At 33.4% G+C, this 72,089-nt stretch overlaps 3 protein-coding genes and 1 long non-coding RNA gene across 4 annotated transcripts; 1 reads left to right on the top strand and 3 right to left on the bottom strand.

Moving 5' to 3' along the window:
* The first annotated feature begins 11,187 nt into the window (after nucleotides 1-11,187).
* On the top strand, nucleotides 11,188-17,630 carry LOC133679271 (protein argonaute 5-like). Its single transcript, XM_062101814.1, has 22 exons — nucleotides 11,188-11,786; nucleotides 11,940-12,157; nucleotides 12,269-12,418; nucleotides 12,492-12,625; nucleotides 12,743-12,852; nucleotides 12,974-13,077; nucleotides 13,595-13,733; nucleotides 13,828-13,944; nucleotides 14,073-14,183; nucleotides 14,273-14,344; nucleotides 14,699-14,821; nucleotides 14,927-15,092; nucleotides 15,166-15,287; nucleotides 15,371-15,508; nucleotides 15,617-15,759; nucleotides 15,841-15,903; nucleotides 15,976-16,039; nucleotides 16,405-16,540; nucleotides 16,641-16,714; nucleotides 16,850-16,944; nucleotides 17,055-17,086; nucleotides 17,188-17,630. Exons 1-22 carry the CDS (start codon nucleotides 11,325-11,327, stop codon nucleotides 17,340-17,342), a joined length of 2,928 nt encoding a protein of 975 aa, XP_061957798.1. The 5' UTR covers nucleotides 11,188-11,324; the 3' UTR covers nucleotides 17,343-17,630.
* A 6,562-nt stretch (nucleotides 17,631-24,192) lies between these two features.
* Nucleotides 24,193-30,361, bottom strand: LOC133679515 (aspartic proteinase 36-like). Its single transcript, XM_062102129.1, has 10 exons — nucleotides 29,906-30,361; nucleotides 29,597-29,726; nucleotides 29,200-29,450; nucleotides 28,875-29,102; nucleotides 27,195-27,357; nucleotides 26,954-27,027; nucleotides 26,758-26,854; nucleotides 26,179-26,245; nucleotides 24,951-25,022; nucleotides 24,193-24,673 (listed from the first exon to the last, which is right to left on the bottom strand). Exons 1-10 carry the CDS (start codon nucleotides 30,145-30,147, stop codon nucleotides 24,498-24,500), a joined length of 1,500 nt encoding a protein of 499 aa, XP_061958113.1. The 5' UTR covers nucleotides 30,148-30,361; the 3' UTR covers nucleotides 24,193-24,497.
* Nucleotides 30,362-59,659: 29,298 nt separating this feature from the next.
* On the bottom strand, nucleotides 59,660-65,127 carry LOC133679309 (uncharacterized). Its single transcript, XM_062101856.1, has 7 exons — nucleotides 64,836-65,127; nucleotides 64,717-64,757; nucleotides 64,556-64,619; nucleotides 64,195-64,365; nucleotides 60,931-61,002; nucleotides 60,264-60,439; nucleotides 59,660-60,178 (listed from the first exon to the last, which is right to left on the bottom strand). Exons 1-7 carry the CDS (start codon nucleotides 64,989-64,991, stop codon nucleotides 60,061-60,063), a joined length of 798 nt encoding a protein of 265 aa, XP_061957840.1. The 5' UTR covers nucleotides 64,992-65,127; the 3' UTR covers nucleotides 59,660-60,060.
* Nucleotides 62,450-64,188, bottom strand: LOC133679310 (uncharacterized). Its single transcript, XR_009836150.1, has 2 exons — nucleotides 63,178-64,188; nucleotides 62,450-63,097 (listed from the first exon to the last, which is right to left on the bottom strand). It is a non-coding gene; the product is annotated as an uncharacterized LOC133679310 (long non-coding RNA).
* Nucleotides 65,128-72,089: the final 6,962 nt, after the last annotated feature.

Here is a 72,089-nt window from a genome sequence, read left to right on the forward strand (position 1 = left end):
GGAGGAGAGATGTTAGGCTGAGGGAGAGGAGGATTGGTCCCTATAAATACCCAGCAGTCGACCAAAAAAAAAGGAAGGGAGGAACAAAAAGAAGAAAACAGGATTGTTATCTTCGCCTTCATCTTCGCCAGGTAAAGTCTTCTTCCTTCTTTCTGTGTTGTATAAGTGTTTGCAAGAAAACAGTGCGAAGGTAATTTAATTACCTTTGCACTGTGTAGTGCACGCGTGAGTTGATTCATGCGTGCGTGCTGCCCAGTGACCAGGCTGGCCCAAATTGTGTTTACTAAGGGTACCTTCGCACTGTTTTCTTGCAAACACTTATACAACACAGAGAGAAGGAAGAAGACTTTACCTGGCAAAGATGAAGGCGAAGATAACAGTCCGACCACCGATTGGAGAATGCTCTCCTTCTCCTCCTCTTTTCAGTCTCTCCTCCCTCTGTTTTTGGTATTTTTTTTTTGTTATGGGTTCTCTCCTCTGTGTTATTATTCTGTCATCTCTCCCTCTGCCTTGGTTTTTTTCTCTATTTTCTCCTTTTTGTTCCTCCCTTCCTTCTTTTTTTTTTGTCGACTGTTGGGTATTTATAGGGACCAATCCTCCTCTCCCTCAACCTAACATCTCTTTTATGCCCTGACCATAATTTTTATGCCCATTCTAGTTTGATATTTGACCAAACGAGCCCTTTTTTATATCAAAAAAATTCTAAAAATATTTGGGGATCTTCGTTGATTTATTTGTGGCCCCCCTCACACGTTGATTTATTTTTTTTCTTTGCATTTTGTATTTTTTTCAGCTATGTGTTTAATCTATGGACTATTACTGTTAAATGCAAATTTGCCGTACAATGCTTTTTTTTTTTCATCTAAAAAGGGCAAATAATAATAAAGGATAAACCAAAAGGAAAATGGCATAGAAAAATTCTTCTTCAAATTCCATTTTGTGCGAAATTATTCACTAATGTCAGACTCAGGAGTATCGTATTTGTTTTTGGGATTTGCGTGATATTTACCAACGCCAAAGTAGGAAATATTCGTAGGAATTGTTCATTGACGTTAAAGTCAGGAACATGAAAGGAAGAATAAAAAAGAAAAAAGAAGATCAAATTATTAGTAATTTAGACAAAACCCATAATGCAGCTTGCCTCAGATAGGACGCTTAAGGGGTGATAGAATCTTTCCTTTTGTGTGACCAGTCTCGTGCCATAGAATCTCTGTTGACCAGTTAGAGTTCTTAGTGACCATAATACTAAGTGACGACTCCTCGAACAAGACATTTTCCCCTAAAAGAACAAAATGACATATATATATATATATATATATATTCTTTTTTCACGAGATTTAACTTTTAATCGGTCACCGCGATGCCCGGGTGTGACAATATATGTGTATGGAGTTAAATAAAAAGGACTCGGTATGAATTCTAAGTATATAAATTAGTATTTAAAATTACTCTTGAATTAAAAGAGATACTAGCATGTGTCGCACCCGACATCGCGGCGGCCCTAAAATAAATTCTCTATTGTGGAAAAAGAACATATTTCTAGCATCTTGTTCTTTTAGGGGAAAAGATCTTGTTTAAGGAGTCGCCACCTAGTATTATGGTCACTAGGAACCCTAACTGGTCAACAGAGATTCTATGGTTCGGGACTAGTTACGTAAAAGGAAAGATATTATCACCCCTTAAACGTTCTGCCTGAGGCAGACTGCATTGCTGATTTTGTCTTAAATTGCTAAACATTTATTCACTTATGCTATGATGATTTGTTTATAATATTCCTGACTCTGGCGCTAGTGAATATTCGATCGCGAATAATTCCAACTCTGGCGTTGGTAAAAATCCCACCACAAATAATTTCAACTCTGGCGTTGGTAAAAATTCTTAGCTACCAAAAAAACAGTATATTTTCTTTTCTTTCCCTTTTTTATTCCTGATTCTGGTATCAGTGAATAAATTGACAAAAATATATTTTTTCTAAGACATGCAAATTTTTATTTCTACACTTTCTATTTTTTTATTTTTTTTTATTTTTTGGGGCTAGGCCCAGCTCAGCCCATGTGGCTGGGCTAGGCCCAGCCTGCCCGGCCACTGGCCCAAACCAGTGGCCCGGCAGAGTTAATTAAACTGCATGCGTGAAGCAATTTCACGCGTGCAGCAACTGTGCGAAGGTAATTAAATTACCTTCGCACAGTTCTTACATTTGCACAATTCAAAACAAGAATGAAGAGAGAATGAGAACGGCTTACCTGCTTCTGGAGGTTGCGAGGAGGCTTGTAGCACGGTGATTTCATTCTCGTCTGTGTACTCCTGCCCCTTCTGTTTTCCTTTTGTTTCGATGATGATGAAGGTCACGGCTTGTTGCTTGGGTCCTTCGTTTTTTCTGCTTTGCAAGGGGGAATTGAGGAGACGGTGATGTTAATGTTGGTTTTTCTGGGTTTCTTTGTTTACGTTTTCTCTGGTTTTTTTTCTGTGTATTTTCTTTCTCTCTGTTTTGCTGGGTTTCTTCCCTCTGTCTTGCTCTGTTTTTTCTCCTCCTTCCTCTGTTTTTCTTTCCTGCCGTCCGTGGCTTTTTCTTGTAATTTTGCAATCAAGCCCCTGGTTAAAATATAATTAGATCCTTGCATTTCCGTGCCATTTTCAAGCTAGTCCTTGGATTTTAATTTTTGCAATTTGAACCCCAATTAAACCCTAAACTTTGAAATCTCTTCAATTAAGTCCATGATTTCATTAATTAAATTAATCCCAAGCCAATTAAGTCCAAAAACTTATCATTTTTTCAATTAAACCCTTAATTGGATTAATTAGATTAATTTCAAAGTTTAATTAAACCCCAAAACTTCCAATCATGTTGCCCTTAACCCAAATTTTAATTCATTCTTCATTTATTTTATTTTCACTTGTTTTTCATCATTATTATTTTTTTATCATCATTTTTTATCATTTTCAGTAAATAAAATAATAATAATAATTAAAATAAAAATGGTAAAAAATTAGGTTATGACAACATGCATCACATATAAAGACAATTATATATTTAATCTAAAACTAGTGTACAACTATAGTACTTACTTGTTGAAGAACTTAGAATCAGAGTAAGCTAGTAATATGTTGTTATCAATAATCAATCATTTGTCTTTAAGGTATTATTGTCTGTCACTTGGTGCAAATGGATTAAAGCAATCAGTCTCATATGATTTCAATAACTACACTTTTAAAAAATACATTTCCTTTAAAGATTTACAAACCAAATGGATAAAGGAACTCAAAAACTCCTTGCAAGGACGCAAGGACTAGAGGGGAAATGGCAAAAAAAAGTTGGAAAAAATAATACAAGAATGTTAAAGAACTACTACAAGGTGTCCAAAACATCTCCATTTCAACCTTTATGTATACTAATATTTTTAACCAAAACCAATATAGACTAAGAATAAGGCAAAATAATGGGAATTTATTCTTTTTAGACTAGAAAGGTCTAATAGCAAATAGATGAGACTCAATATTTAATGGTAAAAAAAGAAAGGGAGGGATAAGCTGATGTAGTAGGGGAAAGAAATAAGACAAGAAAAAAAAAGGGAAAGAAAGAATGGGTCATTATAGACACACTAGGACTCTGTTTTTACACACCCGGTACCATTAAAAAGATCTTGACGAAACAATTATAATTATACCTTGAAAGACCACCAAATAAAATTGTAATTAGTTACTGGTTTTGTTTGAAGTTAACAAAATCCTAAAGTGTCTTTATCCCAAATCGACATCAAACAAAATCTCTAACTAATTACAATCTTGTTTGGTGATCTTTCTTGTTATGGTTAGAATTATCTTGTCGAAATTTTTTTAATGATACTAAGTGTGTGCTAAAAATAGAATCTCGGTGACCTGTTCTTTCTTTTCCTTCTTTTTCTCCCACCATTTCTCTCTCATGCCACGTCATTTTATCTCCCCGCACTCTCTATTGACCATTGGATCATGAATTTCACTTCTTGCCCATTGTATTTTCATAAAATTAAATAAAATCTTAGGTTGATGTTTGTACATGTTAATTAGCTTGCATGAGATATGTTGATACAATTCAAGCAATGTCAAATTTGAATTTTGATGTAAAATTATATACTGTTCAATTCTACTCTATTGAGCATAACTTTCAACTATGCTCAATAACATAAAATTGAACTGTAAAATTTTTTATGTTAAAATCTGAATCTAATCTTGTTTTGATCGTATCACATGTATTTTTACTTTCTGACTAAGCAATTGTTATTCCAAAGATGATTATGTTTAAAATGTGTTATTTTTCAAATATTTTTTAATCTTTATCATTTTCTCAAAAGTTTTACCAAATTATGTTAGAGTAGTAAAAAAAACCCAAAAATTATCCAGCTGCGGAGTGTGAGTTTTTTTAACATTAGTACAGTAAAAATAAAAAATCAATAAAATACCACAGTTCAAAAATAATTCGAGAAATAAAACATCTGATGAGTTGCTTATGTCATATGCTACTCACAACCCATGAGTCGCTTATGCCACGACTCGCCCAGAAATTGCCGAGTTCTGCTGCTTTGATCAATTTTCCTTTTCATGTTAACTCTTGTTTATGCACTTGGCAACCTTGTTGCCATTTTTTAAATGTCTTTGTCCCCCTTTCCTCCACGTCCATTGACTTGAAACTTGTTATTTCCCAAATATTTTATCAATTTTTAATTTTTACAGTGAAAAAAAAAAAAACTCTGCTGAATGGAAGCACTCTCGTTCATTGATTGATGCTGATATTGATGATTGATTATGGCTAGTGTCCAAAACTAAAGTAATTGTTATTTAATTTCCAGTTCTTGTCAACATCCTTGGGAGGCAAATAAGCTGCTGACTTTTTGGTCTTCTGATCTTGTCCACCACCAAACAACCCACGCGAGTCCTTTCATAAACATATATATGAAATAGTAGTAAGCACTATGGTCCAGCAGAATGAGAGTAGTCATCTCCGCCGGCTGACTGACCAGTAACAAATTAAAGGTATTTTGATTGGAAATATAGTTTTTATATTATTTTGATATGTTAATATTAAAAATATTTAAAAAAAATAAAAAATATATTATTTTAATATATAAAAAAATATATTATAATTATATTTTAATTATATTTTAAAATATTGTGGTTGTAGCTATTATAATTATATATAAAAAATATTTGACAATAGATATTATTAAAATATTTTTTTATTATATAAGGTATAAATTTCAAAATATTTTTAATAAATATTTTTTTCAATTGCTCTTAAAAAAAAACATAAAAAAAATATATTAAATCTTACCAAGTTGCTCTCTCCAGTCGAAGTGTAATAACACTTCAAAGAATTATAATTCACTGTGAATTAAAACAATGAAATGATTTTTTTGTTTTTTAAACAAAATTATTATTTAATTGTTAAAGATAAATTAGTCTTTTCTATATAATCTATGAGTTAGTATTATATTGATTAAGACATCTTGGTCATTTTATATTTTAGATATACATTGAAATGACTTAACTATCATTAAAATCAAAAAAATAAAATTGGATTCAAGGACTTTATGGTCTTTTACCTCTTTGATTGCACAATATAAAAACTAAATTATGCTTAAAAGCGCAAAAAACAAAAAGTTGATGTCCAAGGAATATTTGTGTTTTCATTGTGATTTTTCTAATTATAAGCAATTTAGTTTTTAAAAAAACTAATAAGTTGTAGGTGCCCATGCTTTTTAGGTGGCATGTGTGATCCTCTAATGATCAAACATTGTCTTCCATAACGGTATTAAAAGTGTTGCAACATTCTCTTCCCAGTAGCTAAGCGCATTTGCACGGTGAGGTAGTAGTTGGGCTCCGGTAAATATTTTTTCCTCCCTCGTTTCTCTCTCCTTGCCTTGGATTTCGTGCCACCCTTTCAAAAATCAAATGTGTTTTATCAATTTTTATTTGTATCAATTTTTGTCATCATTCTTTTGATTGCTATTTGTTTTGCTTTGAATGATTTTTTAAGTTGATTTTTTTTTATTTCATCCCTCATCGTTTTATTTCATTTAATTTTTATATCAAATTTAGTCATCATTCTCTTAATTGTTATTTTTTTATTATTTTTTTAAGTTATGTTTTTTAAAATTTTGTCCCTTAACATTTAATTTCATCTAATTTTTGTATCTAGTTTAGTTATCATTCTTTTAATTGCTATATTTTTATCATTTTCTTGATTTGTTTTATTTTTCAATCTAGTCCCTTATTATTTTCTTTTATTTTGTTTCTATAAAAAATTTTGTTCTTATTGTTTTTATTGCTATTTTTTTTTTGTCTTGGATGATTAAAGATTTTAGTTTCGAAGAGTTGTCTAATTTAACTTGTCTTTTTTTAATTCCTTTTTTAAAGTTGATTATTTTTAATTTCAACATTTGATATTAGGTTATTAGACATTAAGCTTTGTGTTTTTTTTTACGTGGGATTATCCTGATCTCTCATCCCAAGTCACGAGTTAGTTAAGTCGAGTTGGCACAATTGTTTTTTAGATATTCTTTTAAATTGATTTTTTTTTCATGTTCATCTCTCGTCATTTAGTTTGCTTGAGAGTTAACCTCTATTTTTTATGTAATTTTTTTTGTGTAGAGTTATCTTGATCTTAGGACTAAGCTGTGAATTTGATATGTTAACTTGAATTAAGTTTTTTTATCATTTTTTTTTAAATTTATACTTCAAAATTTGTTTTGCTGGTAATTGAACTTCAAATTTCTTTCATTGTCTTCTATATAAGGTTATCTTGTTTTCATTCAGTTTTTGCTTTATTATCAAATAAAATTTTTGAGACATTTTAAAAATATTTAGACTATATTTTTTCATAATACTGGCATGCATTTATTTTTTTTATTGGTCATTAACTTTTTTTGTTTGGTTTTTTTAATTTTTATTTATTTTTTTAATCTTACTATTAAATTAATTAAAATTATTGAACTTATTTAAATCAATAATCCGAGCCCTAGATTTTTTTTTTAAAAAAAACATTATCATAACATAAATATTTTTTAATACGTTAAAAATATATAACTTGGCCCACATTGTACACGAGTCATCGTGTAATACATGCAATTTATAAAAATGCAATTTATCACTTCACTTCCAGGTTTGTTTATTTATTTATTTATGATTTCTTTTTTGCCATATTTGAAATATAAGTTATATGTACTCATAATAAAGGGGTGGGGAATATAATGCTTTGCTTGAAATCATCCTTTTTTGTGTATATTAAAAAGCCGTTTGTTTGGGCGTGATGTTTTAAAATCAAAAGCATCATTTTGGTTATTTTTTATTTGAACAGCAATTTAAAATACAATATACCGCTAAAATAAACGAGCACTAATTCCACAATTTGAGATAATTTCTCTCTTGTTATTTTTTTTTTTTTGAGATTTACTTTAAACTGATCTTATTTTATTAAAATAATACTATTTTAAATTTATTTTAAAAAAACCTAAATGATATTGTTTTCTAAGTGTTTTTTTTTAAATCACAATTTAAATTGACATTTGAGCTCACAAGTTAACCAATAACCTAGATCTTTAGCTGGATGTACCCGAATAGAGTCATAGAACCACGGTCAGGAAACTAGTGCAGACCCCTTTTTTATCCACCGAAAGAGTTTTTTTTTTTTTTTTTTTTCTTTTTTAATTTCCACTTCTGCTTTTTCCTTGTCCTCCCTCAAACTCTAGCATAAAATATAGAGATTCTGACCCTCGTCGAAAGGAAAGTAGTACACTATCACGTGAATTGTAGAGTTTTACTTTTTATTGTTTACACAATAGCTTATGAAATATATTTTATCATAATCAAATATTATTTTAAAAATAAAAGTTATCGTGTAAACAAACGGACATTAACACATAATTCTCATGTAATTAATATAAAATTATTTTTAATTTTTTTTTAGAATTAGTATAAAACCAATCTCAAAATTTCATTAAACAATTTAAATTTTGAAGTTAAACACGTAATGGGTTAGCTTAAAAACTCATTTGGTAATTGTAAAATCTTTTGAGTTGATATTTTATGGAAAGGATTTTGAAAATAAATGAATTTTTTTAATATTATTTATTAATGTCGAAAATAAATTTTAAAAAATTAATTTGAAAAATAACTATTATTAAGATAGCAGTACACAAGCTATTAATCACTCGATTGATGTGAGGTTTACTCCTCAATCATATCATTCACGACTTGACAAGGTTCGGATTTCATTTACTTGCAAATTGCAGTGAATTTTCCACTTTGCTTAAACCTTTTCGAGTTCATCCATGTGAAAAGAATTAATCCACCATTTTATAGATTCACGATGCATTCTTATCTTAAAAAGAAGATGTCTACCTTTTGCATTGGTAATCAAGTGAGGCTTAAAGTGACCAAAAAACAACATTAATTCTTCTCTTTATTCCCTTCTTGTTTAATGATATCTTTATTTGAACGAAGAATCGCATGTGATCCAAGATTGCGTTCTTGTCTTAAGATCGAAATGTTTAGCTCTTAACTTGCATTGGTGGATTTGAGGCTTAATCGTTAAGTAACCAGGAAATAACATTCCCGCCTTAAAATGGAAATGTCCAACTCTCTGCACGGAAACTGAGAGTGCAAAAAATATGAAAACAGGGGAGGGGAGGAAGAGAGGAGGCTTAAATGTTAAGCAACCAAGAAATAACAGGGACCACTTATTTTCAGTCCTGGGATGTGACGGTGCTTTTGGTCCCTTTCCTTCATGTTCTTCCATCTCTTTAGCATCTTACTACTCGCTTGACGCGGTTTTGAACAAGATAGAATAATAATAATAACAATAATAAAAAGATTTTTAACGCAGACTTGTTAACCATCTCCATCGATCGATAAGCCATTCAATATTCTATTTGAAAGTAAAATTATGGTTATTTTTTAAAATATTTTTTAGTTAGAAATATATCAAAATAATATACTTTTTATTTTTAAAAAATTATTTTTGATATTAGCACATTAAAATGATCTAAAAACATTAATAAAATATTAATTTAAAACAAATAAAAAATTTTAAAATTTTAAAAACATTTTAAAAACACAAAAACAAACATATTCTAAACTCTCCCATGCTAGCCCAGCAAATTGAAGCAGTTGATAATGGAGGATTGATGCTTTACTTGGAATTGTCCTTTTTCCAATGGATGTATAGTTAGTTACTTAGATAATTCAACTCATTTTGTTCTTCAATCTGTACGGATAATAGCCAGAAATGAGAGAGGATTCTTTAACTCCTCCTCTTAAAGTAACCGGGGAGATGTTGTTGAACTGGAATCTTGTTTTTCCCTTCCTTCTTTGCAACAAAATGTATACGTCATCCAATTCAACCCAACAAACACGTCTAAATCATCCAAAACTTCTTCTGAATTTTTTCTAAAAAATAAAGATTATAATTGGAAAGTAAATGTAAGGGGAAGAGAATACATAGCTGCTTTTTATTTAAAATGGTATTTGGTTAGTGCTTGAAATAAATAAATAAATAAATGTCACTTTAAAAGGAAATTGTTTTTCTTTCAAAGCATATCGTGAAGGAAAGTTATAAATCATTTAATATGATATGTTTTAAAGGAAAAGCAATCTCCTCTTCTTAAAGTGATATTTATTCTGATCTCAAGGCTTATTAAAATATTCCTAGTAAATATTTTAAAAGCAGAACAATAAAGTCTAACTTTTATCTCGGCATCACAACATTGAATAGTTTTTTAATTAATACCCCTGTTTTTGCACTTTCTTAATTCGTAGGCTGTATTCTGGCCTACATTGCAAGATCATATGGTGAAGGTGTAAAAGTGTTAACATTTAAAACTTAAAAGGATAAAAGTGAAGTTGTCCTATTTTTTTTTTCTGAGTTCCCGCTCTTTCCTTGGTTTGTCTCAGGTCTCCCCTCTTTCTATAAACGTGGGGTCCCCTCAATTTTCAGGGTCCACAGAAATTATAGTCCTAAACAAACCTTGGAACAGTGACTTCACTTTTCTCTGGACCAGCCGCCTGTATCTTTAGCGGCACCACCATTCTGTCAATGCTGACGATGTTATGTCTGTCTTCTTTAACTCCTTTTTTTCCCCCCTTCTCTCTGACGTTTGCCGGAAAGTAACCTGATTGACGATTTTCTCTTTTTCTGGATCACCTTCTCTCTCCGCTTTCTGATTATACAAACTGGCTTCTTGTACCAGAATAAAAATGGTTGAAAATACGAGATTATCAAATTTTTTCTTTGTTTTTTTATATTTCAATCCTTTATTTTTTTGATAATTTCAAACTTAATTTATCCATTTCAAAAAACAATTAAAAATAATAATAATAAGATTCTTCGCTGCTCATACAATAGTATAGCACTTGAGGAAAACATATTACATATTAACAAAAACTAAACCATATGTAAAACCTTCAACTATAACAGTAAATTGATGACCAGGTAGATTATAGGGTGTTATCACAGGTTCATTTAAGTGTGGTTAGCCCTAGTTGATCTAGTGTGTATACATTTCAATATTTTAAAATTTCTTCATCCATTTAACATCAAACTTTTAACTTTATAGTATTTTAATTTTTTTTCATGATTATAAAAAGTAATTGGATCCGCAACGTATCACAGTCAACAACCAGTGTTGAGTACTCCTAAAGAGTTGAATTTGGAGTAGTGGATAGTGAGCTTCGTTTTTTTACCAGCAACACTTAAATATCAATAACAGATACCTAGCATAGATAGCTTCAAATTTTATTAGATCGAAGAAGTGATTTATTCGCATTCATGAAGATTAAGACTGATAGTATCTCAACTTGGAAAAAAAAGGGGGAAAATTAGTACTCATAAGTCAAATTTAATTTGGAGGGGTGGGTATTTTAAGACAAGACATAAAAATATTTATTTGAAGAAATAAAATAAATCCATGACAATTTTAAAAAGAATTTTTTGGATGGAAACATGTAAAAAGAGCAAAATACTTAACAAGCCCGCGGCATCCTGACTTTTCACCGTATAGCTACACTTGCTAGCTAGCTAGCTACTAATTAAGTACACATTCAGATATGTATTCTCTGCATGTGTCTATTTTGTTACAAGACAATTCTAAAAATTATAAACCGTGGCTACAGGTTTCCTAAGCAGGGGCACATCTGAATATACACCTATAAAACGAGGGCATAACAGTTCAATCACACGCACCAGCACCAGCACACTCCTCCGTTTTCCACTCTCGTTACTTTTTGTGCAAGACAGACACTCTCCTCTACTCCCCCCCCCCTCGCCATATCTCTCTCTAAGAAGCTAAGCAGCAATGTCTCGCCGTGGTGGCGGCCGACGATCCGAAACTCGTCGTGACCAGGACTCATCCACTCCGTCACCTTCATTTCAGCGCGGTGGTGGTGGTGGAGGCCGTGGCCGTGGTGGAAGAGGCGGCTCCACTCCTGCTCCGTCTCCAACTCCAGTTCGTGCTCCTACCTCGGCGGCACCCGGCTACCTCTCCGCAACCGCAGGTCCTTCGGCAAAACCAACTCCTCAAGCGGCTTATACAGCGGCGGCGGCTTCGAGTTCCTCTTCAGTCGGGGAGCTGAGTCAAGAGACCGCAAAGAAGTTGACATTGGGAGGGACCATTACGACGGGAGGGCTGGTGCCTGTCTCTTCAAAGGCGATAGTGCCTCCGCGACGACCAGATTATGGAAAGATAGGGAAGAAGTGTGTGATTAGAGCGAATCATTTTGTAGTTGAGGTTTCTGATAGAGATCTCTTTCACTACGATGTACGTAATGCTCTCTCTTTGACTACGTATTTACATGAACGTACGTTTTAACCAACATCTTGGTTTTCTGTTGGTTAGTTATAAGTCTCAATGTTCAGTCTTTTATGGTTAAAAATGTTATGATTTTGATGAATAGCCGGGTTTTTGGATTAGGTGGCAATAACTCCTGAAATTACATCAAAGAAAGTCAATAGAGATGTAATATCTCAACTTGTTCGTTCTTACCGTGAGTCTCATCTGGGCAACCGGATGCCAGCTTATGATGGAAGGAAAAGTCTATACACTGCTGGTGCATTGCCTTTTGAAGCAAAGGAGTTTGTTGTGAAGTTGGCTGAGAGGGGTGATCCTGCTAGTTCATCCAGTTCTGTCAAGTAATTCCTGTTCTGTTATGCCTATGTGATTTTTGTATGTATTGGCTGTTTGAAAAAAATTATGATTACTGAATTTGTTTTAACTTGCTCATGCCATTGGTTGATGCGCAGAAAGGAGCGTCAATTTAAGGTGGCCATCAAATATGCATCCAAAGTTGATATGTATCATTTGAAGGAGTTCCTTAGTGGTAGACAAGCGGATGCTCCACAGGAAACCATACAAATCCTTGACATTGTTCTCAGAGCATCACCATCAGAGAAGTAATTCAACTTAACTGCTTAGAAATGTAAACTTCCTTTTCTTTTCTCCTTACCTTTGCGTGTGTTTGACTAGGTACATTACTGTTGGGCGATCGTTTTTCTCACCTGATTTGGGTCCAAAAGGCGATCTCGGTGATGGAATAGAATATTGGAGGGGGTATTATCAAAGTCTTCGGCCAGCCCAAATGGGACTATCTTTCAATATTGGTACAGCTTCTCTTCTTATATTTATTTTTATCCAAAATTTATGCATTGATACTTGCTGTTTTAAATGTAAATCTGTTGAGAATTTCTCCCCTTTAACATCTTATTTTAATATTGTAGACGTGTCGGCCAGATCCTTTTATGAGCCAATTTTGGTAACTGAGTTTGTAGCGAAGTACTTTAATTTTAGAGACTTATCAAGGCCTCTTTCTGATCAGGAGCGTGTTAAGGTAACTTTCGCTTGCTATTATGCACAGCCCAAGATCATTCATGTGAATACACCCACATGCTTTCTCTTTTGCCAAATTGAAATTTAAGTGTCTTGTATATTTCTTTGAGTGCAATTTTCAGGTGAAAAAGGCCTTGAGAGGAATCAAAGTACAAATTACTTACAGTGACTACACTAAAAGCTACAAGGTTACTGGCATATCTAATCTACCAGTAAACAAAACAATGTAAGTTTCTTGGCTTCACACTACATGGATGTGGGAATACTTAAGATTCTGAAGCTCATAGATACTATGGTGTAGACTGTTGATATGTTTTTTTTTTGTATTTTTCGAGGTTCCTAAGAATTGTTTAAAAATGAGGGAGACAAGTAAGGTTATGTTTGACTATGTGTTATTAAACTCTATTTACAGTGTGTAAAGCTTAGTCTGCAGAATAATTCTCTCGGAATCTGAAGCATCAAGCAAGTATTTGGAAGTACTTGACCATTCTTGTATTGGTGGATGATTTATTGTATCTATCTAATGTATCTTTTTAGTTCTTGTTCTTGGGGCCACACCTACTATAAATTATCCTGATGTTAGCTCAATCGTAAAAAACCAAAAATTGCAGAACTCAATACTAAGCCTCAGGAAAAGGAATGTCGTACATATTTGTGGTATTAGATGTGAATAATGTGATAATACTATATTTGTGATCCTTTCTCCTATCATTCTGAACTTTCTGCCAGCTTTGTTTCTGTAGGTTTACTCTGGATGATAAGAAAACAAAGGTGTCAGTCTATCAGTATTTTCAGGAGAGATACAATATTGGGCTGAAATATACATCTTTGCCTCCCCTTCAAGCTGGAACTGATGCAAAACCTATTTATTTGCCCATGGAGGTTTGTTATTTTAGATAAGGTCCCTTTGATTATTGTACCTCTGGATGTGGCTATTGATAAGGTTTGCTTATTTTGGTTATTCTTTGCATTGCAGCTTTGTCAGATTGCTGGAGGACAACGATACACTAAGAAGCTAAATGAAAGACAAGTCACAGCCCTTTTAAGAGCAACCTGTCAACGGCCTTCTGCTAGGGAAAATAATATTAAGCAGGCAAATAATCTCTCCTTGACATCTTTATTTCCATCATTGCGAATCTTGATTTTTGTGGTTTATGCATGTTTTCTTTTTCCTCATTTTTGGCTTTATAAGTAGTCACACTCTCCATACTTTTCATGTAGATGGTTAGGCAAAATGATTACAGTAGGAATGCGCTTGTGAGGGATGAATTTGGAATTCAAGTGAATGAAGAACTCACATTGGTTGATGCTCGAGTATTACCCCCTCCCATGGTAATCATTCATTCTGCTTTGGATTCATGGTGTACCCAATGAATTGATTATTAACAGCATTAATATCACTTTTTCCTGTGATCTTGCAGCTTAAATATCATGATACAGGGCGACAAGCTAGAGTGGATCCGCGCTTTGGACAATGGAACATGATAGACAAGGTGGATTGATGATTAACAAGATCATTAGTGATAAAGGCTTGTTTAAGAGAAAGCTTGAGTTTGAGCGTTTATGTTTCAGTTTTCACTGTTCATTCCACATTCACCATAGAAGGTTAAGATGATTGTTCTGCTTAAAAAATAGTTGTAGTTCTAGGATAGAAAAAGGTGAATGTGCTTCCAAATCAAAAACCAACTTGCATCATAATGTTTGTATACCATAACTTCAGGTATTTAAGGACTTTTGGAGTCTCTGTGAAAGTATATTTCTGATGTAACCTGAGCGTGCACGCATGTAGTTTGAAAAATGTAGTGATCTTCATGGCTAGATGACTTTCTGAAATGATGATTTTGCAGAAAATGGTGAATGGAGGCAGAATTGATTTCTGGACCTGTTTGAACTTCTCTACAAGAGTGCACAGAGAGTTGCCATTTGAATTTTGTTGGCAGTTAATGGATATGTGCAATAACAAAGGAATGGTTTGACTTCGCCCCTCATTCATTTTTTCTGCCTTTTCAATACCCATCAGTTTCGTTGCTTTTCTGGTAGATTGACTCTTTGAGTTGATTTGAATATAATACTAGGAATTCAACCCAGAACCCATTATTCCAATACGCTCAGCTGATTCTAGGCAAATTGAGAAGGCTCTTCATGATGTTCATAAGCAATGCACTGCAGAACTTGCAAATCAGAAGGGGAAACAGCTTCAGCTGCTGATCATTATTCTACCTGATGTCACCGGATCCTATGGTTAGTAACAGATATGCTTTGAAATTCATACAACAGTTGTTTGTCTTGTAACTAAGATCTTTCTTTCTTGTAGGGAAAATCAAACGTGTTTGTGAAACTGAGTTAGGAATAGTTTCCCAATGCTGTCAGCCCCAGCAGGCAAAGAAGCTTAGCAAACAATACATGGAAAATGTTGCTCTCAAAATTAATGTGAAGGTTTGTTGATTTTTGTTGTTAATTTTTTATTCTTCACCCTGCTAGTCATTTGAAGTATTAAATTAAGAATTGGATCTTTCTAGGCTGGGGGGCGAAACACTGTATTGAATGATGCTTTTCATAGAAGAATTCCTCTTCTTACTGATGTTCCTACTATTGTTTTTGGTGCTGATGTAACCCATCCACAAGCGGGAGAAGACGCAGGCCCATCAATTGCAGCAGTATGTTGAGTTGGACTTTATCATTTAATTATGATGTCTAAATTTTCTTCGATGTATTTAATAGTTTTTTTAATTTTTATTTGATAATTTTTTTTTTTGGGCGCACAGGTAGTTGCTTCTATGGATTGGCCAGAGGTAACCAAGTATAGAGGACTTGTCTCTGCACAGGCTCACCGTGAAGAAATTATCGAGGATCTTTACAAAAAATACCAGGATCCAAAGAAGGGTTTAGTTCATGGTGGAATGATCAGGTAGGGAATTGACACGCCTACTTCCCCAATGCCATATTTTAGAAAGATTCATAACTGCCATCATTTTGATTCTATTTGCAGGGAACTGTTAATTGCTTTCAAAAGATCCACCGGCCAAAAACCTTTTAGAATTATATTCTACAGGTAACCATATCATTAGATGACTGAAGAGTTGTAGCATTTTTGTGTCAACTCAGACCATTTCTCATTTGACAGAGATGGCGTTAGTGAAGGTCAATTCAGCCAAGTTCTGCTGCATGAGATGCAGGCAATACGACAGGTATTGTGTTGTTGGTTAAGGATAACATAGCTGTGGTCTATTGATACTGCTGTTGGCCAAACGTGTTTTAAAATGCTTGATGGTTTAAGTTAGATTTAATGGTTGTGCTTTCTGTGGCGTGTCCAAAGAGAGGGCTAACCATGTTGGGCAGCTCACACTTTCCATAACCTCTCATATTTCTGTTGATTGTGGTGTTTGTTCCTGGTTGTGGTACAATGCCAGTAAGCTATGCCAGCTAATCTTGCTACTTGCATGATTATCGATTGGATTCTACCATTTCTATGAACTTGTCAATTTCTTATTTCCCTGAATTCAGTTAATGGTAAAGCTTGTGTTTTGATATGCACATTTTAAAATCTTTCTAGGCATGTGGCTCCCTAGAAGAAGGGTATGGTCCTCGGGTTACCTTTGTAGTAGTTCAGAAAAGGCACCACACACGCTTTTTCCCTGCTGACCATAGCAGGCGTGATCAGACTGACAAGAGTGGCAATATCTTACCAGGTTTTAAATTTCGCTTCCCCTCAGTTTTTTTGTTTTCTTTTTTTTGGGATCTGATTTTTTTTCCCGAACGTTATTTTTTCGTAATTTTGAATTGTTTCAGGTACAGTTGTTGATACTGCAATTTGCCACCCTACAGAGTTTGACTTCTACCTAAACAGTCATGCTGGAATTCAGGTAAGAGATTATGCCAACAGCCAACATGTTGAAATAAATGATGAATTAGTGATCCTGCAGCTCTTGTTATGATATGACATCCAAGTTGATTAAAAAAACATTAAGACACTTGTTATTCTGTCTCTATACATGCAGGGAACCAGCAGACCTACACATTACCACGTGTTGTTTGATGAAAACAACTTCAGTTCTGATGGTTTACAAACCCTCACTAACAATTTGTGCTACACGTAATGTTTTGGCACCCCTGTCTGATGATATAGTTTGTTATGCGTAGTAAAATCTGGACGTCTTGAATTATTATTATTATTTTCTGATAAGATATTGATTCTCTCTCCAGGTATGCAAGATGCACTAGGTCTGTTTCCATAGGTCAGACCATTTTCTCCACTCTCTTCTTTTTTCTATTTTTACTGGTAACTTGGTTATTTTCCATCAGAATGGTAATACCTGACATGTTTGAAAATGTGCAGTGCCTCCCGCATATTATGCTCATTTGGCAGCTTTTAGGGCGCGATATTACATTGAGGGTGAAACATCAGATGCTGGTTCATCTGGTGGAACTGCTGAGTTCCGTCCTCTTCCGGTTATCAAAGAAAATGTGAAGGATGTTATGTTTTACTGTTGATGTAGTCGGCCTTTCTTTGTGTGGATTTTTGCGGCTATTTTGCAGTTTAATCAACTTCCAAAGCATACATCTGGTGCATGCATCACTGTAGTTGATGCGGAAAGATACATAAAGAAAGTCATACGCGCCTACGCGGCACTTCTTTCTTTTTATAGAAATGGTGAAATACAAGGCTGGACTTTTGTCCACATACAATGCTTTTTAACATTAGGTTTAAAACCATGTATTGGATGTTCATGTTAGTTCTCTAAATTCATATATAGTGGAAATAATAAATTTAAGTTAATATTTTGGAGTTTCTAGCATTTTATTATGAAAATCTAGAGATGTTTGTTTAAATATTTTTTAATTGAAAATATGAACTTCTCTTGTTTTAAATAATTTTTTAAAAACTGGAATGTTGGAAGCTATAGATTATTTGGTTTTTAACTATAACCATTATGAATTACCATTGAATTTTTTTAAAAAAATTATATTTATAAATTTATATTCAGAGGAGAGGAATTGCATGTTTAAAGTGATATTTTTTATTATTATTTTTCTATCTATCTAAAATAAAAAGTAAAACTTTATATAAATAGTGAGTTCTAAAATTTTTATAAATAGTAAAATATCTATTTATCAAATAATATTAATATGTTATTTAAAAATAATTTTAGAAATTTAATCAATCAAGTCCTTATTATTTTAAAACTAGAAGTATAATACTTGAATTAAATACATTCTAGTGTTTATTCTCTACAATTATTTTTAATTAAATTATACTTTATTAATTATTCCAGTTTAATTTTTGATTAATGATTCTTAATATGTGTGATTTATTAAGTTTCTAATACATTAGTTTAATTATACATTATAATTCTAAATAAATAGAATTAAATAAATCAAATAATTTAATTGATTAATTTATATTTGAAAATCAAGTGTATCGTTTAACAACGTGTTATCATCCTTCAAATATTAGAAAAGTCATAAATATTTTGACTTAACCTTTCAATGACCGATTTTTTAGTGTAATTATTATCTTTTCATCAATAATATTTTGATTTAGACATTTTAGTATGAAGTGTATTTGTCATGTCAAATCATATTTATTCGTAATATTATAGTCATTGATCATTTAAATAAGATTTGATTTGAAATTCTTTTCAAATCTCATACCACCTTGTGCAAGGATTTAAAAATCAATACTATTTGACAACATGTAAAATATTTTTTCTAATTCATCCACGATGATGAATCCTCTCTTGATTATTCAAATACCTTCATATAATTTATGTTATATCTAATGTCTGTCTATTTGTTACCTTTACCAAAATAACGTGTAACATGATCAAAACATAACACTTCCTATATAAGATAATTTAGTGATTTCAAGTCTAAGAATCACTTACACTACCGTCATGTGAGTCTTTCCATAGACATATGTGATATCTCCATATGTAATTCTCATGCAGGATAATTCAGTATACATGTTTTATGACAAGTATCTACATATTAGTTTTAGATATCTCTTATATCTCAACTTATGAGAACAACTATTTTATTTCATAAATGAAAATACATAATATGTATCAGTTTTTATGGCTCTAATAAATGTTCACTATTAAAAGAGCATTGACTAGAAACATTTATGGACAATACTTTGATGAAATAGGAGTTCTATAATTATAAGATCTTTATAATTTTATTTGCAAAATGTTTTTGTTTTATAGACTTTATCAAACATTAAATTTATAAATTAAATATAAATGAATATTAAAGATAAATAATGCATTTATTTAATAAAATTAAATATGTTTTACATGAATAAAATAGTGTCACGTGTAACTAACTGATTGATTACATGACATATAAACTAGCAATCTCCTACTTGCACTAAAGCCAATCGGTCATGTATCTAATATCCCTCTATAGACTATTTCTCCCATATTCTTCTTGGAAAATTCTTAGACAACTAAATCTTTGCTGAATGAAGTAAAAGAATGTCATTTCCTATTAGTAATATGTTATCTACATATAAGATTAAGAAAATGACACCATTCTCACTATTATTTTTGTAGACACAAGATTCATTCATATTTTTTATGAAATCAAATTGTTTAATTGTCTAATCAAAATGGATATTCCAACTTTTCGAAGCTTGCTTAAGTCCATAAATGAATTTTTATAGCTTGCATACTTTGTTGACAAATTCATTAGATTTAAAACCTTCAGATTGTGTCATTTACACATCCTCGAGAAGATTTCCATTCAGGAATGTAGTTTTGACATCCATTTGTAAAATCTCATAATCATAGTATGCATTTATAGCAAGCAAAATTCTTATGAATTTTCACATAGCTACAGACGAGAAGGTCTCTAATGTAATTATTATCTCTTTATTAATAATGTTTTGATTTAGACATTTTAGTATGAAGTGTGACTGCCATATCAAATCATATTTATTCGCAACATTAAAGTCATTGATAATTTGAATAAGATTTGATTTGTGCCATATCAAATCATATTTATTCACAACATTATAATCATTGATAATTTGAATAAGATTTGATTTGAAATTCTTTTTAAATCTTATTCCACATTGCACAAGGATTTAACAATTAATACTATTTGAGAACATGTGGAATATTTTATTTAATTCATCCAGAATGATGAATCCTCTTTTGATCATTCAAATATTTTCATATAGTTTATGTTATATCCAATGTCTACCCATTTGTTATCTTTACCAAGATAATGTGTAACAAGATCAAAACATAACAATTCCTATATAAGATAATTTAATGATCTTAAGTCTAAGGGTCACTTACATGACCTTTATGTAAGCCTTTCCATAACATATATGATATGTTCATATGAAATTCTCATGTATACCAGTTCAGTATACATATCTTTTGATAAGCACCTACATATTAGTTCTAGATATTTCTTATATCTCATAAAACAAGAAGAATAAAATAAAAACCTAATAAAACAAACAAGTCATTTTTCATTTTTGCATGCAAAAGATTATTTTTGTCCAAAACATCTGTTTACACATTTTTTATCCCTTTGATCTTATGTTTAGAACTTAACTTTTTTTTTTTTTTACAAAGCAATCTATTAGTTTTGAGAGAAGAGAGAATATCATAAAAAAAAAAATAGAGACTATATAAAAAAAGAAGCTAATCTTAGAATCAAAAGTGCATCTATCTAAGAGCATGTCATTGAGACGTTTTAAAATTTTATTTTATTGACATAACTAAATTAGATATTTTTATTTAATTTAATTTTGGGTTTAATTACCATTTAAAGGGTGTTTTGTGATTTGAAATGAGTTTAATGTGATTTTTAACAGAGATTTATTCAAAAAAATTACCATGACCAGTTTAGACTTAACTAATAAAATGTATTGCAAAAAGCAGCACAACTAATCACTTGTAAATAAATCTTAAGCAATCTCCCAGGCAACATGCTACTTGAACCAACAACCAAAGCGCACAACATCCTATATAATCTCAAACTATAAATAAATCACACAAAATGCTCAAACCTCATATAAACCTGTCTCATACCTATATATAGTTTGTTGGTTACAATATGCATTGTAATAGCAACAAACTCGTTCAAAAGAATGCAATAGACACTCTCAAATCCTATAGGAAATTGACTTGTGCTCCTAAACATAGACATGACAACTTAAGATGGAAGAGACAGTTTGTTGGTGGTGTCCAAATGCTAAAAGACTGACTGGCATTTAGGATTTTATTACCGCTCCAAAATGAATTACTCCACGAAACTTGTTCAACTAGGTTGGAGAAGTTCTTTCCTTGGTTTATAATCTATACGCTTGATCAGGAGAGAGAGATTGTTTGACTGAAGCTTGATGACGTTGGCTTTCAGGTTGATGTCCATAGAGAGAGAGAGAGAGTAGAGAACTCGAAAAAGAAAACCTAGAAACCCAATCAGTAGCAGATAAACATATGCATCGGATATTTAGACTAATAAAATCCAAAAATTGAACAAAATAACTGCAGTCCTTCCTTCGTGCGGAGGACCTCAGCTCAGTTTTTTAAACTATAATTTAAAAAGCACCATACCAAGCTAAAAAGAGAGTTAAAAGAGAGCCATTAGATATTTTGTATGATTATTTTTTTTAATTTTTTAATTTGATAATAGATTTATTAAAAATAAGGCTTTATTTTTTTTTTAAGAGGTTTAATATTTTTGATCAAATAACTTGGATTATGAGTTTTAAAAGCTAACATGGGTTAATGTTTTTTTTTTAACTGTATTTTTCGATCTCATTACTCAACATTCATTATTATACAAAATAAGTATTGAGGTTTTCTTCAATTTTTTTTATCGAATTATCTTAATTTCATGATCTGACTTATGGGTTTAGTGGATTAACCCGAGTAGGCTCACACATTTTTTTTTCTTTTAACTACTCTTTCTTTTTTTGACCCTTTTATGTGATTGATTTTTTTTTTTAATTTTATCATTCAATATTTGATTTATTAAGAATTGAGTTTCGTGATTTTTCTATATTTTGTGCTTCTGGTCAAATGGCTCGAGTCACAAGTTTTATAAGTTAACAATGTTTTTTTTTTTAAAAAAAGACTGGGTCTCATGATTTTCTTCATTTTCCTGTCTATCAGGTTACCCGATCTCATAACCTGACCCGTGAGTTTGGCGGGTTGACCTCGGGTGGGCTCAAGCTTTTTTTGCTTATAATTGCTATTGTTTTTTATCCTTTTGTCTGATTGATTTTTTTTCTTTAATTGTTTTTAAAATATTTGATTGGTTGAAAAATAGGCTTCGAGATTTTTCAAATTTGATACTTCTAGTCAAATAACTTGGGTTATTATAACTCAATTTTGGGTCCCCCAAAATTGTTGTTATATATATATATATATATATTTAAAAATAAAAAAAATCAAAAAATCAAAACCCAAAAATATTTTTGGTTCACAAATAAAAGAGTTGCAACATGTCAAAACATTAGAGGAACAATTAGGGGTGTTAGTGGATATAATGGGTTAAGTTTTGATTTATAATTATATTCAATCCAACTTTTGATATTTTATAAAATATAAACTCGACCCATTCAATTTTTTTTTTTATCGAAGTAGATTGAATATATCAGGTTGGGCTAAATTTTTTATGGATAATATAAATATTCGCAAGTTGGACATTAATTCTCTTATTCTTCAACGATCCTACAAAAATATTAGGTTACAACTATTGAAACTAGGTAGTACCCTTAAAATGCATATATGAGGAACAATATAAAAACTAACACAATTTTCACATAAAAACAAATACAAAATAAAAATTATAGTCAAATATTTTATTAAACAATTAGGGTGCAATATGATACAAAGTCAGACTATCAAGAAGAGACTATAAAGTACTTTTGAGTTTATAATTTAACTAATAAAATAAAAGCTCAATCTGAATTCTTGAAGTTTTCATTTATTTTCTCATGGTTTCTTGGCTACCAAACAAAAATGATTGAAATTGTAAAATATATTGTCATTTTATCATATCAAACTTTAAAGGGAACTATAATTTATGTTAAAATGGAGAATAGAGAAAAGGGAATAAGAGGTGAGTGTGAAAGCGAGAGAGGAAAAAAATAAAGAGAGGGAAGGAAAAATATTATTTATATCTAGAACTCGAGTTATTTACTTTAGGTTATATGGGTCGGGTCGGGTTGGATTGAGCGGGTTTCAAAAATCTTAACTTGCACCCGACTAGCAATATCCATTTATTATGTTTTTTGACCTATTATCATCTATAATATCTACATTATCTGACTTTGACGAGTTGAATTGTGTCAGATAATACAAATATTATAAACGAGCTAGTTTTTTTTATCACCCTTGGGAACAATTAGCTTGGAATATTGTTGGCAAAAATAGGTTAAGTTGAATCTAGAAAATTCACTCGGGTTTACTTGGTTTTTAATATTATTAAATTAAAGCTGCCTTTTTTCTATTATTAAAAAATTATTCAACTCAATAATTAAAGTCTCAAATATTTTTTTTTTTAGAAATCATAACGGCACCTTAACTTTGTTCTTCTTATGTCAAATAAAATTTAACTTGGCTTGTAGTGTTGTGCTGACCATCAATATAAGTTTACTCAGATGATTTTTTTTAAAAATTTAATTTTTTTCGCATTCAACCTTTGATATTTAGTTCATTATAATTGAACATTTAAATTTGTTTCGATATGAATTTTACAGTTTTATCATAATCTCACTCCAAATTACAAGTTTCACAAGTTGACTATTATTGACCTAGATCAATTCAATAAATCATCATCTTAATACTTTTTTTTTAAATATCATCTAACATATCAAAATATAAGTATTTTAAAAGTCTTTCAACTATTATGCATCAAAATTTTGACTCCCTAATATCTTGACATTTTTTTAGACTAAAAAAAATACTTTTCACTTAAAAATACATTAAAATTATTTTTTTCATATATTTTTTTTTATTTTTAATATCACTACATTAAAATAAAAAAAATCAATTTAATATATATATTTTTAAAACAATCACCCTTTTGAAAATCACTCGGAAATGAAAGCTACGGCACTCTTGATGTACATCTCCGTCTCCTTTGATTCAGTCTTCCTTATTGCAAGTGTGAATGGATGTCGGTTCTTTTAACTTGTATGCCAAGATCAAAGATGAAAGATCATACCCATATTATCTAAGTGAACCATAGGACACATACATTACTCTATCAAGATGCATGGACCCAAAGAATCCAAGTAAATTAGGACACAAACTATATATTAAGATGTAACTTTTAAGCTCAGAACTTTTATGTATACAAACTACCGAAAACATTGAAAAGCAATGAAAGTAAGACATTTCGTATAAATTAATTCTGCTGTTAGATCAACAATCCTAAATATGAGGTAAATTTACAGCGCTCCCAATAGAGCGAGACTGCTACTGGATGAATCATGAAAGTATCAGTGTACATGGCCGACGGCCGACAATGTATGATTGGATGAAAAGGCACTCACAAACCAATTGCACACCAGGCAACAACTGGCGGCAACCAAAATAGAAATACTACATGGCCCTGCCGGTTGCTGTAAATATAAACCAGAAAGAGCACGTTACAGTGAAGGAAAGAACGGGTATGCTACAAAAACATGTAACAGCTGAGCAATAGCATATGTAGAAGGAATGACATCATAGTCACCGGTGTCAGTTTGTGAGGCATGTTTTTTGGTGAACCGTTATTGCTCACTGTCCCAGCATTGACAAATTCGCTTTTGCCAGTATCTATGGCAGTAGACACATTTACTGACATTGAGCCTAACAGGATAATTCACAGACCAGGAAAGGAAATTAGGAGCAGGTCCAAACTCAAATAAATTTGGAAACTAAAGAGAATAATATCCTATTTCGTAATTGTAGCATATTGAATGACCTCTGAGTTTCTATCAAAGCAATCAGGAAAACAACTTTTTTTAAAGGGAGAAGAAAGTAACCATTTACAATAATCTCGTGTGTTGATATTCTAGAATTTTAACCGATTATAATAACATCTAATGCTAATGCTAATGCTAATCAATAGAAAATTGCAACTTACAGTCATAATTAGCCCATCCAATCCGTTGATTAGCAATATCATAAACAAAGATTTTGTCTTTTAGAACAAGATCTGCAAAAACAAGACGGCAAACGTTGTTTCTTAAGCAAAAGATTACTGCTTATTTAAATAAAGGAGGAAGAAAAAAGAGAAGTAGAAGAAAATTAAAAGGTCACACATGGTAGCATCATAGAAGAAATAGGTAATGGATTGTTAGCGAGACAATTACAACTTGTACATGGACTTGGTTGTGTTAATTATCTTGGTCATGAAGACAAATGTAAGCTGAAGAGTGCTAATTAGTGCAGATTATTAAGTGTTTCGCTGAGAACCATGCACAGAATTCCGAAATAAAGGTTAAAAGCAATTATGTTAAGGAAAACATCAGCAATGGACCAACAAACACAACTTTTTGTTGGATATATTGAACGAGAAAGGGGTGACAAAGAACCATATAATAACTGCTTTAGTAAAAATAAAAACAAAACTGAAGAATGAAAAACTAAAACACAATGATAATGCCAGGATTATAAATCATGTCGCAGATAAGTAAAAGAGTAATCATAAAGAATCTTCTCCTTTTGAGGAGAATTTATAATCAATTTCTATGTATTTTTAATTTGCAAGAAAAATTGAACAAAAAAACAATAAATAGGAATGAGCAGTTATGAACTTGGTAACATTCGCACCTCTGGTTGGACCCAAAACAAAATAGTATAGAAAAATGTCCGAATGGTGTTGTACTATTGTAGCAACATTTTTAGGCTCAAGTATAAGAGAGAATATATGGAGTAATCTTTCTGGTTTTCAGTTCTGCAAAAGCAAGAGGAACACTACGTTTTTTCAATAGTAGCAAAACTTTTAGGCTCAAGCATAAGAGAATATATGGAGCAATCTTTCTGGTTTTCAGTTCTGCAAAAAGCAAGCGGAACACTAAATGTTTTATATATAGTATCACATGACGATTAGGGTTAACATCAGCAGATGACAGAAACTAAGACCTCATGCAGACATGCACAAGGCTGTGTGGTTTGACCAAGCTGAAGTATAATTTCTCTATTGAAATTGAATCACAAAGTGCAATGAAAATTGGGCTTTCATTCCCTGATTGATGAAATTCAAATTCATTAAGATTCCTGTATCTTTGGCAAATAGATTATATAAACTCGAATGACCTTTACAAGCAAGTAATTCCAGGAATTAAAAGAAGATTGTGTGGTGTCAGTACCTCCTAAGATTGTTATCCCTTGACCCTGAATTTTCTGAAAGCCAATGCACCACAACGCAGCACCACCCTGCAATATCAATTCAATCCTACTGGTTAGCGATTCAGGATGCCAGACCACAATACCAAATTAATGGACCAATATGCAAAGGAACCATGTTCAATCATTAAAAAAATTATCAATTCTCAATGTATTCTGGTTTTCAACAGAAACCAAGGCTAACAATTGGGAGTTGGGACTGCAAATAGTGCAGCATAGCCATGGCAGAACAAGTGGTCAGTTGGCATTGCATTTATATATTCAGAGGACACCATCTGTATAAAAGAAACTATGATAACAGTTGTCCATGATTACACCAATATCAGAAAATGGAAAGAAAACAAAGAACTAAGTGAACAAAAAATACTGAATCAAGACCAGCTATACATTTCTCTGGAATCAATTATGGGGAATGTTCAATTGAAGGAAAACAAATCTCAATCAACTGAGCAGCAACTTCGATGCAAATTATGAGTATCTAGACACATTCTTAAAAGGAGAAAATTGGAAGTTATTATTAATATCAAGCTCAAGGAACTCACAATAGAACTTTGCTGAATAAGGTAGTCCTGGGGAATTAAAATCATGGATGCACCACCAGCAAAATTCAAACTCACTTGAGGAAATATGTCATTGATACTGAGAACAAAGCATACATACATTTCTGGATTTAAACAATGTAACAATGACCGCATAACAATGGAAATTGAACTAAGATAATAGAGGTAGAAAACGAACCTGGAGGAAATTAAATAACAGTGATTTCCCTTGGAAAGATATGGGCGCACAGATGGTGAAACAATAGATGTTATCTGCACAAGGAGGAAACTAAATATTTCAAACATTGCTAAAGTTCTACAAAATTCCTGAGATGTTTTCCAGCAAAACATGATAAGGACATCATTCTAAATAAGTGGTTAGTGGAGATCCTTAACAATGCTCAATCTATTAGCCCATACAATATTCCTTTGAAACTTACAGCACTAATAAAAGGATCATAAGCTGCTTCTGCTAGATATGCCAAGGTTGTTCCAGAATCAATTATAGTTCCTTGGCTGCTTGATGTTCCAAAAACTGATGGATCTATGGCTAAAGTTTGGCCATTGACAGAAATGCTCTGCATATTCAAATTATAATGAGGCCTGAAATTTAAGAAATAAAGGTGGTCAGTGAAAATTTTAATTCAGTATAGAATTATATGCTCCAAAGCTTTGATAATTTATTAGCAAACAAGGTGGTAACATACCAATCAATCAAACTGAGCCATCATATGCTATTAAGCAATTATGGGTGTCGCGCTTGAAATCATTTTTTGACACGTAAGATCATTCTCTTGTAGCAACAAGACTACCGATTTAAGCTTCACAAATGTTTGGAACCCTCTGAATTGAATTGAATTCAAAGGTTTTAATAAAATCTCATGTTTAGAACCCTCTTGAGTGTTGATAATTGAATTTCAAATGGAATTCAATCTCTAAAATTGCTACAAAGTAAATTAGAGGTCAACCCCTTTGATTTACCATTCCAAAGAGAAAAAAAATAATGTTAAAACTAATTTTCTCAAAATACTCATCTAGCCCTCTTTTTTAAAAAAACCTTTGAAGAAATAAGATGAAGGTAATGAGGGTAATATAGAAAATAAAATGAATTGAATTTTATCTTTTCCAAACATGTGAATTCAACCTATTTATCAAATGAATTCAAATCAAACACTGTAATTGAATTCAATTACAATAGAGAATTGGTTACAAACAACCTGTAAAAGTTAATTATCGAAGTGTTGAGCTGAAATGGTTTTGCTTGTATGGGCCTGGTGAGAAAAAGGCATGCCAACTAATAAGCTAATCTAAATTATTTCACAAAAACAATATTCTTCACCCCAGTCATATTTCCATATAAATCAATAGATTAACATGCCAATCCCTCCCATTGCATTTTATTATTTAAACATTGACATTTCGCTCATTGTAGATATATTAGTTTAAGGCAGGATCATTATCCTTCAAACCTAAATGTGAAGTCCAAAGTTATATGTTCTCACCATATTGAGCCAAACTGAAAAATTTAGCACTTTCAATCCTAAGATGGTAAAAAATGCTAAATTCATCACCACACAGGAAAAGATGCCAAGATTATCAAACTCGAAAAGAAGGGGCAAGCTTAAAAATAATTATGTAACAGATTATTAGAGATATGTGAAGCACGACTCTATCTGCTCTTAGCCTTCAAGATACCAAGTGTATAGTGTTCTATTAACAAAAGCCACTTGAAGCCAGAAACAGGCAGTGACTTCCAACTCTTTAAATGATTGACATAAGAATATGAGCAAAAATAAACATTTTACAAGATGGCACCCAGCACCATTAGAAACAGTATACAAAATACATCAGGATCACAACCAAAGACACCATTGAAATGATTTTGGAAAGAAGCTACAGGCCAAACTAATTCTTCAACTACATAACATCCATCCATTTCACTCTCTTTTATTTAAATAGGTTGCGGAAGATCGAATCAGATTTCATAGCTATATAATAAGAACTATGAAAATAGTTGCATAGATACAATTGTAAATGAGAAGAGGAAAAAGAAAGAAGAATGAGAGCCACTCTAAGAAAAATCTAAACGCTAAATATATAGAAGGGGAGATAAAACATACTGTGATGGGACAAGTGGGGTATAAACGATGTTTGGCTCCACAATTTCTCCAAGAACCAATATACCACCACCAGAATCATCTCCTTTCAGGCAGTGAGAAAACGCTCTTGGTGATATTCCTTGTGAAGCTAGTTGAGAGACAACAGACATGTCTTGTTGTCCGAACCCAAATATCCCATCAACTGCTCTATCTGACTTTGTCAAGTCCCCAGCCTGTAATGCGCTACATCTGTTTCATAACCCACCATCCAAATCCATGAATTCCAGAGTTCTAAAAAATGATCACACTACTACAATCTTAACTTGACAGATCCATAATATCTCACCCGAATACAATAGGAGCTGAAGAATTATTCATCACAGACCCACCAAGAACGGTGTCAAAGTGCAACAAATCCGATACATAATATCCTGATGTGCCACTGCCATCACCATACTGGAAGTTGTAACCACACAGATTATTTTGAGCAGAACAGACAGAATCTGAGGATTGAAGTCCAAGACTACATCTTTGGTCTGAACAAGATATCAACGAAGCTGTTGGTGAGCTTCCAGGATCAAAGAAATTGAGAGGAATCTGTAGTAAGAGAACCGGAGAAACAATATTGAAAACATTACAACACTAAATTATTCTCCTTTTCCTTTTCTTTTAACAAAATTCACGAGACTAAAAATCAAAATATGAAACAGTATGAATATAAAAGTGAAAGAAGTGAGCTTTACATGAAGTCCACTGTTAACAGGACAACCATTGCAGGAGCCACAACTAACCCACAAAACATCACTTCCAGTATCTATTTGTACATAGAAATCTCTTGGAGGAGTACCCAATTGTAGTCTTGTATAATAAAGCCTACAAAACAACCAAAAAATGAACCAAACCTGAGACTAGCAACATATTTAATCCAAAATTTAAAACCCCATAATCCAAAAAAAATTCCAATCTTTACCAATACAACTTGAAAAACACGGTGGAAATCCAGAAACTAAGAGAAACCCATAATTCAAATATGTATCAAAAGATAGAATTACCCAACGAGGAAAGGATCAAAGGTGCCTTGAACAGGGAAATCAACAACACCAACTCCTGAAGACTGCAACATTCTGCCATGCCTAACTCTGTCTCGCTCTTTAAGTTTACTCAGTTTCAGTTTATGGTTCGCCGTAATCCCTCTTTCCAGATGAAAAGTGGCCGGAAAAGAAGACAGAACCACCGTAGCATGAAACACTACAGCAGCTATTAGGATTCCCGCGGGAAAAGGCGCAGCTCCCATTTCTTTCTTTGTTTGGATTTGTTCTTTTTGAACGAATAAAATAAAAAGGTTTAGCAGGAATGTCGTTAACGTTTAGATAATTTGGTTTTCTGAAAAATGGAAGAGAGAAATATTAGTTGAGTACATAGAAAGGAGGCATATGCAGGTTGAGAGATCTCTCAAGAGAGAGAAAGGATAGGAGAGAGAGACAAGCCAAAAAAAACTTTAGGTTTTGTAACGGAAGTTTCAAAAAGTAACGTTATTCATTATATATTACCACTGCTTTGTATCCTGTGTGTGTACATACTATCCTTTGTAATTTTTGTTTTTGCATTTGTAATTTTTTTTTGAACGTGATGTAAATATGTTTCATAAAAAATAATATTAAATTGTTATATTTTTAATATTTTTAATAAAAAATATCCTAATATTGAAAATAAAAAAATTATTTTAATATATTTTTAAGTAAAAAATAATTTATACCACAATATCAAATATACACGTATTAGGTATAACCTTAATAAATTAATACTTGATAAATTAATAATTTTTATTAAATGATATTTTTGTTAAATTTCAACTTAAATTCAAAATTTAAATAACATCTTGATTAATTAATAATTTTTCATGGTCCAAGGATATTAATTTATAAATTTTGAACTATATGCAATTTTGTTGATGATTTTTTTTAAAATAAAATAAAATAATAGAAGTTTACAATTTTGTTAATATATTTTTTGAAAGCTAAAATGTTTATTTTTTGTTAACTTTGTTGGTGTTAAGAGAATAACTAGTAATATTTTAACATAAATAATAAATTTTATTTTATCTGTATCTTTATTTTTTTAAAATAAACTTTAAAAAATAATTAATAAAATATTATTTGTTACATAAAGTGTGCCATGAAATTTTTATAGAAGATGTGTGGTGTTATGTTAATAGCTTTTTTCAGTTAAGATAATATTTACATCTTTTTACTTTTATTTGCAAGAATTATTCTAAATTTTGATTTGAACATAAATGTGTACTTCTCTTCTATGTATTATACATATAGTTGTTATATTTAATTTGAAAACTTACCAAAAAATAGCTTGATTTATTGGATTATTGGTTTAATTTAAATCAATTGTTTAAATTAAAATGAAGTTTTTTTTTTTAAAAAAATTGAAATTAACCTGATTGAAATTAATCAAATACACTAAATTATTAAAAACTCGATTGAATTAAGTAAGTTTTAATAAATTAATATTTTTTTATTCATCTTAAAATTTAACTCGATAATGTTCTAAATTATGAATTTTTTAAATTAATAAGGTAGAAAGAATGCGGTAGAAAGAATTAGATCAGTTTTAATAATTATATATCATATACATGTACGGAAAATATAAATATATTTCTACAGAATATGTGATTAGTCTTTTTTATGGAAAAAAAGAAGGCAGAGAGGGGCATGGGTAAAGTGGGACTTTCATGGTATGCTCCCTGGTCGGTAAACTAACTTCTCCAAACTTCGTCGTGATGAGCGTATATCGTACGCCTTTATCAGTCTCCTATTTGTTTAATGGTTTTATATATTCAGCTGGTAAGAACACAATTTGAAGTTTCCATTTTCCGAGACTTTTACCATTTTCTTTCAATTTGTTTTGCAGAAACTTGAGAAATGCAACCCAAGCATGCTCTTCTTTCTTGTATTTTAGTGCTCAATGTTCTTTTTGTAACCTCGGTTTCTAAATTAAAGGCATTGAAAACGATGTTCTCCGAGAGTGTTTGTTTTATGTCTAATAAATATTTTTAATTTTTTAAAATTAATTTTTATATTTTAAAATTATTTTGATATGCTGATATTAAAAATAAATTTTTTAAAATAAAATAAATATTATTTTAATTTATTTTTAAATAAAAAAACAATTTGAAAACAACCACTACTATAATCTCAAACAATATCTTATTATAAAACGCCAACACTTGTGTTTGAGATTGTGATACATGGTGCTTTTCAAAATAGCTATTTGCTTGAAATACATCAAAAAAGGTTTTTATATATATATATATATATATATATATATATATATATATATATCAAAATTATTGAAAAACACTAAAAAAAAATAATATTAATTTGATGTTTTTTTATACCAAATATACTTTTAAAAAGCATCAAAATATCGTTTCAAATGCACTCACAAACACTCCTGTAATCTTATTTTTTACAAAATAATTAAAAAAAAGAACTTCAATGTTAAAAAAAAATATGTTTTATAGTTTGATTTCTTATATTATAGTTTAATATTCAAACAAATTTTATTAAATTCTTCTTAATGTATTACTAGATAATATATCATATCTTTTGTATTTTGCAAATAAGATTTAATTTTAATTAACATACAAGTTTAAATATACTTTTTTATTGTACAGTAAAAAGAATATTTCAATTGTTTATGTACAATACACATATGAGATTTATTTACATGTGGTGTTTATTACTAAATTATTAGATCACGTTATGTTATGAGTTCAATCAAATTTTTTTAAAAGTTAAAAAAATATTAAGTGTTACTAACATTATTTTTTAGCAGAAAAATAATTTAAACTATATGAAGGTTGATTTGATATGATTGGATCAACTTAGTAGGTTTAAAGGAACTCAAAAGATTAGTAAAAATATAGTTTGACTAAAACAAATTCAAGACAACATATTTCTTAAAAATAGTGAAATGATGACATATTGTATCGATTTGAGTTAACTTGCTAAATCCACAACTATGGTCAAGAAATCATGATAACTCCATAATAAACAAATCAAAACAAATTATGAAATCTAATTCTCAATCAACATAATATTGAAGGATAAAATTTAAAAAAAATTAATTAAAAAAGGACCTATAAAAATTAACTCGGGTCAATCCGGATTAACTTACCAAATATACAAACCAAGTTATGAGACCAGAATAATCCTATAGAAAGAAAATAAAAAGAAATTATCAATCAACTTAATGTTAAAGGAAGAAATAAAAAAAAAGTCATAAAAGAACTATCAAAGTCAACTTGGATTAACGAGCTAAGCCCATGCCTTAGGATATCCTAATAAAAAGCGAATTAAAAAATGATTTAAGTCCATCTGAGTTAACCAACAAACCCGTGACCCGGGTCATAAGGCTATGATAATTCTATAGAAAGTAAATCGAAACAAATTATAATGCACAATTTCCAATCAACTTAATATTAAAAGATGAAATTGAAAAAAAATTAATTTAAAAAGGACTAAAACATAACCCTAGAAAATTCAGGTTAACTCACTAAACTCGTTACTCAGGTCATGAGACTAGAATAACCTTATAGAAAACAAATCATAAAACTTAGTCCTCATTTAATAAAATGTTGAACAATAAAAAAAAAAACTCAGTTTATGATGTTACACACTTATACTAGACATTCCCAAGACATTAATATGATTTTTCCTAAGGATTTCCTTACATGTTAACATTTTTTCTCCTCTCTTTTACCAAGTATGAATGATAAACAAATATGGTGTTGGAAACCAAATTTTCACTTATCAATTTAATCTCTCATTTTATCATTTTCATCCTTTTGAGCATGATGAAAATATGATTTTGAGTTTATAGAATTAAAAACCAAATTGTTTTCCTCCCTTACTGGTGATCATCAAGTCACATTGATAAAACTATTTCTGATGGACCTAAAAAACCCTTATGACCCTTCTTCTTTGGACACACCCAAGGGAATGAGTATGCCCCAAATAGGAGGCTAAACAATGTGCCACTCAATAATTAGACTTGACAATCAACCAACTCTAAGGTAATGTAGGTTTAGTAAACATGTCAGACCCAAGACACTTGGATCTGACAGTTAGCCAAGTCCAAGCTAATATGGATCTGGTAGTTTTCCAGACCCAAGACACTTGGACTTGGCAATCCGCCAAGTCCAAGGTAACGTGTGTCTGGCAAATATGTCAGACCTAAAGCACTTGGACTTGGCCGTCAACCAAGTTCAAAGCATTTGGATTTGTCAAATCAACCAAGTCTAAGGCACTTGGACTTGACAATCCGTTAAATTTAAGGTAATATGGGTCTGGAAAACATGTAAAGCCCAAGACACTTGGACTTGACAATCTGTTAAATTCAAGGTAATGTGAGTTTAACAAACACGCCATACCCAAAGCACTTGAACTTGGCAGTCAACCAAGTCTAAGGTAACGTGGGTTTGACAAACATGTCAGACCCAAGGCATGTGGACTTAGCGGTCAGCCAAGTCCATGGCACCTAGACTTGATAGTTAACCAAGTCCAAGATGACGTGGGTTTAACAAATATGCCAGACTCAAGGCAGTTGGACTTAGCAGTCATCCAAGTTTAAGATAATGACCATCCTCTCTGAGGTCTAACCACGGGGAAGAACTCAGCTTCTATAAGCTTAGCTACATTTGACATCATTAGTGGCGTCATTTGTGGGAAATTGATAAAAAGCTATAGGTTTCTTCCTAAAACTTGTTTTTAGCATTTTCAAGGCATTTCATGGCACATAACCAATGCCCCCTAGGGCTAGGAAGTGGGATAAATCAACTTGTTGTCATGGACACTTCTACCTAACAAGAGCTTCAACAACTCACGAGTCATGTGCAACTCCTCACTCAGGTCGTGTTGACAACCCAATGGCAAAATCAAACCCTGCCACCCTAATAAGTTTTAACACCCTTAATATCACATAATGCCTTAACGTTAGGGCCATCAGCTATGCAAAGAGCCCATAGACGATCACACTATATAGAGGAAACTAGACAACATGACATTCATGAAAGTTCCTCAAGGGATCACTCACGATATACACACCCATGCATAGAATAAACACTCCAAATGCATTTTTTTTGTTTACTATGGGATAAACATCGGTCACCGTAATTGCCATTCTATGTCAAGCCCTTCAGGCTCTCAGGAGCCCAACAAACAAAGAGCTAGGAGATAGTTCGTGCATGAGCACGCCCAAGAAAATGAGCATACCTAGGGGAATGTTTATAGTCCTCATCAGTAGAGGGTTTCTTCCTTGTCCAAATGCATATTGAATACTCAAACTCCTCAAGGACTACTTTTCTAGGAATATGAGTTTGGACAACTATGATGGCTTAACTGACCAAAAGGAGCATGTGCAAAATGTACGTATTAGCTTGGAGTTGATCATCCAAGACTATGACTCAATGTGCAAGATATTCCCTTCAACCTTCAAAGGATTTGCGCATGCTTGGTATAACAACTCGGAACTAAACTCTATTGAAGGTTTAAGTGACCTATATGCAAAGTTAGTGGCATGCTTTAGCACTAACATAACCACCAAGAAAACCTCTACAGAGCTTTTCAATGTTGCCCAACAAGAGGGTGAGTCTATACGTATATATTTAAGAAGATTCAATGTAGAGATGCTCAAAGTGAAAGAATTGATTGAGCTAGTAGTCTTGGAAGCCTTAATAAAAGGAGTAAGGGAACACGCCCTCTATATAAAACTTTATGTTTTACTAGATAAAAGCTTGTCCAAAGTAAATCAATTTATGAAAAATCATATACGGTTGAAGAGGCTAGTTTACTTCGACATAGACCTTCTTATTTTTACAAGGACAACCAACATCAATGATTTTTTAAGTGAAGTAATTAGGGTAACCGAAGCTAACATCTTAGTGCCACCTCTATGATATGTTTCCTTCTAAGAGCCTCTCTCATACCCATCACTTAGATCACCTTAGGATGTATAATCCTTGATAAAAATGTTTTTTTAAATATGAATGCTTATTCAAAATGACTTTTTATTTTCTCTAGGTAGTTATTTAAAATGGTAGCCCTACCACTCTCCGATGGATAAATGTGATCTCCTTAGTGCTACATGCATCAATCTTCAAGGGATGAATGTGATCTCCCCAACGCTATATGCACTAATTTCCAAAAGATATATGTGACTCCAAAGGATGAATATGATCTCCCCAGTGCTATATGCACCAATCTTCAAGGGATGGATGTGCTCTCCTTAGTGCTATATGCATCACTTTCTAAGGGATGAATGTGATCTCCCCAGTGCTATATGCACCATTCTTCAAGGTATGGATGTGCTCTCCTTAGTGCTATATGCATCACTTTCTAAGGGATGAATGTGATCTCCCCAGTGCTATATGCACCATTCTTCAAGGTATGGATGTGCTCTTCTTAGTGCTATATGCATCACTTTCTAAGGGATGAATGTGATCTCCCCAGTGCTATATGCACCATTCTTCAAGGTATGGATGTGATCTCCCCAGTCAAGGGCGGAGCCAGGAATTTTTTCTACCCTGGGCTACATTACAAATACATATAAATTATTTTTTAAGATTAATTATTAACTTGTATATATAAATTTATCAAGTTAACAATAAAATTTCAATCCAAATATATAACATAATATATATATATATATAATAAAGTACATAAAATTGAAAATAAAAATGAAAATGAAAATAAATTTCACTATCAAAGTTGCACTCTTCGATATTTTATAGAATAGAATTCATCTATGATAGAATCTGAATCAATATCTTCAATAAGCTCTTGTTCAATGTAAATCATCATAGAATCCGCTAAGAACTCCTCTTCCTTTACTGGTTGATGTTTGTTCGCTTAGTTTAAAGAATGAAAACATAGTTTTTCCTTTCTTGCTTCCTAGATCATTATAATTTATAATCTATTCAAGTAAAAGGGATCAGGGAAGTCAGGTGCAAGATGAAAAGATACTAATGTCACAATAGAATATTCATGAAATGCAGAATATACAAGGATAAAATAGTGATGCAGACTTTGGGAAGATTAGAAGAACTTAATTTTGAAATAACTAGTAAATTATTTTTTCATGTGTTTATTTCATGTTTTTTTATGAGTCTAAATTTGAATCCCATAGCCCCAGTGTCATGTTTTTTCACGTGTTTATTTTTTTTTGTCCCCATAACTTCAGTTCTGATTGTTGTGTATAACCTTAGCTTGTTCAAGCTCAACTCAAATTCATGTTAGCTTGGCTTGAAGTGGGTTCAAAAAATTAAAAAAATATGGTCTAGAATGGTTTATAAAAAAAAAACACGAAAGAGAAATTGTTATTAAACAATTTGATCACGCTTCCTTTTACTTTGCACAAATTAAGACAACGCACTTAACAAGGTATTCATCGAATCATAACCTATAAATTGAGACCTATTAAAGTATTAAAAACAACTTAACGTATTCAAATTATTAAATTTCTAGGGTACAATTTACTGTAATGAATGTAAAATATTGAATTCAAAATGAAAAGTCAGGGCTAGTAAATTTTTACCTGGTGATTTTGCACTTTTATAGCTCTCAGTATACTATTGAGAAGAGAAAGCATGTAAATCTGAATCTCACACCAATTAATTATTTGTGTTTAGGTTTTTTGCAAAAGACAAAAGAAAACAACCAATTAATTATTTGTTAGGTTTTCCGTAAAAAAACAAAGAAAAACAACCAATTAATTCTTTATATTAGGTTTTCTGTAAAAAAGAAAAAGTGGGTTATTAGATTTTTTATGACAGGGTTGAAAGAATGACACCAATAAAGAAACAAGCTAAACAAAAAAAGCAAGCAAGCCATCGAAGTTTAATGAGTCGGAGGTTAGAAAGAACTTCAAGGTTTCCTTGTGACTAACTTTGCGCACTTACATTGGTAGCCCCTTTGCTTACTTCTTTTGGCATTCCACTTGGGACGAAAAGCATGGGCTACTTTCCTATTGATTTAGGAAGTATTGACATATTAGATCGACATTAATTTTTTTACTTGGGCTACAGCCCACCTGAGCCTTCTATAAGGCTTCGCCCTTGTCCCTGGTGTTATATGTACCAATATCTTAGGGATATATGTGATCTCCTCAGTGCTATATGTATCAATCTCTAATGGATGGATTTAGTCTTCCCTATGCTATATGTACCAATTTCTAAAGGATGGATGTAGTCTCTCTAATGCTATGTGCACCACTCTTAGCGGAGACCTCTTAAGCCCTATGACAATGATAGGAAAGCTTCTAGCTCCTACTCTCCAAAAAACTTATAATCACTTAGAAATTTCTAAGCATAGGTTCACCCTTTTTGAGTTCCCACTACCCACTTAGAAATTCTATAAATATAGGATCAACACTCGGTTTGTTTTGAGGTAGGAATTCCTTCAAAGCGAGTTGATTTCCTTCGATGGGTCCCCCTCGACCATTTAGAAATATTCAACGAACTCGTTATAACAACCGAGTATTTTTACAAGTCTTTGTGTTTCAATATCACAAAGACTTGGGGGGCTATTGATAAAACTATTTTTACCGGGCTTACAAAACCCTTATAACCTTTCTCTTTTAGGCATACCCAAGGGAATAAACATGCCCCAAGTGAGGGGGCTTGGTAGTGTGCCAAGCCTGATATTTGAATTTAGTAATCAATCAAATTCAATGTAACGTGGGTCTGACAAATATGTCAGGCTCAAGGCACTTGGACGTGGCAGTCAGCCAAGTTTAAGGTAACATGGGTCTAACAATCCACCAGACCCAAGTGCCTTGGGTTTGGCAGTCATCCAAGTCCAAGGCACTTGGACTTGACAATCCGCTAAATCTAAGGTAACGTTGGTCTGACAAATATATCAGGCCCAAGACATTTGGACTTGGCAGTTAGCCAAGTTCAAGGTAACGTGAATCTAACAAATATGCCAGATTCAAGGCACGTAGACTTGGCAGTCAGCCAAGTCTAAGGTACTTGGATTTGACAGTCAATCAAATCTAAGATAACAACCATCCTCTCTCTCAGACACGCCCAAATGAATGACCATCCTCTCTTAGGTCTAACCTCTAGGAAGAACTCATCTTCCATCGGCTTAGCTACATTTGACATCATCACACATATAGTCTATTAACATTAACAAAAATATCATTTACAAACATGAGAAATGTTTTTCTTGACAATTTTATATTGCGCAATTCTTATAAATTGACATCATCATCTTTACAATTTGGAGCTCTACCAATCAAAACAAGGGGAAAGATTTTGCTGAGGAAACGACCACAACTACATTCAATATCAATTGCCTATTTTCCTTAACATAGCCCAAATGAATTAAAATACTAATTGATATTATTGATTATCAAAACAAAAAAGACTTCATACAATATTTTTTTTTGTCAAATTATATTATTTTTATTAATTGTTAGATAGAGATATGTTTAGATTAATATTGTTTATGATTTTAATTTTAATTTTAATAAAGTTGATATTTTTCAATTCAAACACATTTTAAGAAATACTTTCAAATATATTTTAAGTTTATTACCATACATAACTAAGTATATTGTATACTATGAAAAAGTGAATTTTTTTTCTAGAGGTCATTAAAAAGTGGACTCGTGTTACATTGCGGATATGATTTTGTCAAAGAACCAACTCAAACTAAAAGCTTAAACTATTAGGTGAGGTCCTAAGATATGATTTATATAATTCTCTAACACATCCCTCAAGTAAAAGCTCTTTGAGATTAAAACTTATACAGACCTTTATTACCTTGTGCTTATTTTTTATCAAATAGAATAAGGATAGTGAGATTCGAACTCGTGACTACTTGATCAATAAGGTTCTAACATCATGTCAAAGAACCATCTCAACCTAAATAAAGATATTCTTATTACTTTTGGCTCTCTTCTACTTGTATATGTTTCTTTCTTAATAGTGTGCTTCATGGAGTAACTAGACGCCACTAGTTATTCCCGTTACATCATAAAAAGTTTCCTTCCGAGGAGTAAGTGCTAATAGGACAAGAAAATGTATGGCTGACACAAATATCAAGGGAATAAATTAGTCATTACTTGAATTTCGAGGGGATTTAGTTGTTAACCTTTAAGAGTGGTATGTGGGGAAAAATTAGGGATGACAATGGATAATCACGGGTTGGGTTTTGTATTATATATACTTGAATCTGAACGGGTATAAATATTTTATATCTGAACCCGACCTAATCATGTTTTGAGTCCCTATCGGTATTTATAACCTGAACTCAAATGCTATAATTTACAGCTACTTAATACATAATTAGCTTAATATACATGTAATTTTTTCAAACTTTAAGGTTATTTATTTATTCGGGTTGTTGTGATGTGCACGACTTCGAAAGCGTAACTGCCTCCTTGAATAAAATGAGTTTTTTAGTTTAATCATAAAGTTATTATTAGAGTGAGTCACCACCTAGTATAATAATTATTAAGAAATCTATGTTCCTGCAGCTTTGCTGGATGGTTCTAGCTTGGTCTAGTTGATGGGTTTGGCTGGTTAGTTGTTGGTTGGGATGCCTGCATCCTTGCTATTAGGGTTACTGTTGTTGATTTCTGGTGCAGTTTAACTGGTTTGTTAGCTGGTTGGGCAATTTGGTTTCGTGCGACTTTGCTGATTGTTTGGTTGTTTTCCCTACTACTATGTAGCAATGCTTGCATTTTGTTAGCGAGTAGCCTCTACCTATGGCCTTGTTGTGCCTGGTTCTATTTTCTTGTAGCAGTGTTGTTGGTGTTGATGTAATATTTGTCTGCTCTATCAGTTACTTCCATGTTATGGTAGTAGCTGGTGGTTGTGCCTTTGGAGCCTTGTTCTCTGTAGGTGCTTTCTTGGCTGTTGGAGCTAAGGATGGCTTGCTGCTTGTCTGGGTGCTGGAATTGCTAGTGCCTACTTTTTGTTAGGGCACTATTCCTAGCAATTTGTTATGTCTGTTTGCTGCTTAATACATCGTCTATTTTGTTGTAGATTTGCTTTCTACATGCCTTCTTCTAATGTTATGATTGGAGGGCCCCTTGGGGCTAGTCTGTTTGTAGATTTGTTGGTTACTGATTTTGTCAATTTGTTTAGGGAGCTTTTTTCCTCTTTGGTTGTATTGTTTGTTCAAGGGAGCCTGTTCCCTTTGCTCGCTTATATGTACATGCTTGTATATTCTGACTTATATGTACATGCTCACTTATATGTACATGCTTGTATATTCTGACTTGCTGGTTTCCAGTTTTGTTTCACTTTTGATCTATAAAATTTATTACATTTGATTAAATTTTTTTTTATTAAGAAACTTATGGTCTGCGAGAGTTTGGGTAAGGGGACTAGTCAGGATTAGAGATAGGTAAACTGCATTGTTGATTGATTGTTAATCAAAGTCATGTTTTTATTTGTTGGTTTTATCTAAGGTTTAAGGTAAATCTTTCTTTGTGAGGAAGTCTCTACCTTATCAGGTTAAATCCTAACTGTTTCAATGCCCTAATTTTAACATCAAATTTATTTTTTATTTTGTATCTTTAATACCTAAGGGTATACTTTAAAGTGTAATTTTATACCCCCAAATATTAAAGTCTATAGTTAAATCCTAACACTTCAAATACTAATTAAACAAATTAATTGTTATGAGATTTTTAACATTTTGGCCAACCCTAACGGTAATCATAAAATAATCATGATATCCATTTTGTATTTTTTTTTGAAATTTCAGAAAAAATCAGGTATTTTTAATACCTGGTTTGTATTTTACAGTTTAAATATACAACTCGAAATTAAGCAAAAAAGTTGAAAAACAAGCGAGAGAATCACATATAATTTCAAAATGATCCCTGAATTCTTTAGAATTGTTTGAAGCTTTTTAGGGTTTGTTTCATTAGACACAAAAATATGGGCATCCTGAAATTAAAAGGAAAGCTCTTGGGGTGTATTTGTCAAACACACCCTAAGGACCCAAGACAAGGCATTAAGTTCTTCACAAAAAGAATGTGCCAAACACACCCTTAAATCTAGGTTAGCCTTAGCCCAACCCCCTGGAATGGAGTTTATTGGGTCTCGACTCAAGCCCAAACTACCTGGTTAGGCCCAAGCCCAACCCAATTCACCTATGTTGGACTGGAAAACAGCCTAACATGCTTTTCTCTCAAGACACCCATTCTTATGTTTTTCCTACATTTCACGACTCCTTCTAAGTCGAACTATATTTGTGGTTAATAATTTTGTTTCCACCTTACGTAACACACGCATTTGACTCACAAAGTTTTCTATTATCAAGTTTTCATGCTTTTCCTATTAGTAAGCTAAGAAAGATCAAGGAAAAGGTGAATAAAGGCATGGAAACATCTTTTCAAATCTCATTATAGGGGTTAGTGATAATAAGCAGGCAAATTTATTTGCTGGAAGATAAACACGGAAAGATGAAGTGTGGAGAGAAACCCATGAATCTTGATTTGCAACGCATCTCGAAAGTACCAAGATGTATAGATAATTGAAGGGATATTACTGGTGGCCTGACATAAAAAGAGAAATAATAGAATTTGTGTCAAACTATAGGAAATTGCAGCCAATATCAATCCTAGAATAGAAATGGAAAGACATTACCATGAATTTTGTAATAGTATTTCCAAGGGGTAAGAAGGGTAATGATGCTATATAGGTGATTGTGAATTGGCTAACGAAGTCTGCTTTGTTTTTACCAATGAAAATAACAGATTTAGTAGATAAGTTAGTTAGGTTATACGTGAACAAGGTGATCAGATTTCATGGGGTGCTAGTATCTATTATGTCAAATCAAGATCCAAGGTTCACATCGAGGTTATGGCCAGGTCTATAACGAGCATTGGGAACTAAAGTGAACCTATGTACAACGTTCCTTCCTCAAATGGATGGTCAGTTTGAAAGAACTATCCAGACTCTTGAAGATCTTCTAAGGTCATGTGTGTTAGAATTTGGAGAAAATTGTGAAGATTTCTTGCCATTGGTGGAGTTTATCTATAATAATAGCTACCAAAATACTATAGGTATGGATCTGTACGAAGCACTATATGGGAGGAAATGTCGTACCACGATCTATTAGGATGAAGTAGGGGAAAGGAAACTCCTAGAACCCAAGAAAGTGCAAATGACAACTGATAAGGTGAGGGTAATCAGGAAAAGAATAAAGGAACTTCAGGATAGGCAAAAAAGTTATGCGGACAATTAGAGAATGCCTTTAGAGTTTCAAGTAGGAGATTAAATTTTTTTTAAAAGTGGCACCTTGGACGGACCATCATTGGATTTAAAATGAAAGGAAAACTCGCTCAGAGATACATTGGCCCTTTTGAAATTATAGAAAGAATCGGGACATTTGCATAAAGTTGGAATTGCCTTTATATCTGGATAAGATTCACAATATGTTTCATGTGTCCTTGTTGTGGAAAGCAAAGATAAATCCCTCAAAAATGTTACCACAAGTTCCTATAAAATAAAAGGGTATTTGGCGTTAGAGACAGAACCAATTAAAATATTGGATTGGGGTGAAAAGGTGTTAAGGAATAAAAGAGTTCCACTAGTGAAAGCATTATGGAGAAACTCTCAGATAAAAGAGGAGACATGAGAGAGGGAATATGAGATTAAGGAGAAATATCCACGTCTATTCTCCAATATAGGTACGCGATTTAAATTTTAAGGATGGAATTTCTATTAGAAGAGGAGGATGTAACCCCTGAGAATAAACTTTTTACATAAATTGAAAATAATATAAATGGAAAAAGGGAAATTAGATAATTAATGTATAAATTCAAATAATTAAATTGCTAAGGGGTTTTTTTTAAATAAAAAGAAAAGAAAAGAGTTATCACCAAATTGTAAAAGAGAGAAAGAATGGGCCAAAGTATAATTAAAAAAGAATAAGACGATAAATACCCCATTCTCTCCATGTGGGTAGCTACACAAGGTAAGAAAGAGAAGGGGGGAGATTACAGATTTTTCTCCACCAAAATTGAGGAAAAAACACCAAAAATTTTAGGGCTATACAAACATTAAACTACTAAGTAGAGAGAACACTCATTGACAAAGAAATTAACAAGGAAACAAGTTGCCAAAGAATTTAACAAGGAAACTACTAAGAAGAGAGAACACTCACAAGTGAAGAGACCAACTTCAGATATGTCTCTAGATCAACAGACAGAGATTGCTAGTGTGTATAAAATATTTCTTAGAGATGAAGTAGATGAAGCCACTACAAGAGTTTTCTATAGAAATAGGATTCCTTCTAATGCCGTGAAGTTCCTATTATGGGTTGATATGGTGAGAGCATTTAAAGAAGCACGCAGGGGTTATAAGCTACCAAGGAGAAAACAAAAATAGCCAACATATGGAGTTTTATTATTTTGGATGATTGGGAAGACAGTATGAAGGGGTTACATGATAAAGTAATGGTTGTTTTAGAAGGTGAGGCAATACTTATCACCAACATTGATTGTTTCAGAGAAGACAGTAGGTGCATATAATGTTGTTCAAATTCTGTTTAGCGATACATCTGCTAATAGAATTGCTGGTAAAATCATTGAAATGACATATCTTCATATATTTTGGTCAGGGTGCATTGCTCACACTCAGTCTCTTACTGAAAGAGATTGTTAAGTCAACTAACCCAAGCTTATCATTTGCTGCAAGGACCTATAGTTTGGGAAAAGGGTATCATGAACTACATAAAAAACCATAGCTCACCCTTTATATTTTTCTAGCCTCTTTTGAACCAGATATTTTACAAATTTAGAAGATAAAATATGAACGACATATAGTACGAGAGTATATTTTTCAGGTAAATGTAAAAAACAATGGTGTCTATAAGCTAAATTTTTCATATCTCTTCTTCTCCTTGTAGGAGGAAATATATAGGCAGAGCTCTAAATAGACAGTGCTTTAAATAAACAGAGCTCAAAATAGTTAACAATCCTATTCTAAGGAATTGTAATAATATTATACAAGATTTGATCTGAATCCTATAATTGGTTAGATTCACATAATTACTGCCTATACAAGATTTGATCTGAATAGCCAGTAATCAGATTACAAAATACAAGATGTGATCAAGTTCCTATAATTAATTAGACAACTCATCATGTCAACACTCCCCCTTAAGTTGGAGTATAAATATCGGTCATGCCCAACTTGCTAATTATTCCATAAAATGCCTTCCATGAAACTGCCTTGGTAAGAATATCAACTAACTGATGTTCTGACTGGACGAATGGAAATTGTATGAGTTTCTGATCTAATTTTTCTTTAATGAAGTGACGATCAATTTCAACATGCTTCGTGCGATCATGTTAGATAGTATTATACGTAATGGAAATGGCAGCCTTATTATCACAATGTAGAGTCATTGGATTCGTATAGTGAATCCCTAAATCTGTCAAGACCCGCTAAATCCATAAGAATTTGCATACACCACGAGTCATGCCTCAAAATTTTGCCTCTGCACTCAATCGGGCCACAACTTTCTGCTTCTTACTGCGCCATGTAATGAGGTTCCCATTAACAAAAGTGAAATATTTGGATGTAGATTTTCTGGTTGTTTGATCCCTTGCCTAATCAACATCTGTATATCATACAATGTTAGAAACACCATGTTTTGAGAATAACAAACCTTTTCCTGGAGTACCCTTCAAGTATCTTAAAATTATGTTCACTGCATTCAAATGTTCTTCGCTAGGTGCATGCATACATTGACTTACGATGCTGACAACATAGGCTATGTCCGGTCTCGTATGTAATAAATAAATCAGTCTAACAACTAATTGTTGATAGCGGCCCATGTCTGTTGGAACCTAATTGAGAAAGATACTGAGCTTGTGATTGATGTCCATGGGGGTTGATGTTGGTTTGCAAGCAAGCATGCCAGTTTCTGTCAACAGATCAAGCACATATTTTGTTGTGACATAGAAATCTCGTAAGCTGATCTGGCGACTTCAATTCCTAAGAAGTATTTTAGTTGTCCAAGGCTTTTCATTTTGAATTCAGCAGCTTAATGTTCTTGTAACAGTGCCATCTCCTCTAGATCATCGCCTGTCAACACCATGTCATCCACGTAAACAATGAGAGCTGTTACCTTTCATTTTTGTGCTTTATAAACAAAGTATGATCTAAACTACTCTGTTTATAATTGAATGCCTTCATTACAGAAGAGAACCACCCAAACCAAGCTCTAGGAGATTGTTTCAGCCCATATAAAGATTTCTTTAACCGACATACTTTACTTCTATTTTCATAATTGCACTGCACACCCGGCAAGTCCATATATACTTCTTCTTCTAGGTCCCCATTGAGAAATGTATTTTTAACATCAAACTGTTTCAAAGGCCACTCTCGACTAGCTACTATAGATATAAGGATGCTTCTGAGCCTTCTCCTAGTACTTGGAGTAATCTTTTTGCGTCTAATCGCAACACTACTAGTTGCCTTAAACTTATATATTCCTCTGCTTTTACTGAAACTAGATGTTGTAATTTGGTTGATGATGATTTAGACATTAAATATGACTATTATAAGATGTTTCTTGTTGGATATATTACTGGTCATTCTCCTAGCTTGAAAGCCTTGCAAAACCTTATTGTTAACTCATGACACCGTGAGGCATCATTGACTATTCATGAATCTGGTTGGTTGATTTTCAAATTTGCTCATGATGTTGATAAATTGAATATCTTATCTAGGGGTCCTTATCTAGTCTATGGCAGGCCTCTCATTCTTAGGGAAATGCCAGAATACTTTGATTTCTCTTCTTATGATATGCACACTGTTCTAGTATGGGTTAAATTTCCCAACTTCCCACTTAAGTGCTTGTCTCTTAAATGTTTATCTAAGATTGCTAGCGTCCTTGGTAAAAACATGTTCAAAGTGACATGTTTACCTCTACTATGTCAAGACTCTCCTATGCCAAGGTGTTGGTGGAAGTCAACTTGTTATTTGATCTACCTTACTCCATTGAAGTTACTTTGCCAAATGACAGCTTACTCTATCAGCAAGTTGTTTATGAAACTCTACCACGTTTTTGTAAGCACAACATAACCCTTGGCCACCTTACTTCAACTTGCACCAAATCCCCGCCTTTTAATGTTCCAAGCAAACAACCGGTTCATGACTCTACCCCTGTTCCTAAAAGCACTAGAGGCAGGGACTCTGTTTTCAATCGTTTGGGACCTCAAGAAGGCACTCCTATTGTTAAATGCTTAGAGGTAAATATGCCTGCCAATTATCTTCATGCAGGTTGAGGCTGAGCTTGTATCTGAGAGTGGAGCTGTTGCTCCTAACTCCGGCAGTTGGGAAATTATTCAGAGCAAAAAAGTAAGGCGCAAGCCTTCACCCCTAAGACATCCTACTCGGTCCTCTCATGTTAAACTTGCCCAACCCAAAGGCTTTCTTATATGGGTCACAAGGATCGTCAGCCTTCACCTCTAATTTTTGTTTCTCCCACCATATCAGCACCAGCTCCGAATGATCTAGCTGGCTTTAGGACTGACAAGGGCAAATCTGTGGTTGTTTCAGGTGCTCCAGATCATTTCACATCTCATTCAACTGGTATGCCCTCAAGGAGAAGGGCCCAGGAGTGCACTAGTGGTACATTTGGCAGGGGCGAGGGGTTGCCTACCACCCCCCCTTCTTGATGTGTTGTTGTCCAGTGCTGCTGCCATGGCTGATGAGTTTTTCTTTTGTTGAGTAGTTGGTAGTGGTGGATGTTTTGCTCTCATGTTGTCCCCCTCGATCGTATCCCTTCAGAGATTGTTTTTGTGGTTTCCATGTCTCCAATGGCGAGGTCCGGTAGCTAGTTGTTTTATTTCTCCTACTGGAACTGTTGGTCTTCCCTGTTTCTGCATGGTTTTGCATAGATTTGCATGTGTTTTTCATCAATCGTTGTTGTGTGTTCTTCTGATTGGCTGGTTTCTTTCTTCTTCAATTGTTGCTGCTTGTGATCCCTATCCACGTGGAGGAATTCTTTTAGTGGCTTTTGTTGTTTATTTATTGCTGCAATCGCTAGGCGCCCAATTCCTTTGTTGTGTGGCTTTTCTGCATGGCTTGCATGGCATCCTTTCGTGCTCAATGACTTGTTTGTTCTTCAATTCAACTTGTGAGTTATGGGCACCGGTCACTCCTGATTTGTGTCTTATCTATCCTTTTATCCTGTAATTGTAGCTGATTCAGTTCCTCGTCGGCTTGCTGCTTGCTCTCGTGGTTTGCTCTTCTATTCAGTCTGAGCCATCTGATCATTTTTCACTGTTGTATTATTTCTCAGGATATCCCTTTGTCCTGTCTTTTTCTTTGTGTTAGGTTGGGAACCTTGTCATATTTGGTTCCCTCTCATAGCCATTGTCTTATTTCTAGCTGTTGTTTTATTAGTAGTTTGCTGAATAGCTCTATAAGGGAGTTTGTTCCCTTTTGTTTATCCTTGTTTCTGAACTTGTTGGTTCTCCACCAATGTATATTTTTTGATCTTTTTATACACTTACATTTTGATAAAAAAAAAAAAGGATGCAGATTGTGTCAAGCTTGGCAACCGGTGCAAATGTCTCTTGATAATCCATTCTATATTTTTATGTATATCCCTTTGCGACCAACCGGGCTTTATATTTGTCAATGCTGCCATCTGTTCTAAGTTTCACAGTGAACACCCATCGACACCCGATTGTCTTCTTTCCTTCGGGTAGGGAGACAAGTTCCCAAGTAGAGTTTTTTTTTTTTTTGCAGAGCTTGCATTTCTTCATTTATGGCTTTGGTCTAAGCTGGATCTGTCAAAGCTTCCTACACATTACTAGTAATGGATACATTGGATAATTGATTAACAATGAGTGCATATGATTCAGACAGCCTATGGTTAGAGACATAATTGTTGATTGGATATTGAACATTGACTCTACGATCGGGTTTATACTATTTCTTTGGGACACCCTTATTGGATCTTTGTGAACATCTTGGGGCTGTATTATCTTAATTGACACGAGAAATATCAGTCAATCCATTGGACTCATTAGATATGGGTTGTAGGAGTACCTGAGATTCAACATTGAGGGGATTCATTGGTTAATGGTGTTAACAAAGGCAATTTTATATTTATTGGTGACTCCTTATCAGTGCTTTTACCCCCAAGCTTTTCAGTCATTTCTTCAAGCTCAAAAAATTCATTATTGCCGCTCTCTTGTAGCAAATGTTCGTTGTTAGGCTGCTCCTCCTAAGAAGAAGCGGTGGAACATCCTTCTAAATAAAATGGTTTGGTCTCATGGAAGGAGACATCCAAGGTGACATGTAATTTTTTAGTGTGAGGATCATAGCATCTGTACCCTTTATGCAAGTCTGAATATCCAATGAAAACACATCGGGTGGCACATGGATCAAGTTTAGTTCATAAAACCTTTGGAATATGGACATAAGTAGTACACCCAAACACTCTAGGCTCAAGATTTGGAAGGCGCGGGATGGACAGTAAGGATTGCATACGTTGTTGCAGTGTTTGAAAATCTATCACTCGAGAGGGTGTTCGATTGATTAGATAAACAACAAACTTTGCAGCTTCTTGATTAGTATTTAAAAGTGCATTTTTATCAAGGTTTTATATCATCATATTGCACTTAAAGTATCATTGAATTCCCTAACTTAAGTATGTTTTATAATAGCAAGTACGCTAATATAAGATATCTTTAATTTATGGTAAATGCTCATTTCAAATGCAAGCATGTTTCACAATTCAAATGATTGATTGATTTGTTTAACTATTGAAATTGAGAAGACGAAGAGAGGGCTAAGCTTAAAGAAGAAATGCTGGTTCAATTCAAACTGGAACACCATTATTATTGGATCATAACTAGAGCTGTAGCACTTAGATATAGGTTTGGTTTATATGGATGGAAAGTTAAGACATAGGCCTAAAACTTTCATAAAGAGTCCAAGATTCAAAATGACCGTTTTCAAGTTCAAATTGTAACAACAAAAGAGAAGTCAGAATTTATCCTGCAACCCAGACACTGTTCAGTATTCAACCCATATCTCGAGTTCTAGAAATTCAAATGAGCGCATTCTTGTTTTGTTGGAAAGCTGAGACAAATTCCCAGAACTTTCATGAAGACTATCTGTTCAAATTATGATGTTAGCAATGACGTTTTGTTCAGACAATAAGATAATGGTTGTCACCAAGTCAAGAGGTGGCCACCCACTCAATAATTAGTTATCAAATCAATAGTTCTGAATTTTAGCCTATAAAAGGAGGCATTTGCCATACATTTAGACATCTTGATTTTTATATCAAGATCATATTCTTGCTTTCTTTCTTTGTATTTCTGTAATGTTTAAGTTTTGCTTTCATTAATCTCTTGTTTATGCTTTTCTTCATAACTATGTTCTTATCTAGTTTATTTATGTTTCTCTTCTTCATAATATTTAGCTAAGTTTATTATGTTAATGTGAAAAGGTTTCACTAATGGTGTTAGAATAGGTATAATATAAACTCAATATGGACTTTAATGTTTATATCCAAGAAAGTTTGTTATTAACATGTCTTATCTTTAAATCTTACTAATTCTTAATACCTTGTTAACAATGATTAATCTATATTTATGTTGTACAACCATTGATACAACAAATACTTGGCACTTTCATAGCCTACTGTATGGTAAAACTGACACCTGTGCTATGAAAAGAACTTGATTTGTTGTTAACATAAGTTAACATCATGAATTTCTGACAATATTTAAAAGTATGATATTACTAAAATAAGATAATTATTATAATCATGTTAATAATTTATAATCTGATTGGAACCTCCTTCGTATGTGGTTTCCAGTTAAATAATAAAAGGAGTTTATATTATACTTATTTGAAATACTATTAGTGGATCCTCTAACCTTGATATTTGTTTTATCCTTGTTTAATCCTTACATCAATATCTCATCTCAAAAGTTCTCTTCAACTCCTTTCCATTTATTATTTGTAATTTTATATAGTTGACACTCTTGCACTTGAGATAAGACATCAATCTTTTGATTGTGTCACTTCTCCTCAGTAGTACTGAGGCATATGCATGCCAAAGAGGGAAGCACGAACCACCTCTAATATTTGTCTATTTTTTCGTTCGGCCAATCGATTCTGTTGTGGAATATAAGTACATGAAGTTTGATGCCAAATTCTATACTGATGTAGATACTTTTGAACATAAGTATTAAGGAATTCCATAGCATTATCAGTTTGCCAACTACGAATCTATTTCTGATATTGAGTACCCACCATACTATGAAATTCCTGAAATGTTGTAAAAACACCACTTTTTTATGTAGCGAAGACATCCAAGTAATTCTAGTACATTTATTAATAAATGTGATAAAATAACGAGCTTTCGATATGGTAGAAATTTTTGCAGGACTTCATACATCAGAATGTATAATACGATGGCTTTTAGCCAACTCACAAACATTGTAATGAAACTCTGAATCATGGACTATGTTAAAAAGATGCGGTTGTAATTTTCTAAGATAACCAAAAGAAAGATGTCCCAATTGTTGGTGCCATAACCATATTGTTGCTTGATCTGTATCTGAACTTCTAGTTTGATACGCTTGGCTGAATTTCTATCCTCCATTTTCTATAAGTTCTAAATAATAAAGTTTGCCTCGTTTAACATCATAATCAAGAATCTTCAGAGTCAGAATGTCTTGAAAAATACAGAATAAAGGCTAGAAGGTTACAATACAATTAAGAGCAGAAGTAATTTGGCCAACTGACAATAGATTATGTTCAAGAGATGGGACAACTGGGACTTAGTTTAAAGTGAGAGTTTGAGTTAAGATGATAGTGCTTTCACCAACGTAGAAGAGGTATTGCCGTTAGCTATGGAAATAAAAGAATGTGTAGAAGAGTGAAGGGATTATAACTGACCAGTGTCTTCAACCATGTGATCTGATACACCTGTATCAATAATCCAATTATTATTCTTAGAAATTACAGAGAATACATTTACCTTAAACACTACTTGAGTGAGCAACATTAGTAGTAGGCTGCAATTTATCATCAATAGTAGGTTGAGTTTCAGCCATGGTCATCATGACTTTTCCTATGAATTTCTTCCTTGGTTTCTTTGAGAAATCCCACCACTCAGGATAACCAATGATCTCATAACACCTTTACTTTAAGTGACCCGATTCACCACAATGCCCACATACGAGACCTGTATATTTTCTAGCAGATGAATGATTACGGTTCTTCATTGTTCCAGACGCTGATCCTTAACGAAATTGGTTTGTGATTATGGCAAAGTGTGCATAGTGTTCAGTAATTGATCGATCGCTCACCATTATTTGTCTTTGCTAAAACTCCCTCCTTACACAGGTATATGTACTCTCCAAATCTAGTTTTGGATCTTTGAGTAATATTTCTTCATGGACTTGATCAAACTCAGAATCAAATCCATACAGAAGTATATGAACCCAAAGTTGATGTATTGTTGAATGCAACTGGACCACGCCTTCAACTGTCTTTCTTTGGGAAGCAATTCTATGATCAATTTCTTGGAATAGAGCAATCAGTTCATTGTAATAAGTTGACACAGATTTACCCTCTTGTTTGATAAAGAAAGACTTTTGATTTAATTCAAACAGACAAGTTTCATCTAAGCCATCATAGAAGGTATTCGACACAACATCCCATATTTCCTTGGTTGTGGACAGGTGAATAAATTGTTGCATCAGTAACGGATTCATTGAATCAATAAGCCAACTTTTCACCTTTTGAATTTCGGTGATCCATGTTGCAAACATGGGATCTTCGAATTTGGTTTTTTTCGCTTTGCTAGTGAGGTATTCGGTTTTGTTACGAGCACCCATGCACATCTCCATTAGTTGAGACCATAATAGATAATTACTTTCATCTAATATGATGTTGGTAGGGGATGCAAAACTGTCTTGGTGAATAATAATCGGTGATGCTTGGCTATTTTGTTGAGCGGGAACAATCGGGTTGAGATTCGTCATATAATTATTATATATGACTTTTAGAAAAAAAAACATATGAGATTTGTGTTTGATTAGTTCTATAATTCTGACTCTAATACCATGTAGAAAACAATGGTGTCTACAAGCTGAATTTTTCATATCTCTTCTTCTCTTTATGGGAGGAAATATATAGGTAGAGCTATGAATAGGCAACAATCCTATTCTAAGGAATTGTAATAATACTGTACAAGATTTGATCTGACTCCTAAAATTGGTTAGATTCACATAATTACTGCCTATACAAGATTTGATCTAAATAGGCAGTAATTAGGTTACAAAATACAAAATATGATTTAATTCCTATAACTAATCAGACATCTCATCATGTCAATAGTAAAGAATGCTTTGATAAACTTGGTTTTGAGTGAAGAATGGGGTGAACTTAAGAAAGGTAGGTTGAACTCAAGTATAGGGCATGGAGAATTAAAGAAAGCTATTACGGATGATGATGTTTGGGAGATGCTCAATATCACATTGATGTGTATTAAGCCAATATGGGACAAGATCCTGTATTGTGATTCAAACAAGGCCTGCATAAGGGAAGTAGAAGTCTATCAAAAAATGAATGATCTGTTGGGATACCTATGGGCATGTTTGTCGAGAGGTGTTGATTTGTGTTAGGAAGTTCCAACTACATATGAGTTAACTCCGTATTACTATTCTGATGATTGGTTGACAAGTCTATCCCAAGTGGAGAGGAAATAAATAAACCTCATGTTGATCCTGGTGTTCATCAAGCTTTCTGAATGCTTTAGATCAACTTGTTAGGGATATAAAGGAAGCATCAGAAGTATGGCGTTAGCCGAGTGGTTTTATCAGTAACAGAGGATTTTTTTATCCTTTACGAGCAATAAAAGTATGTAGGCACTATCATGGTGGTAGCTATAAGGTGTAAACGCGCTAGAGCTGTCCAACTAGGCAGTTTAAGTGTTGTCTCAGAGTGTCAGTGATAGGTCCCAATCAACAACAGAGACAATGTTAACAAATTTTGGCTTTCTAAGAGTGAAAGCTAAACCACAACTGTTTTCAAAGAAATTTGATATATTCTTATTCCTTATTAACGTTCCAATAAATAGAGTTAAGCTTAACAAATCAACTTTAACGTAGGAAACTATCTAGCATTATTTAAAGGGAAATACGTAACAACTTTGAATGAGTAAACAATGCAAAACAACAGCAAGGGAAAAAAATATGAAAGTTCATACTTGGTCTTCACTCAAGCTAAAAACTTTGGATTCTTCTTAGGGATTCTTTCAGATCTTCTTGGCCTATCACTAACCCCCATCTGACAGGAACCTTGTCCTCAAGGTTCAGAGAAGGAAATTGAGTATGTAACAGAGTGGTGTTCTCCTAGGTAGCATCGTCAGCAGGCAACTGCTTCCACTTCACCAAGTTTTCTTCCATAAATTTATCCTTCTGTTTAATCCAATGTGTCTCAAGGATCTTCTCTGGTGTTATAGAAATGCTCCTTCATCTGTAATTGGCGGCAACTCTAAGGTAACCTGTGGAGGATCCCTAATATATTTCTTTAAGAGAGAAACATGAAAAACGGGGTGGATCCTTATGCTTGTTGGTAATTATAAGCAGTATACAACATTGCCAATCTTCTTCTCGATGCAATAAGGGTCGTAGAACTTTCTAGCAATTTTCTGGTGAACTCATTTGAATGCGGTTTGTTGGCGATAAGGGTGTAACTTTAAGAGAACCAGATCACCTGCTTGAAATTCTACAGAGCATCTTGATTTGTCTGCTGTCTGTTTCATTCAATTAGCGGCTCTGTCTAAATTCATCTTCAAGTGCTGGAGTAACTCATCCCGATGTAAGAGGATTTGATCAACTTTATTGACCCGAGATAAACCATCCGAATATAGAAGAATGGAAGGAGGAAACCAACCATACAATGCTTGGAAGGGCGTCATTTGTGGAGCTGTGGTAGGTAGTATTATACCAAAATTCAGTCCAAGGTAAGTAACTATACCATTTTCGTGGCCATTGATGGACAAAATAATGGAGTTATTGTTCAACACAACGGTTCACAACTTCTATTTGTCCATCAATCTGCGGATGATAGGCAGAGCTCAATTTCAACTTGGTTCCTGACATCGTGAAAAATTCTTGCCAAAATTTGCTGATAGAGATGGGATCACGGTCACTAACGATGGATTTTGGCATACCGTGGAGTTTGATGATATGTTCTACAAATTATTCAGCTACAGTCTTTGCAGAAAATGGATGGGACAAAACAACAAAATGAGCATACTTACTAAGTCTGTCTACAACCATCAAAAGACTATCTTTGCCGTGAGAAGAGAGAAGGCCTTCAATAAAATCCAAACTGATATCCTCCCACACTTGACAGGGAATGGGTAGTGGCTGAAGTAATCTGGCTAAAGCAAGAGTTGCAGTTTTGGCTCTTTGGCAAACTTCACACTGCACAATATAATCCTGCACTGATCGATACATGGATGGCCAATAAAATTGTTGAGCTAACCGCTTAAATGCTCTCAACACACCAGAATGTCCTGTCATTTTGCTGTCATGAAATTCTTGTAGCAGCTGGTTGCGGATAGCTTGTGGAACCACTACTCTTTGTTTATAGAAACATAAACCATTTTGCATAGAGTATGGACCAGTGGGGTCTGTAGTTAATCGATGATTAACTTGCTGCATGTATGGATCATCTTGTGCAACTCTTTTCATGTCATCCCATAAAGTGAACAGAGGAACAAATAAAGGGTTAAGGAGGGGGCTATCAGGACGGCGTGAGAGAGCATCAGCTGCTAAGTTTTCACGCCCTGGTCTGTAGAGAATTTCATAATCATAGCCCAATAGCTTTGCTACCCATTTCTGTTGCTCTGGAGTAGCCACACATTGTTCCAAGAAATATTTGAGGCTCCTGTGATCGGTTTGAATGAAGAATTTTTGACCCAAGAGATAGGGCCGCCATGTCCGAATTGCTTCAACAATTGCCAGCATTTTTGTAGCGTAAATAGACCATGCCCGTTTGTTGATGCCTAAAGCACGACTCATGAATGCAATAGGTCGACCCTGTTGAGTAAGAACAGCACCAATTCCATCACCTGAGGCATCAGTTTCAATAATGAAGGAGTCATTAAAATTAGGCATGGCTAGAGTTGGAGTCGTTGTCATGGTTTGCTTTAGCAGGTTGAATGCATCTCCTGCTTCTACAGTCCATTGAAAGTTTCCCTTTTTGAGGAGACTGGTTAAGGGCCAAGCCAAAAGTCCATAATTTTGAACAAATTTCCTGTAATAACCTGTCAAGCCTAGAAATCCATGCAACTCAGTAATATTAACAGGCTATGGCCAAGCTACCATGGCCTCAATTTTTTTGTTGTCTACCTTTACCCCTTAGTGTGTCACAATATGACCTAAATATTCTAGTTCCTGTTTGCCAAAATCACACTTGCTGGATTTGATGAAAAACTGATATTGCCTCAATATGTCTAATGTGATCCTGACATGTTCTAGATGGGATTCTCTGGTAGGACTATAAACAAGAATGTCGTAAAAAAAAACTAGTATAAATTTATGAAGATAAGGGCAGAATATGGAGTTCATAGTGGCTTGGAAAGTGGATAGGGCATTATATAAACCAAAAGGCATAACTAGATATTCGAAATGGCCATTATGGGTTCTGAAGATAATTTTTGTAATGTCAGAAGTATGAACTCGTACCTGATGATAACCAGCTCTCAAATCTAGTTTGGTGAAATAGGCTACACCATATAACTCATCTAGCATATCATCTACGGTAGGTATGGGAAATCTGTCTTTGATGGTAGCTGAATTCAATGCCCGGTAGTCTGTGCAAAATCGCGAAGTGCCATCTTTCTTTTTTACCAATAAAACCGGGGATAAGAATGGGCTGGTGCTGGACCGAATGACTCCCATGTTGAGCATTTCGTTGACTTGTTTTTCAATCTTTGTTTTTAAAAAATGTGCATATCTATACGGCCTTACGTTGATGGGTTTAGTGCCTTCTTTGAGGTTTATGTGATGATCAATGTCTCTTAGGGGTGGTAGTGTTGTTGGTTCTTTAAATACATCTGTATAATCCTTCAAGATTTGTTGTATGTCAGGATTGGTGTCTGCCCAGGTGACCTTCTTGTTGGCTTCTAGATAGATAGCAGACAACAGTTGGCCCTGACGCATTTCTTTAGTAACTGAGGCCAATGTTGTTGCTTGAATGGGTTGGTCGATTCCTTGTAATCTTCGTGCTTGTTTATCCCAATGGAAATCCATGGTTAATTGTTTCCAATTACAAACCACAAAACCAAGCATGTCCAGCCATTGGATGCCTAACACCATATCAAGTCCTACTAGAGGTAAAGAATAGAGGGTGAGTGAAAACTGAATATCTTGCACATTTACTTGTATCTCGTCAAAACGACCTTGATAGAATAGTCGTTCTCCATTTTCTATGCAGACAACAAATGATTTCGTTGGTACCACTGGAAGTCGCGGCAATCTAGCTATCTTCTCACTTAAAAATTTATGAGTGGATCCACTGTCAATCAACACCATCACGTGTTGAGACCTGATGGCAGCCGCGACTCGCATGGTTTGAAGGGATGTCCAACCTGTTAGTGCATGCAATGAGATTTCTGGTTCAGCTTGATCTCCCATGTTATCTACTATCTGCAACTCCTCTTCTTCCATCTCATATTCTGCAAGTTGGCACTCAAGAAGGAGAAGTTGAGGTCCTTGGCACTTATGTCCAGGGGTGAATTTATCATTGTAGTTGAAACAGTCCTTGTGCTTTTCATTTCTGCATTTCATCCCAACTCAATCTCTTAGTTGCATTTGCTGGGATAGGACAATTTACTGCAGAGGTGGTAGTGGATATGCGGTTCAGCAGTGGAGGTCGTGTGAACCTCCTTGTTCTGGCTAACTGTTCATCTCTCATTTTGGCTAGGCTGATGGCTTCCTTTAATGTTCTGGGTTTAAACATTTTAATTCCATCTGTTATCTCATATTTCAATCCTCTCATGAATGTGCCGACAAGAGCTTTTTGTGTCCAACCGTGAACTTGGTTGCCTAATCTTTCAAACTCTTTTTGGTAATCTCGAAAGGATCCAACCTGACGAACTCTAGACAGTGCTTCATCAAAGTCTTCAAAGTCTGTTGGTCCAAAACGAGCCAACAATTCTTTTTAAAAAAACTCCCAGGTCACCAATCGACCTTCCTCTCGGTATGTTCTCCACATCCAATGCCACCATTGGTTAGCTTCCCCTTCAAGGTGAAAAGATGCTAGAGATACCTTCTGATTATCATTTGTGCCTTGAAATTCAAAGAATTGAGCTACCCTACTAAGCCATTCGGTTGGATCTTCTCCAAAGTATTTTGAAAATGCCACCTTTGCCATAGTGGATGAGAGAATCTGCCGGTTGCTATTGTTCCCCTCTCAGGTTGAGTGAAAAGATCCTTCTCGTTGGTTATTGTTAGAAACTTCTCTGGTTGACAGAAAAGCTTCTGATAACTTGTTGATGGTTTCCTCCAAATGGTGTAGCTTATCTGCTACACCTAACTCCAGCTGCTGCATTCCATCTTGAACTCCACCAAGTCCAACTTCAAAAGCTTCAATCCTTTCTTTGTTGGACGCCATTGTAACCTTGCTCTGATACCAATGATACAGCAGAGACAATGTTAACGAATTTTGGCTTTCTTAGGGTGAAAGTTAAACCACAACTGTTTTCAAAGAAATTTGATATATTCTTATTCCTTGCTAACATTCCCATAAATAGAGTTAAGCTTAACAAATCAGCTTTAACTCAGGATACTATCTAGCCTTATTTAAAGGAAAGTACGTAACAATTTTGAATGAGTAAACAATGCAAAACAACAGCAAGGAAAAAAAATATAAAAGCTGATACTTGGTCTTCACTTAAGCTACAAACTGGGATTCTTTTTAGGGATTCTTTCAGATCTTCTTGGCCTATCAGTCAGCATTACCTGTTCAGAAAGAGCACTGACTACCCATGACTATATCCATAATGTCAAGTCGACATGGAAGCAATTAAATAGACGAACTATGCGATGCTTTATGGCAATGAATTTGATGCTGCAGAGGCATTGCTAAAAACATTGATAGTGCACCGAGCAGTTCAAAGCATATCCTATTTTCAGATAGTTCATTTCAAGCATCATCTGATTCACAGATGGAGGGAACTGCACAGGGTAAAAAGCCTCGTATCAGGTTAAATTTAGAAAGCTTCCTTTGGTTTTTGACTAGGAAATGAACAAGTCAGAGTGCTTAGCTGATAGTTGTTCCTCCTTTGTAAATTCTTTTAGCTTTTGGTTGTGCAATGTGAAAGAATTTAAGAGTCATTCTTGTTGGACCATTGACTTGTGCACCTCCGTGTGCAGGGCAAGTCGAATTGATGCCCGGAAAAGAACGGTGCTGCCTTTGTCCTTTTGTGAACTCTCTCTTATTATCCTGGCTTCTTACCGCGGTTGCTCTGCTTAGGCTCTCTAACTACTCATTGCTGCTCTAGAGTAAATACGTGATCAGACCACATCTTGTCTATATCGGCTAATAATTGGTGCCTTTGAAGTTTGAATGAGGCAGGATTCCCTGCCTTACTGGTATACAGGTCCCTAAATGCATTTCTCAACAAGATCGAAGGATTCAAATTTTGCAATTAATAAGAGGAATTCACGGTAAAATAATAAGGAAAAAGAAACAAAAAAAGTTGAACAGAAATACGGTTTATTCAACTCTTCACGTCCTCGGGTTTTGTAAATATAAAGGCTATTCAACATTGCAGGCTTTTCAAAACTACTTCTCTGAAACAAAACAGAGGCTCCAGGGGAACTCAAATCCCTACATGCAGTTTCAAAAGGTCTGGGGATAATAGCCAAAAACAAAATCTCCCACAATACATGCAGTTTCAAAAGGTTTCACAGGCCAATGATACTGCAGCAATTGTATGGAAATCAATATTTGCTGTCATGTAAAGCCAAACTGGGATATGCGCTCTTTCTGCCTCTCAAATAGGACCATTGACAATGGAATTAAAGGATAACTTAGGTTATCAAGAAAAGAAGGATTCGAAGTTTCTGGATGCATACAAAACACGGTGCATCAACTGCCTCATTTCTCTTCTAAAAGTAATGACGTGCAAGAAATGAGGGAGGACAATTCCTCTTCCGTGGCCAATCCAAAGCCTCCCCATCTTATTCTTCCAAATTTGTCGAGTAGAAAAATATATCTGTAGAATGACAACAAGAAGAAGCATTTTTTAGAACCGACTCTCTGCTAGCGAAGGGATAAACAAGAATGTAAAGCTTTTGTACCCAGTGAGAAGGTTCAATATTCTGAGATCCTTTCTCATGTAATAATGGTCACCAAATGAATAAACAATTTGCTTCTGAAGTGCATCATTTCCATCAGTATCCGATTTCCTCATCATCTGAAGTAGCATTTTCTTGATTGGATTCAAACATAAGAACCACGAGTCTATAAATGACACCTGGAAAATGTGAAATCTTGATTACCAACTCACATAAGGAGGAAAATATTAACAATCTCAATTACAAGAAACCTGAAAACCAAAAATCAGATTATGCCCCTTGGCATCGATCTTATGTTCTCAGCTAAATTTTATCAACTCCAAAGGTTTCAGCAAGTGTATTGATGTACCTTTTGGTATTTTCTAGGGCAAGATCTAGCAGTAATTTGTTGTTTCACCCAGATATGGATCATAATGATGAAAAATCTTGGATTTACAATTTTCTACTGCCAATTTATGTATGTGCGCTGAACAATCACTTTGGCTAAGAAAACATTATTGGAGGCACACACAAATATTCAGGAGGCAACAATTGTATTATCCTTGCTGCCTTCCCAAAAAAAAAAAAAGGAAAAAAAATATATGATAAATTTTGTCCCATGTCTTGATGCCCAATCCAACAATTAGACGTTACCAAAATCAAGAAATTGAAGGAAACTACACTTTAGTACCTCATATAGGTGAACATTTTTTGCATCACGAAATGCTTCGAGGAAAGGCATGCTCCAAGAATTAATCATTTCCTGCCAATGACAGAGAAAATTTATCTTTTAGCATTAGTAAACTTAACAATAGGCCTTTTATCCAATAGAATTAATAATTATAACATAGCCTCAACAAGTAATTTGGTCTTGCAATATTGTATAATCTTGAAATTTTGTGACATTATCCTCATAACTGCCAAAAGGGAGAATTAGTTGGCATGCAGTGGAATTCTAATTTTTCACAGCCCCTTTGTCAACAAAAGTGAATCAATCCATGTTTAACAACCTATTTAGGAGAATAGAACTTGACCATGATAGGATTTAATATTCTTCACTTAGGACTTGGTTCATTGCTTCTGTTAAACCTGTTCTCACTACAATCCTCACAAGGCTTTATCACTCACTACAATCCACACAGGGCTTTATCAAACAGGTTAGCTAAAAATTGTGCCAAAAGTACAAAGCAGAAGTAGGTGCCTGGCCTAATATTGTCAGGTCACACTACCATGTATTGGTTCTAACAGCAGATTGCAGAGTTGATCATTTGGACCTTTCAACTCATAGATAAGGATTGCAAACCTATGATTGGGGATATTCACGAAACTCAAAAAAAGAAGAAGTGAGTAAGACAAAAGAGAAAAACTTAGACAAAAGAAAGAAAAAAAGTAAACCTGGGCAAAAAAGAAAGTGACTTAGAACAATCCTTTTTGTTGATAACCTCAGACCAGTAGATCCACTATTGATTCACATGTAATCGATCGAACAGTACTTGAAAAAGAAAATGTCTCTTCTGCACAGATATGAAATGTTCCAAATGTTCTTTGTTCAAACATACTAGACATAAGCTTCATTGTACCTAAAGTAATTATTTGTGCCTAAAGTAATAGCAGTTAGCCAGATGAAGATACTGCATTATAAAGTGGGTGAAGATACTGCATGAATGTATCATCTCAATAGAAGTTAGCCAGATGAAGGAAACACTTGAGATACTTCCAACATGAAAAGAACTATAGAACATTTTGCTTGTCTGAACATGGATGATGTCATGCTAATTTAGGCATTATCTGAAAAAAAAATATTATGTGGGTTAAACAGGATGAAGAAATATAATAATATGGGTCAGGGAGGAAGAAGCGGCTTGATTTTGAGTCCAATTACCCCACAATAGGATGTAATCAAACTATGTCCAACTTTATCCAAACTAACTAAACTCGAATGTAGGCGATTGTAGCATACTGGCAAATCTTTGAGTTATACAGAATTCCTTTTGATATAATGATTGGACTTTCAATTTTGAGGTAATTATATGAAGGTATATACCCTTAATTTTTTGTAATCATATTTAGACATGCATCATAGAAAATAATTGTTATTTTTATATATATATTGAAAGAAAGGAAGGTTTTAGTAGTAACAGCTAAAAACTGGATTATAATGAGAGAAAATCCTCCAAGAATGAAAAACCACAGAAAGTCTCTCCCTGAAATTTTGCTAAAGAAACTTCCCAAATGAAATGAAAATGAGAACACACCAGTTTGAAAAAAATCCACCAAAGACAGTTTGAGGTCACTATCACAAGCAAAAAGACATGGCAAACACTTTTGAGTCATATCACACAGCAGGGAAGAGACCCAAGTAACATCCAAAACTACACCTGCAGAGCTTGAACAGGCCTTACATGACTTGGAGAAAGAAAGCAATGACAAGACATATAAAGATGGGTTTCCAGAGCTTTAAAATGTAACCATCTTCAATAATACTAATAGCCATAATCTGAGCAACCAAACAAGATTGGAAGAACTGGTCTCTTTCTATGGCAGGGTGATAACTAAAATATTCCTCCAAGAGGGCATTCCCTCTATCAATCTAGCATATGCTGCAATCAAGTAATAACAAGTAACACGGCACAAAGATAAAAGATACAATCCTATCCATCAACCCAATACCTCAGAAGGATAAGATTACTGAAAATTCTAGATGTTTCTCCATCCATAAACACCATATTCCAGACAACTACAAAAAGGCACATCTCCACAAACTCTTGCAATCTGTCCTCCCAAAATCCACCAAGTGCAAAAAAAAAAAATATATCTTCCACTCAGCTGGGAGTGGTTCATCACAACCAGACAACAACCTGCGTCATAGATCTCAGTGAACTGTGATGTATGATAAATGGAGAGGTACCTTTCTACTATCATAACATATGAGACATACCGGAATAGAGGGCTTCAAGAAGCTCCTTATCCTAACCAATGACAACTTGTTAGTGTCAATATCATGAAGTACTAACATACAAGTAAAACGATTTACTACAGAGAACACCTGGTTTTCCAACTATAATTGAGATAAAAGAAAGAAGTTGATTTCAGAGCCAAAGTAAGATGAGAAGAGAAAGATTTACAAGAAAGAAGATTGATTTGAGAGCTAAAGTAAGAAGAGAAGAGAAAGATTTACAAGAAGAAAAAAGAACAGGATCCCTCTAGAGTCCATGTACACTGTCAAACCTCAAGGAGAATCTAAGAGAGTAAAATACACGAATACCACGAGGAGCTGAGTATACCCCTCTTGATTTTTTAAAAAGAATATGTCCTAGGAAACATTACCACCATCCATCCAATAAAATTTGGAAATGGGTGGATCAACATGGAGAGATAAAAAACACTAACTGACTGGTCTGGACTGCCAACATATTTTGAGTGCCTGTACAACTATAGTATGTGCTACACATTTTCTTCACAAGCAGAGAGATATTCCACCCCTCTTTATTTGAGTAGATTGGCTTACTAATGTTCTTGAACAGAAAAAGGCTTCATGTTCTAGAGTGGAATATAAATTCAAGTACCTGTCACTTCCAATTTAAATATTCTCCTTCTCCATCTCCTCTTTCCGTGCTGTTGTTTTCTTAGTTTTTTCATTACTTCTAGTAAACCAATCATCACTTACATCCAAATGTTTGTTAGAAAGTTGCACATCAAAGTATTTTGATTTAGTTTGAGGGCTGTAGCCTAAACTTTTCTCTCTTTCTGTTATCTGTGAACGCTTTGATCTTCTTCTTCTCTTCCTTTTAAATTCTTCTAACCACACAGTTACAATGACATCCCTATTTCTTCTAAACAAGGTTCTAATCTACCCTAATTTCAGCTACACCAAAATGGAGCTTACTAAAACTCCTTCAAAAGATACGAATCCAAACTGTTCTACATCAATAAATTAACAAACTCCACCCCATACCTGAGAGCTAGCTCGAAATGAAAGACACATTAAAGTTGCATCTGCACCGACAACATTTCCATCGGACCTGATGGGCAGCTTTAAGGAAGTACCATTAGAATAATTCACTTTGACATCAGGAAATTTCACAGCCGCTACTGCAGGGATTATAATTTTATTTGCCACTGCAATCTACATTTAACAACCATTCAAAAGTTTAAACTTCAACGAAATGCCTTTAATCTAGCACAGCAGATTAAAACCACAAATCCAAAATACAAACTTTCCATGTTAAGAATGCACATCATCTAACCAACAAAAATGGGGTTCTCTTAAAAAAACGCATTTACACAAGAAAAGAAAAGGAAAAAAGAAATATTACCTTACCACCATGCTTCTTAAACTCAGAAATGTCAGCGAAATACCCTCTATTCAATTCATCTGCACTGCCCTAAATTACATCTAAGCCCTTAATTACTTGCATAAGGAGTAATTTTAAAAAAAAAAAAAGTCAAAACATGGAGTTCTAGTACTGCAACTCACAGTCTGGCACGCTCTTTTTCAATAGCTGCTTTGTTTCCAATCTGCAAAAATAAAGGGTAATGAAAGATAGGTAATGTTTGAAATCAAGAAATCAAGAACAGGCGTAGTAGCATACATGCCTTGTAAATGTCAAGAAATCGAATTTGCGTTCGAAAAAAATGTTGACAAGAAACTGAAGAATCAAATACGGCTTGTGTTTGTTGTTGAGATGATAGAAAAGTTGAAGTTCTAGTCCACTTATTTGTATGCTTTATCAATCGATTTAGCCTCAACATTTCCTCTTTCTTTCGTTATCTTGATGCTGCTTTTCTCTGTTTCCTTTCTCTGTAAATGTAATGACCGGAAGAAGTTCAATTGCTTGTTTTTGTCGAAGTTGGGTGACACCCACCTTGAGTTACCCTAGGCCCAATGCCTGACATCTTTTTTGATATATAAAAAAAAAAAACTAAATATTAATTAAAAAAATTTGGATTACGAGTCATTGGATATGATCATGTAATTGTGGTTCCACTAACGGATTCCACCTAATCTGAAATCATAGTTACCGCCACTTTTAGATTACTGCAGATATTATTTTTTAAAATATTTTTTTATTTATAAAATATATTAAAATAATATTTTATTTTATTTTTTAAGATTATTATATCAAAATAATCAAGAACACCAAAAAATAATAATTTAAAGCTAAAAAAATTCAAAAAATTTGAAAAGTTGATTGGACTACAATGTTAAGAGCGTGTTTGGCAGTGTGGTTGCGGGTGTTTTTCAAATAACTTTTCGTATCAAAATGCATGCCAACGATATTTTTTCATTTTTTAAAAATTATTTTTGACATCAGCACATCAAAACGATCCAAAACGTACAAACCATATTAAATTTTAGTAAAAAAAAAAGACAAAAAATTTTCAAATTTTTTGGGAACGCGGCCGCAGCCGCGTTCCCAAACGGTCCCTAAATGAGGCATTAATAGATTTATTCTAAGACCTCAATTGTTGATTGATAAAATTAACTTGAGTTCATTTGAAAATAATGTTATTTAGAGAGTCTTTTTAAAAAAAAAACAAATTAAAACGTTGTTGTTTAGAAATAAATTTAAAAAACTAGAATGAATATTTTTTAAAAACAAATCTTCGGAGTTGACCTAATTGAGTCGTGGATTGACCTGTTGGGTCGCTTAGTTTTAATTAGATCAATTCATAACCTGATTTGAAAGCAATGACCTGAGTCAAGCTTAAGAGTAGCAAGTCATCGATACCTAGTGATCTAGGTTGAGTTTAATAACTTTGTATGGGGGTGACCATGAGTTAAGTGAGAGAAGGTTTTTGATGTACTCATATATAACCTTATCCACTCATGAGCATAAAAAAGGAGCTCTTTTATTTATTGTGCATATACATTCACATTGTGGATTCACATAATAAAATAATTATTTTGCCCTTGTTAACAAAAAAAACTTATAAGTTGGTATAATGAGTAAAATGATTTTTTCAATGAGATTAATTGTCAACACAAATTTCACGGGGGTATATAAGTTTTTTTACTTTTAAGATGCGCAATAAAATTACTAAAATGCCTTTAAAAGCCAAATTAAATTTTTTTTATCAATTGTAAGAATATAATAGATCAAAATAAAATAGGTCAGAAAGCTGGCAAGTCATATATACAAATGTACAAATCAGAAGCAAAAGGGAACATGCTCTTATTTATATATAAAAAAAAAAAACAGGGAGACAGCTACCTAGAGAGAAAACCAAAAGTAAAAGCTAAATTAATTAAACTTGAGGGTGATGGGTTTTTTTGAAATTTTTGTTTAAGTTTTTTTCAGTGTTTGTATCGATCCTCTCTTTCTTTGTGTCTATGGCATAACAATAAGAAAAAATAATATTTTATTTTTTATTGTCCATAAACATATCAGTAGCATACAAAAAACAAAAATAAAAAAAGAAAATACATTATTCAAAGATTGTTGTAATTTTATCACAGAAACACAACTCATAAAGAACCCTAAGCAAGCCACATCAAAATTAATTGAAATTTCATATACTACTTATTGAGGGTGAAATCGCACTATATATTATTTAGTTAGGTTTACAAAAGTTTCAAAGAGAGAGAATAAGAGAGAGTTTTTAGTTAGGTTTACAAAATTATTTACATGTATAATAAAAGTTTCAAATTCTAAAGTCCAACTACAACCTAATTACTAGGTATGCTGATAGGAGAAAGTCTTGCAACAAAAATTTATTAAGCATAAGTTTGTATTATAATATATTTTTTCTTCTAAACAAATATGATAGTGAGAGTCTCATCTTTTTTATCCAACCCTGTAAAAGATTTCATGAACATTAGTTCTAATTTTATAATAATACCACATCAAGATATTCGTACTCAACATGAGTAAGGTCTTACTCTTAATCACAAGTCAATTAGTATACTTCAATTTATACAGTTATCAAATATTTTGTAACAACTTAGTATTGATCTTTGATTTATCAAAAACAACTCAGTTTACTATAATTTTTAAATAACTTGTGCAATAACGCAACATTGGCCTACGTGTTCATAAAAACAACCAAAACACACTTAATTTTTGAGTAATTTCAGAGACTCTATATTGGCTTTGTCTCAACGAAAGCAACCCAATCATATTGATTTTCAAACAACTTTAAAAACGATCACAACATTGGCTTTCATATTTGCAAAAGCAACCCCATCACATTGGTTTCCGAACAACATCGAAAATGATCATAACATTGGCTTTCACATTTGCGAAAACAATCCAATCACATTTCTTTATTTCATACAACTATTTGCAATTCATCCGATTTCATTTCATACATAGCATTTGTAATTACAACCGAAACTTAATTTGACATCACAAATTATAGGTAGGACTTTATTTATGTGCTTTTCTAGTTGAGTAAGCACCACTGATAAAAGATCTTATACTTGGTGTTCCCCCTGAACCATATGAATACTTTTTTTTAGCATGTTATTTATAATCCACATACTCATTCTTTGTACAAGAAACATTTCTTTTAATTTCATACTTGGTCTCACTATGTTTAACAATGCACCAGAACATTGTTCAGTGTTTTACTCCTCACTAGAGTTATAGAACACAATTTTAAACAAGGTTTATTTTCTTAGTAAACTAAGACACAAATACACAATTTTATTGAAGAGGGTTAAACTCAGTTCTACAGTTTACACACTTAAATTCATTGAAATATAGTGACATATGTATTTGTCCTGCAATATACAATATGATCTTTCTCTAGTGTTTTATTCATATTTGGAGTTTTATAACTCCAAATGGTATAAAGTTTGTTTCCCGCAAAAGCTAACATCACTAACCATATTTTTCATGAAGAAATCTACCTTAAATTTTATCATTTGTAATCTTAAGTTCCAGTTTAAGGTTTGATGTAAATTTTGTCCAGTAGTTTCCAGCCTAACCTATTTTCAGGTTTTTTTCTATATCTAGAGTCTTTGATTTGGGCAAATTTGGTCCCATTAAAATTTAGCACCCTTATCTACGACTTTTATAAAGGATAACATCCCAAATTCTATCCTTTAACTAGTCTAATTTCTGACCACAATTTAGCTAGTAACACTATCTAGATTCCCGGTTTATAGGTCTAATACACAACCAATTATTTTCATGTATTTCTTTCACTCTTTTTATCACAATTGCACACAAAACATGTCATTTATACAACAATAATCATTCATAAGATTTTAAACACTCATAATTTAATTTCACAAGAGCATGTACCACATGAATTTATTTAGATGTTTAGATTCCAGCATATAACATTTCTTGCATGATCATAAACACCTTTTTTTCTTTAAACATGCACACAAAATCAAAATTGAAAAGGTTTCCCCCTTTATTTTCTTATTTGGATGAAGGTTTCAAGGCCTTGATACTCATCTTTTTCTTTAATCTTTTTTCTTTTTAAACACCATCATATCTCCTTCACTCCTATTTCACAATCTATCCTTAATTTTCATTTACCCCAAAACTCCCCTCAAGAACCCTAATTTAAGAACTTAGATCTTTGTATAAAACTTACCCAAAAGTGTTAGAAATTGATATAGCAAGGTGTTAAGTTTGTTCCTAACTGTGTTTTCGCTTCCCAAAGCTCCTTGTCCCTCAAATCTTTTGGTCTCTTCTCATTTTTCTTATGTTGCCTCCAGTTTTCACTCTCATTCTCCCTTCAATTTGTTTTGTTTTTTTATGTTAAATCTTCACTCAAACCCTCTTAACACTATAAAAAATTGGTTTGCATGTGTTTCTCTCTATATGATTTTTAAGAGAACAATGATAAAAGGAAGAAAGTGGCTCCCCTCTCTTCTCTTTTGTTTTCTACCGTCAACCCCCTTTTCTTCCTAGAACTAAGTTTTTTTCTTATTTTTTTATCCCTCACTTATTCATGTCTTTTTAATTTAGTTCTTAATTCTTTATGTTTCTCATATTAGGCCATACTCTCATCTTCATACACTTAGTCCTTCTCTTTTTACTTATGACATTTTCTTCAAGTTAAGAATTTCATGCCTCACTAGTGGCCTTTTCTTCAATTACTTAAATTCAATAATTCATTTTCTATGGGTTTGCAAAAATTTCTATGGGGTGGAAGGGACGGACCCTTGGAGAGTGGTCGCACGTGTGAGAGGTATGTAACCTCCCTAGGATGGCATGGGGCATGAAAGACCTTAATTGAGCAAAGATCTTACCGAAGACTAGAAGGTCTATAGCCTTCCTATTGATGACATGAGGACTTAAGAGCCCTCTACTGAAGAGTGGTCAATGGTGTATGAAAGGTATGTGACTTTCCTAGGATGGTATAACACATGAGAGCCCCTCACTAGAGAGTGGTGCCAGCCTAATACTACATTGGAGAGGTGAGATATCAAGATCAATCCCTAACAAATTAGTGAGAGGTCTTTTGGTATCACTTGGGAAACGTGTCAGTCCAAGACTACACTAAAGAATTGAGGGGTCTGAGATCAACCCCTAACGAATTGGTGAGAGACCCTTGCGCATTGTCGTACCCTCTTGAGAGCTTAACGTCGAGGTGACCCTTCCCGGAGCGAGGATTGATGTCGGGGTCTTTGTTTTGTGAGAAAAGGAGTCGCCACCTAGTATTATGGTCACTAGAAAACCTAACTAGTCTTTCAGAGATTCTAAGGCAAGGGACTGATTGCGTAAAGAGAAGGTTTTAGCACTCCTAGTACGCCCTACTTAAGGTAAGTTGCTTGGTGTTTGGTTTGCCTTATAATTGCTATGGTGTTGATGTTCTCTAATCCCATCAGTTTCTTAGGTTAAGTCTGCTATGATGAATGAACTTGGGTTCAAAGTCTAAGGGAGAGAACCCTTGGCCAATATGGATCATACCTTTATATATGTCTATAGAGTGCCAAAGAGAAACGGTGCAGATCTCTTGAAGTTTATGTTTGATTTGAAATAAATTTAGAATTTATGAATTTAGAGACAACTATGATAAAAATCTAAGGAGATTCAATGTGCTTAAAAGATCATTTTTCCCTTAGTATTTCAAGTGTTCGCGACTCGTAAATCACAAGGAAGAGAAACAAAAAAACTAAGTTAGAAATCTTAGGAAATTCAAGGTGCTTTAAAAGCCTATTTTTGCCTTAGTATTTTATATTTTTATGACTCATAAACTATGAAATCAAAATTTGAAATGTCCATAATTATAATTATAGCTTTTTTCAAGGATGTGCAATTAAATTATTCTAAATAAAATTTTATGCATAAATCTGCCCTTATGTTAAAAATAAACAAGTTGTATTCCAATTAACAATATTTTAGACATTTACCTTTCATATGTTTTATTTTCCCTTATATTATTAAGGGATAATAATTGGTTATTCCTAGAAAAATATTTTTGATATTTACCACTTGGGGTTTCTTTATCCAAATATTAACACTGAACAATGGTGAATTATTCCCAATAATATTTTGAATATTAACCCCTTTGGGGTTTCTTTATCCAAACATTTTTAGTGAATAGTAACAAATTATTCCTAATAATATTTTAGATATTAACCTCTTTGAGATTTCTTTATCCAAACATTAATAATGAATAATAACAAATTATTCCTAATAATATTTTGGATATTTACCCATTTGGGATTTCTTTATCCAAACATTAATAGTGAATAAAAATGAATTCCCAAAAATAAGATTTTTATATTTTTGAAATATTGGCTACCACCCTTTGAAATTTACAAACATGTTGTAAAATCCAAGATACAAGAAAATAATTTTTATGTTTAAGAAATCCATGCTAAAACACATTTTTTGAAACCTCGAATATTTGCTTTTTTGAAAAAAAGAAAAAATTCAAAATATGTTATGGTATTGGCCGTTTGCAACATACAAAAAAATTTATATTTTTATCAAAACATAGACAACACAATTAAACCAAGTATCACAATTAAAAAAAAAATCATACACGTGTATTCCAGAATTCACAGGAAGCTTAAAACAATTCAAATTCAGCAACCAAGACCCAACATTTCAACTTAAATTTAAAGTCTAAAACAAGTCTACCCATTATTCTCAAAAGAAAAGCACTAAGTCTGCATGCACCAAAAAAACAAAGTTCTGAAACTGACAGAAGCCATGCCTCACCACCCATTCTTTTCTTGATCTTTAAACAAATGCCATGCTCGTTTGACATAGCAGGAAAGAACACATATTAAATGTTGAGACTAAAAAACAAAGTGTGTGTTATCTCATTTTTACAAAAAAAAAAACAAAAAAAAAGCATGAAACAAGAACTTGCGAAAAACAAAGTCCCCTTAATTAAAAGGACCCTCCCTCATGTTTTTTCACTTTCTTCTGCACCTATAAGCCATAACTATTCCTTTGCAATGTTGTAGTTGTAAAGAGATGCTCAAACCAAAGGAAGGCAGGGATGACAAAGACCTTTAAAACCTACGGTCTCTTACAGCAATAGAACTAGAAAGCTAAACCAGCCTTTTAACTCAAAGCCTAAACATGGCATGACCCATCATTTTCGACAAAGAGGAGCAAGTCATATACACATGGAAGCTAAACATTTGAAAACCAAACCTAATATAGAAAACATTGCTCACGCCTACTTTTTTTCTAATCTCTAACACTGTCATGGTTTGTTTTATACAAAAATGAAAGAACCGAAAGAACATGCCTTTATATCATGTATATCAAAGACACTAAAACAGAAACAACAAATCAAATGGCCAGTTATCTCTCTTTCAAAGAAAACAGGAAGGAAAGCACACTCTAGAACCAGCCGAAACATCACCTCAGCTGAAGAGGACCTTCTCTCGTTTTTCTTTCTAAATGAGTCGTCGTATGAGTA

This window comes from Populus nigra, chromosome 19, assembly GCF_951802175.1.
Source record: "Populus nigra chromosome 19, ddPopNigr1.1, whole genome shotgun sequence".
In the NCBI taxonomy this organism is placed as follows: domain Eukaryota; kingdom Viridiplantae; phylum Streptophyta; class Magnoliopsida; order Malpighiales; family Salicaceae; genus Populus; species Populus nigra.

Excerpts from the sequence above, each read along its gene's own strand:
- LOC133679271 (XM_062101814.1), top strand. The coding sequence starts at position 11,325 with ATGTCTCGCCGTGGTGGCGGCCGACGATCCGAAACTCGTCGTGACCAG. Across the intron at positions 12,419-12,491 it reads AGAGCATCACCATCAGAGAA|GTACATTACTGTTGGGCGAT; the intron begins GTAATTCAACTT and ends GTGTTTGACTAG. Across the intron at positions 15,760-15,840 it reads GTTCATGGTGGAATGATCAG|GGAACTGTTAATTGCTTTCA; the intron begins GTAGGGAATTGA and ends TTCTATTTGCAG.
- LOC133679515 (XM_062102129.1), bottom strand. The coding sequence starts at position 30,147 with ATGGGAGCTGCGCCTTTTCCCGCGGGAATCCTAATAGCTGCTGTAGTG. Across the intron at positions 27,358-28,874 it reads ACCCCACTTGTCCCATCACA|GCCTCATTATAATTTGAATA; the intron begins GTATGTTTTATC and ends CTTAAATTTCAG. Across the intron at positions 27,028-27,194 it reads ATGATCCTTTTATTAGTGCT|ATAACATCTATTGTTTCACC; the intron begins GTAAGTTTCAAA and ends CTCCTTGTGCAG.
- LOC133679309 (XM_062101856.1), bottom strand. The coding sequence starts at position 64,991 with ATGTTGAGGCTAAATCGATTGATAAAGCATACAAATAAGTGGACTAGA. Across the intron at positions 64,620-64,716 it reads GAAAAAGAGCGTGCCAGACT|TGCAGATGAATTGAATAGAG; the intron begins GTGAGTTGCAGT and ends AATTTAGGGCAG. Across the intron at positions 61,003-64,194 it reads CATTTCGAGCTAGCTCTCAG|GAAATGATTAATTCTTGGAG; the intron begins GTATGGGGTGGA and ends TGTCATTGGCAG.